We start from the raw sequence: 72,089 nt of genomic DNA, 5'->3' as shown, positions 1-72,089 counted from the left end.
CTGATCCTTAGTTAAGCATGTTATCCATCGGACTATTGACTTCCTGTGGAGTTACAGAAGACCACCATAATTGAAGGCTGAGAGATGAAGCTGAGCTTTATTTCCAGACTGCTTTCCACTTTCTCGGGAAACATTCTTTTAAGTATGAAGTTTCACAGTTTCTCTGCTTAAACCCAAAGAAGTGTCTTAGTTTTAAAAAATGTACGTGCTTCAGCAAAGTGTTCAGAGTTATATATTGTATGGGGGAGGAAGTATTAAGTGCTTAATTTTATAATCTAAAAGTGAGCTCAGCCTTTCTTATAGAAAACTATGTTTGAAGTAGGTATGGATTTAAAATTAAAAAAAAAAGTTCATTATTCTATTTTTCTTTTTTCTTGATGCTGAGGGGAAAAACCACTTCTTGAAATTTGGTCACATAATGTCAACTAGCAAAAAGTATTTGCTGGATGAAACTAAATATATAAATTAAGCTTATGTCTCAGACTTTCTTCTGAATTATCTGATTAAAAAAAACCCTTTTCTCTGAATCAGTTTAGAAAAGGTTCTGAATTGTTGAGTTTATCTATCTCACTTGTCTTCTTTCATTCCGCCTGAAGAGTTTAAAAAGAATCCTGGCCAAATAGCAGTTAATACTTTCAAGGATCTCTCACAAGTTTGACAAATGTAATAACTACTCCTGCACAGAATACAGTGAAAGAGAGAAGTTTCAGAAGCCAGTGCTTAATGAGGTAACCAGATGAAAATGAGAGATAAAAGCAGTGTCACTGAATGGACACTGTGTTTCTGTGGCTAGGGTGAAAGTCTATGGGCTGGCTATTTAAAATTGAGTCATTATTGTAATTTGCAGATTAAGAAAATGTAATATTTCTACCTTAGTTAAAACCTAGGATTCGGTGTTGTGAGGGTGAAACAGTGTACCAGAGATGTGTATTTGACCATTACTGAGCTGTCATATCTGATTTTTTTCTTGCTTAGATTTGATCTTGCTGGTCTGTTCTTTCTTTCCTGTCTGTAAGAAACTATTGATGCCTTGCTTCTCAATCCCTACTTCTCTAAATCTTTGGTTTTTCTTCAATGTTCCCACAGTTCCAGATATTAAGTGAGAAATGATGAGAAGAAAACTTTTTCCAGTGCAGTGTAGGTGTCTGATGTAACTGTCCTTCCCCTCTTCCTAGCCCTGGCACTGCTGTGGTAGGTCTTGTTATTTATCTTCATGTACTGTCATTGCTGCAAGTGGTTTTTTTAACTTATTTTTTCATCCCTAAATGGCAAGTGGCTGTAGTTCATTGTGTGCAGTTTCTGGAGTCTGGAAGCAAGGTCACCTGTTGATCTTTGTATTGTTCTCTGCATTGTCCTGTGGTTTTCTCAATTGCAAGTTAGTGTTTTCATGGCATGGCTTGATGTTTACCTGAATATGTCTAGGGCTGGGGGAGAAAGAAAGTACTTTTCTGAATCATCTGACCTATTTCTTGACTTCTGTTTTTAACAGCTTTCTGGAGCTGATTTTCAGGGTAGGGGGTGTGATATTACTGCTTTGATGTGTACTGCTTGGCGTCCCCTCTCCCCTTCCTGCCATGAGAAATAGTTGTATTTTCTTGAATTTCATTTCAATTATTTACTTTGCCTCTCCCTTATGATCAACAATATATCAAAGAACTTCTTAAAAAGAAAAAAAAAGTTAATGATGTTGCAAGTGTTGGAATTGTTGCCATATAATAGTAGCTCTCACTGGAATGAAAAACAAGATGTGGAAGATCTTTTTCTTTTCTACTGTTGCTAAATCCATGCAGTTCTGAAGACACAAGTGGTGAAGACACTGTACTTTCTAGACTTGAGAGTTGGAGTGAAGGTGTCCTCTCCAATCCTTAAGGATTAATCCAATTACAGAAAATGGGACAACGAATAAAAGCAGTAGGAGAAGGATTTGGCCTCCTATAAAGCACTGAGGTAGTTTGTCCAGTGATCTGTAAAGTGTTCCTTGGAAAACATTTTATGCATAGTTTAGTCTGTTATAGGATAGCTTACTTTCATCTTTATGTGCAAAAAATGAAAAAAGTTAGTAGATGTCACAAAAAAGGGGGAGCTTTGACTGCAATAACAAAAATACTACAACAATGTGTTTTCTGATTTTTTTGTATATTATAGCTACAGTTAACTTAAATCAGTGTAGCTCCCCAAAGTCATTAGGTCTATACTGATTTGCTTGGTATGATCCACCATCAACTACGCGCCATGCAATGGCTTGAGCACCATTATTTAAGCACAGACAGTGTTGTGTGTGACTGGAGTAGAAATTACTTACCTTTTTCTAATCCTTGTATCAATTCACAGATTTATCTGAGAGGTAGAAGAGGGAACAGCCATCTTAAAGACTTGTTCTAGGGAAGGCAGCTGCAGTCCTAAAGCTTCTGTAGTCTAGTAGTGATCATGCAGTTCCCATCACATGCTGCAAGGCTCAATGACCTTGCCAATTTGGTGTGGCTGTCCTCATCTGATGAACCTGGTGGGCTGGCTGCTTGTTACATCCAGGTTTCAGAAAGGAAACACAGTTCAAAACTGATGGCTTGTGATGAGTTAGCGTGGACTAATGTTGCACTCTGATTAGAGTTGCTGTTGTGGGTTAGAATTTCTGGGGGTGACGATAGCTAGATGTCAATGCTTTTCTCACTTTGTCTCCTACTGCTAGTATAAATAGTACAATAGCAAATAAAAAAAGAATTGGCCCCTCCCATACCTATGCTTCCTGCAGCATCACAAGGCAGAAAAATGATGCCCTGGGCAGTTCCAGGGAAGAGTGTGTGAGCTCCTCGCTGAAATGATTTTGAGTTATTATAAGAGCCTGTTGTGTCCTTTAGGAAGCACCATAAATATTTTATAAAGTATAGTGTAGCAGTTGTTTTGGCAGCCAGCTGGGTAGGTTGGAAGGTGCTTGCTGGCATTCACTGAAATGGCAGCTAGGAAGAGTCCTTGTTCAGAGTTTTCAGACTCAGAACATCCTCTGACTCTGCTTTGGAATGTATCCAGCTGAAGGTTCAGCTACTAATTAAAAAAAGACTATTAAAATAAACAGGAAGCACCTCTGAGCTATTAATGTAATGTCATAAATGGGTAAACAGGCTGAGTTTTCAGTCTTAGAACTGGTTAATTTAGTATATGGCTATTACTGTATACACTGGAAGAATGCATATACTTTCTCAAGGTACTAATTGTCCAGTGGTGGAAGACCATCCCAAAAATTAATCTGTAGTATGGTCCTATTAGTTGAAAATTACATTTTTATGCTGGAAAACCATATTTCCAGTGTGCAGGATGGAGAACTGCATGTTGACAAATGGCTATGTTCTATGGCCGCACAAAAGTATAAAGTAGGAAAGTAAACCTGAAATTACCTTGTTCTGTGAAAAGAGTGTAGTTTTGATTAGCTATCCTTTTAGAGACACGAACTTATGTCTGTCTACTTTTTCCTTAACATGCATCACCTCTAAAATAGACTTCTTTATGTTCTTTTGCCATTAACTTGTGAACAGTATAATTATACAGTGATGTACATTTCTGCCTGTAGCTTCATTAGAATAATACCTCTTTTTAAAAGCATGAAGAATCCATACTGTACAGTTACCAATGAAAAGCCAAAATTATGATAAGCCTGCAGAAAAAGTGTACTGAAGCTTATGGAACAAAAATGATGTGCAAGTTAAAAACATGCATTTTTCTTCTAAAGCTCTGACCTCCTAGCTGAATTCAAAGTATCAATCTAATCTGGAGAGATGTATCATGTTATTTATATCCTTTTGATAAACCACCAAAATAACCTTTGAAAATCAGATGGCTTGTGCCTTTAACAGCCTTTTGAGTCTTTCCCTAAAAATAGTTTACAAAGCAACAGAGTCAAATTGTTGGGGAATTGCACTCAAATGCATTAGAGAGTCTATTCCTGTGGCACTTAAGCCAGCCAAAGTAATAAATATAAAATGGTAATTTTTCTCCATGAGCTGTGCTTGCTGCTCCCACATGATTTCATTCCCACCCTGGAGTAATATAACACTGCCTGCTCAAACAATCTCCTGGATTCATGGAATAAGGCAGCATGTGGCTGCTGCATTGTGAAGTGTGATCAGAAAAGTTGACAATTACAATTAATCCCGTTTTGCCTGGGAGCATCCCATTGTGATTTCCATACCCCAAGGGTCACTGATTTTTTAAATTGTAAGGAAATTTAGACCAAGCAATGGATTAGAAGAATAAATTGGTGTATTAAATGAGAAGTGAAAGCATTGGCAAAATAGGATACAGCTGCATCTTCGTCCTTAGCTATGTATTTTTGGACTGGTTGCTAAATAAACGAGAGTAGTAAGCAGAGTAAATATTATAGGTAGGCATTGAACAAAATGTCTGAGTTAATTCCTTTTTTGCCTGATGAATTAATCAGCTTCTTCCCAATAGCTGTCAATCATGAGAATTTGTGTTAATTTGGGTATCTATCTGTTCTGTACTATCCAAATTCTGGGGGCTTCACTCTACTTGCAGAGGGTCAGTCTGCCCCACTCAGATTTCCCTTAGTCAAGGAGACTTTGGCTTTGACTTGAAGGTGGCCACAGGCACACTGGAGACACAGTCCTCCTGTGCTAACTGAATCATCTGTGTGGGCAGCTAGTACATTGTCAGAGCTGGTATTTTGCTTTGAGTGCCAGCTTGTATTTTAAGTCATAATCCTCAAACTCATGAGTATTGCTTGCAGCAGTCATCTCACTAGTTAATTATCAGCCTATTTTAGGGTATCTGGTGATATTTGCCACTGTATGTGAGGTGCCTGTGTTTTCAGGTTAATTTTTGTTCCAGGGGTAATAATCATCCACTTTGAAGTCAGAGATGACTGCAAGTGATTATCATCTTTTTGTTAAGGTGCTTAACAGAGATCTTGGCAGATCAGCCATCATGACATACTTTTCTCTGTTCTGTTTTCTTCTTTCAACCAGACTGCACCTTTTCTGAAGCCTTTTCTGCTGAAAAGTATCATGGGAGCCTTACAGCCAGCACTTTGTGGGAAATGCAATCCAGTTGGGAAGACAGCATAAGCATAGGAAGTACAATACATATATTATTTCACTGGGGTAGTTGGTGCAGGGTTGAAAACGAAACATTCTGACCCTTCATGAACCCAAAGGGGAAATACAGGAAAGTGGTTGGGGACAGTAAATCTGGGGTCTCATCGCCTGTAATATTGAATTGAACGTCTTTCAGACTGGTGTCTTTTCAGTAACTGGATTTTGTTTGTTTGATTGTCGTAGAATTATCATAGAATAAACTAGGTTGGAAAAGACCTTTAAGATCATCAAGTTCAACTAACATCCTAGGACTGCCAAGACCACCACTAAGCCTTATCAAGTGAGGGCCTCATCTACACGGTTTTTGAGCATTTCCAGGGAGGTGATTCGACCATTTCCCTGGGCAGCCTGTTCCAATGTCTAACCACCCTTTCTGTGAAGAATTTTTTCCTAATATCCAATCTAAACCTCCCATGGTGCAGCATGAGGCCGTTACGTCTTGTCCTATCACTTGTTACCTGGGAGAAGAGACTGACCCCCACCTCACCACAACCTCCTTTCAGGTTGTTGTAGAGAGCGATAAGGTCCCCCCTGGGCCTTCTCCAGACTAAACAACCACAGGTCCCTCAGCCATTCCTCATAAGACTTATTATCGAGACCCTTCACCAGCTTCATTGCCCTTTTCTGGAGCCACTCCAGCACCTCAATGTCTTTCTTGTAGTGAGGGGTGCAAAACTGAATACACTATTCAAGGTGCAGCCTCACCAGTACTGATTACAGGTGGATAATCACTGCCCTGGCCCTGCTGTCTACACTATTTCTGATACAAGCCAGGATGCTGTTGGCCTTCTTGGCTGCCTGGGCACAAGCAGCCTCATGTTCAGCAACCGTCAATCAAAGGTCCCTTTCGGCCGAGCACCTTTCCAGCCACTCTTCCCCAAGCCGGTAGCATTGCATGGGATTGTCGTGGGCCAAATGTAGGATCCAGCACTTTGCCTTGTTGAACTTCATATTATTAAGCAAAACCCATTGATCCAGCTTGTCCAGATCCCTCTGTAGATCCTCCCTAACCTTCAGCAGATCAACACTCCCACACAACTTGGTGGTGTCTGCAAATTTACTGAGGGCGAACCCAATCCCCTCATCCAGATCATCAATGCCTAACATCAAGCCCTGAGGGACACCATTAGTGACTGGTCACCAACCTCCAACCCTCTGGGACCTGCCCATTAGACCAGGACTGCTGATAGATGATAGAGAATGGCTTAGCAAGCTCCTCTACCAGCTCCTTCAGCACTCTCGGGTGTAACCCATTCAGCCCCATAGACCTGTATACATCTAAGTGGAGCAGGAGGTCGCTAACCATTTCTTCCTGAATTATGGGGACTTCTATCAGCTCCCCATCTCTGCCATCTAGCTCAGGGAATTGAGTACCCTGAGGATGGCTGGTGTGACTAGTAAAGATTGAGGCAAAGGCAGCATTAAGTACCTCATCTTTTTCCGCATCCTCAGTCAGTAGGTTTCCCCTGGTATTCAGTAGAGGATGGAGGTTATCCTCGGCCCTCCTTTTATTGCAGGATTCTGGCTTTTTTTCTGTTTCTCAGATCTATTAAAAAGTGCAAAACACTGTGAGGCTGTCAAGTACAACCAGGTTTTCTTCCTTGTTTATTGTCTCTACTGTGGTTAAGGGGATGTCTGCCATGCACAATGAAGCATCCTCCAAAAACCTGTCAATCAGCTAGCTGAACCCATAAAGTAGTATACCTTTTTTAGATTCTGCTATGGAAAAAAATGAATTCAATAACTGAAATATAAGATACATGATCTACTCCATCTCCCCAGGGAGATCTATTTCCTGTCCTCCTGCTTCGAACTGTGTACAGTTTTAAGATTCACATAACTGTGTTTAATTTGATCACCCAAGTTAGAGTCTTGGTTCATGTTTGGTGGTAGATTTAACCATAACTCACAATGTGATTACTGTCAACAGTAATCTTCAAGAAATGTCTTCAAGAAACTACCAGAAGCAGAAAAGGCTAAACAGTGGGCACGTTAGCTCATGTGCCATTGCATCTCTTAGGTCAACACATTAGCACAGGTTGTGATTGGTGATGGTTCGTATTAATACAACAGGCTGAAAATTTCAGCAGGGCATGAGCTGGATATGTGTCTTATTTGGCTATGTCTGTTCAAGCATGCTTACTTAGGATTTTGGTAGGCAAAGACTTAGAGAGTGTAAGACTTCATCCAACCCATCTATTGAATATTAGTCATCATTCTTTCTTTTCTGCCTGTGACAAAGGCATTTCACCTCCTTCCAAAGGCAGCTGAGATGATTAGATAAGTTCAAAAGTTAGTGTAGTGGCTTTTTCTCTTTTTTTCTTTTTTTTTTTTTTTTGGTCCGACTCTTATTTCAGCCCCTTTGATTCTGTTGCAGATTACAAAAAATGAGTCTTGTCAATCTCAGGCATTATTAGGTGCATCAGCAGAAGTTAGCATGCTGCTGAGGGTAAACCACTTCTGGTTCCTAAGCTAGTTAAACAGTGGCTCAGGTACTCTGCATCCTGCAATATACTTCTGTCTTTAGTCTATACACAGTACATGGCTTATTTCAACTAGGGTAGCTGGGAGAGGTGAATTTAAAAAGCAAACCATTTGTCCTGGGTCCAGCATTGTTATTCTTCGTGGAATATCTCATAACTGAACCACTTGTTACTATCTGTGCTGTTCTTCCTGGAAAGAAGGATTTCCAATGGAGGAAGCCCACTGGTGCTTATAAGAGCAGCAAATCAATGCTTTGTCACTGGGGACTTGCAATTCCTTGGTGAGTTCCTGTCAAGTCCTCTGGCATCACCTCCATTGCTAAAATGTATTTGCTTCTTCACTCTTCTGCAGAAAACTTTCTGTCAGTCTGCCCAGAACAGGGGCTGCACCAAACAGCTGCAGTGTTCTTTTGTATTTTCAGAAAGGTGTCATCTCAAAGGGAGTCTGCATCACCTCAGGGGAACGCTTTAAGCCACCTGGCTTAAAGGACCCGTGTTAAAGGTTTCCTCTTCTTCCTTAGGCGGATGTTCCACATCGTTTTCTGTTTCTGTCAGATCTACCCTGATCAGTATAGTCAAAGTGCCCGCAGATTTTATATGCCATAACTTGTTTACCTTTCCTTTGTAAAAAAAAAAAAAAAAATAAAACCCCCAAACTAAAAAACAGTAGGTTTTGCCCTGAGCATCAAGAGCTGTTTTTTCCCTTTTGCCTATCAAATATGTGTGCCTGAGGGTTGCAAAGGTGATAATAGACCATTCTGAGGAGCTCTGCAAAGCTTTTCACCTGCCTTGTCGCTTGGAGCTGCTGTTTTTCTTTGCTGGCTAGGCAAATAGAGAATAACCTAAAAAGTCTCTCCTCAGTTTGTTTCGGTTGTGATTTTTCCCTAGTGTTGTAAAATGCTCATGTTGCATTTCTACATATATATGATTTTGGTGAATGCTACATGGCTAGTAATAACTCATCTATTGCATTTTATTAATGTATATAGAAAGCAAACCAATTGTTTGCAAGTTTCGTTATGTTTTTAATTCATGAAACCACAGGAAAGTTGGTTAGAAATGAGAAACAAATGCCTGTTAAACCCTAAAGCATCATTGTCATCCAAGAAGTGTCGTGGCCTCAATTCACTGATGGTTAATTTTTAATTGTGTGCGGTGACCTCAAACCCCTGTGGAATTTGCCTTGAGTGACTGAGCTTTTTCATGACATGCAATTTGCTGACTTTCTCAGTTTCCTGAAGTTGTCTACTGGCAAAGCTAGGCCCCTGAGGTACTCCCTGGAACATAAGTTAAACTATGGTATAATTCCACCAAGCAAGGAGGTGCCCGTGATTGGGCTGCTCAAAAATCAGTTGTGGGTTTCTTTTCATCAGTTCCTATGAGGGCACACATGAAGCATGTCTCTGGTCATTCATTCCCCAGGTGTGTGTGCCTCTTGCATGCTTCTGAGAACAGCAGCTTTGACAGGGCTGTCTCCATGCCACCTGCGAAATGCCAGGAAGTCAGTGCAGCCTTTCTACAAGGGAAGTGAGAACTTTGCATCTTCCTGATCACCTAAGTGCACATGATGAGCATAAGGGCATGTGCCAATCCACTTGTGTATTAATGAAAACAAATCATTTATCTTGCATCACTAAACTGATTTACCTTTAGAGGGTGCTTGGAAAGCCCCCAGCCAACTTTTCAGAAAAGAAAAGGGACATTAAAGAAATGCTTTCAAAGGTATCTGTAAAGTCCTTAATTTTCAAGGAGGAGTTAGGCTGGCAATAGTTTTGCATCATCTGAAGAATTCAGCACAGTTGAATGAAAACTTTTCCTTTTTTCTTTTAGATTTCTGAGGGCAATTACAGATTATTTGATTTGGAGATCAATTTTTTCCTTTCTAAAGCTGGCACATTTGACTTGACAACTGAAAGAAAGATCTTTCAAAATATGATATCACTTCTCAGCCATGCAAACAATAATGCTTCAGCAGGTAATATACTCTGATGTTTCCTTTGACTTTTGTAGGACCTGTCTGTGCTTGGTGCTTCTCTTTGCCTGTGTTTTTTCTGGCATTGGAGAGCTAAGGTGGATGTGGTACAGATTTTTTTCTGTAGCAGGGAGACATCCCCAGTCCAATTTGCTCTAGAGTCCAGTAAAACCCTACTAAGGTGTAAGTTGTGAATAAGACTCCATGTCATTTGACTTACTAAGTTAAAGACACAGCTTCTTTGGTAACCTGTCAGTTTTGAGAAACCTGCGTGCTTCCTGTGACGTGTGACCGTATTTCAGTAAAACGCTGTGTTGCTAGAAGGGCAATACCTGTGGGAAATAGCTGAAGTGCAAAGAAGTTGCCATGTCTGATCTGACACTTGTAGCTTGGTCCACTAAATTTTTTTAAGAGGCTTGGGAGTTCAAGTGATTAAGAGAGAAATATTTCAAATATCAAGGAATTAAAAAAACAAGAAACAACCCCCCCAAAACCTCTCTATGCATCAACATTTTTATTTGTCTGCTTTGCAATCCTTGATTTTAAATTCTGCTGTTTGCTCCCAGAGACAGTTGATGCCATCTGTAGAGGTATTCACTGATGAGAAGTTAAAAAGAAAGGGGTTCTGTAAAACCCTTGTCTTCACCACTGTCACCAGATTTTTCATCAAAAGACTTGATTTATAGTGGTACCATAAACATTGTGCATTCCAGGTTAAAAGTATGTTGTTCATGCACAATACACAGTTTTCAAATGTCTCCAAGCTCATTAATAGTGAAGGACAATAACACACATTATGGCTCTTCTAGTAAGAGAGGGCAAAGTCAAAGTTAACTTACTATACCGTTCCCTGGCAGTGTTTTTTAGCTCATCTAGCTGTGAGCTTGGTGTCAAGTCCTCTCTTCAGTTGATGTAATTGGTTTCCTTCACAGTAATTCACTGTAATTATAACCTTTGTGCTCTGCAAATAGTAAGTGTCCACAGGGAAACAAAGCCATAGGAACACCTGCAAACCTGCTCTCTGCTTTGTCTTCTATCACCTTTCTACTTTCTTTTATCTAGAGTTTAATTCCAACCTTGGTTAAGGGTTACAGGTTTTATTTTGGCCCCGTGCACCTGGATGTGAGTGGGTTGTGGGTCTGGCTGTCTGGCAGTATGCATCATGCCAGGTTGCACTTCAAACTAGACTTTCAAAGAGGTGTGAAGGAGCTACTTAATAAAGTTGTTTCCTTGATAATGGGTTTGTACATAGAACCTGCCAACATACTTATATAAAGTTATTTACTAAGGAAAACCTGAAATGGACCTTTAAATTCTGGTATATTCATTCACCTTAAAACTTCTATTGCTTTTCCCTAACCTCTCCAACCTGTGCCTGCTGGCCTTGTTTTTCATCCCAATTCTTTGTGTTTGTTGCGGTCAAGTAGGAAAACCACTGCAGAGTGTAGTTCTTCATGATCACTTTTGTTTAGACACTGTCGCCTGTCCCTTAGTTTTATTATATAGAATCATAGAATGGTTAGGGTTGGAAAGGACCTTAAGATCATCTAGTTCCAACCCCCCTGCCATGGGCAGGGATGCCTCACACTAGACCATGTTACCCAAGACTCTGTCCAACCTGGCCTTGAACACTGCCGGGGATGGAGCATTTACCACTTCTTTGGGCAACCTGTTCCAGTGCCTCACCACCCTCACAGTAAAGAACTTCTTCCTTATATCTAACCTGAACTTCCCCTGTTTAAACTTAAAGCCATTACCCCTTGTCCTATCACTACAGTCCCTGATGAAGAGTCCCTCTGCGGCATCCTTGTGGGCCCCTTCACATACCGGAAGGCTGCTATGAGGTCTCCATGCAGCCTTCTCTTCTCCAGGCTGAACAGGCCCATCTTTCTCAGCCTGTCTTCATACAGGAGGTGCTCCAGCCCCCTGATCATCCTCGTGGCCCTCCTCTGGGCTTGTTCCAAAAGCCCCATGTCCTTTTTATGTTGAGGACACCAGAACTGTACACAGTACTCCAAGTGAGGTCTCACAAGAGCAGAGTAGAGGGGCAGGATCACCTCCTTCAACCTGCTGGTCACGCTTCTTTTGATGCAGCCCAGGATATGGTTGGCTTTCTGGGCTGCCGGCTCGTGTTCAATTTCTCATTGACCAACACCCCTAAGTCCTTCTCTGCAGGGCTGCTCTGAATCACTTCTCTGCCCAACCTGTAGCTGTGCCTGGTTTCTATATGTGCGGCGAGAATGTTAGTACAAATATCAGGACCTGGAAGAATGACCTTCTGAAATGTAAAACAAATGCATAGATACAAAACTTCTCTGGTCAAAAACAGGACGATATAAATAGATACATTCCTCCTTCCTTCCCTCATTATAGAGCTTTCTGACATAATACTCTTTCCAAAAAAGACTATGCATAGGCCGCCATCAGCATTATACCATGGGAAAAATGTGTTTAACAGCAAGCATTAAAATAAGCAGTGTTTGAGTGAAGAACTGTGGCTCTCCACGATACTTACACTGTCTCAATCACTTTTATCTGTTGAATCATTTTTTTGTAACCATTTGTTAGTAGCTTACTCACTTGTTTCATTTTAACAGGATTTTCACAATCATAATGTAAGGAAAAATTGCAGAGAAACATGCAAATATGATTTTTTCTTATGTTTGGAATGGCACTATTAGTCTGCCATTACACAATACGACAGAAGAAGCCTCTTTGTACAGGTTATTACAAAGTTATCATTTTCTAAGTTTTTTCCCCTCCTTGGGAGCTCTCAGATTCGTCTCAGAGTGAATTGACACCTGGTACCTAGTGCTAAACACTGAGGCACATGCTCTGTAAAACCTCTGCAAAGAAGCTCATACCATTCACACTGTTCTAAGTACAGGCTGGGTTTTTTGTTTGTTTGTTCTTTTTTTTTAAGAGGGCAACTATTTAAGGTGTGCCATAAAATTGTCATGTGTTATAAATCTCTGGAATTAGTACTGTAGAACATTTAATCTCTAGAAAGCCAGCAATATCTGTAACGGGCATAGCCATATTCTGTAAGTGACTGCATGCAAAATTATTCGTGGGACAAGCAATCACTTATAGCATGGTCGGGTAACAATTTACTTTGTAAAGACTACCCAGTTTTACCTGAATTCTTATGCAAACCAATCAATGACCTCATTGAAATTTAGATTCGAATGTCACCAGGTTTGTTTCTGCAGGTACCTGAATTCATCAACTTCAGCCCAGTCGGCTATACCTAGACTGTATCTTCTAGAGTCAAATATGACTGTCGCAGTCTCTGTCAATCCCAATAATGTTTTAGTGACTCAGCTGTCATTTTCTTTGTCATCATGCTATATGGTGTGAGCAGCCAAATTTTTGCATGTAATTGAAGTTTACTGTTAATCCTTTCTTTAGTCTAAACCGGGTATTTTACTGTGCAAAAACCATGATGCCTCACTCATAATACTTTACAGTACCTTTCTATTCAGACTGAGTTGTGGGACAGCTGTAATGAGTGGGCTTTAACCATGAATCCATAAAAATCTCGAGCAAATAAACTGACAGCGATGATTGTGAACAAACATGTAATATAGATTACGAAATTACTCAGCTCTAGAAAAGCTCTTTCAGTCAGGTTACTGCTGCATCCTTAGTTTTCAATGTTTTTTTCCCCACTTCTAACCCTGTTGCCAATATGTCTGAAATGAAGCACCTGCATCGCAGCAGGATTGTGTCTCTATCTTTTTTCTCTGGATTGTTCTCATGTTTCTCTTTAAATATATTATCATCACTCTGTGAATGAACTGACATCATAAAATGACCCTGATGTCCCTTTTGCTGATAACCCCAGCAGAAAGGCTGGAAGTTTGGACTGCCTTGGTACTTGAGAAAACAGATGTTATTTTTAAAAAGCCTGTTTGCTTCTTAGAGAGCATAATGGGCCAATCCCTAATGTTTAACAGAGCAAAAACCCAGATAAAGTAACACAGAAAACACACCACAAATGCAGTGTCAGTATTTAGTAAATTCTTTAAAAAGCCAAGGAGGAAGCAGTGGTGGAGGGGAAGGCAGCTGGGCGATGACTCCATAGAACATCCCATGCTCCCAGGTATTTGTGTTGCATACCTCTGCTCTGATGCACCACGTGCTGGCTGCTGCCAGAGGCTGGGGCTTGACAGGACAATGACTTGATCTAGTGTGGCAAATCTCTTATCACTGTGCTGTTGCTGACATGAAAGTGCAGAACGTCCCTGCCACGATCTGATTTCCACTGGGCTGAGTACCAGCTTCCTGATGTGTACCTACCATCTGCAAAGTGCCACAAGATGTCATTTTCAGATAATTTCTTCTCTGCCCCTCTCCCTTATTGTAAAGAATCTCAAAACACTATTGAGGCAAGATTTAGAGTTGAAAAGAGTGAGACTGGTTTAGTGTTTCAGACAGAGTCTGTAAAGAAAAATCCTTCTGAAAATCCCTCAATTTTCAGAAACTATGAATACTGTGAGAGACAGGGACTGACTCTTGAAAAAAAAAAAATCAGTCTTGTTATAGTTCTTGCAGTTGAAAATGCTTCTGTGAGGAAAATGGAAAATGTACAGCCTAAGCATGAATTGGCTGCTGAAATGAGAGAAAAATAAACTTACCCCACTTCTTTATTAGGACACTTTAAATTATAGTGTCTTTTAATGTATGAGATAACTAGCTGCAGATATTGCTGCCATTATGTAAAAGACAAAAAAACCCAACTAGCTGCAGATATTGCTGCCATTATGTAAAAGACAAAAAAACCCACCACCCCCCAAAAAAAACCCCAAAAAACACCCAAGCCCAAAAATACTAAGTGAAAAAACTTTGAATTCAGAAAGAACGGAATCATTCCCAACAGATCAGATATTTCTACAAAACATTTTTCTTTCCCCCCCCCCCAAAGAAATAAATAGCAGACAACAGAAGACATGTTCATTGGCCAGTACATATTGCTGTCAAGTCAGAACTGTTGTGGTCTATATGGATTTTGCAGCGTTTCTTAAGAAGTTAACCATCCTCTGTGAGACTAAAGCATCTTTGCTGCTTGTAGAAAAACTTGTGTCTTTAATATTGAAACGGTGACTCTAAGAAAAGCCTGAGTATCCTTGCCAGCAAGGAAGGAGTTCATGCCCTGAACACCGTAATGTGAAAATACCAGTATAATGTTGTGATATGGAAAGCTTTATTTTAATTCTCTATTTAAGAGTTCTAAGTTGAGCCAGAATGGAATGAGCAGCATTAGGCAACTTCCACTTTCTGTTAAGGATGTCTTTTGCAATAAATATGTACACATTTTAATGTAATTTCCTCCTTTACAAAAGTAAAACCAAGTTGAACCTTGATTTTGTTCCATATTGTGTTGCCCTGTTCTCTTGGAAAATGGACCCTCTCTCTTTCTGTTCCTTTTTCTTCACTGTTTCAGGTGTAAATAGCAGACAGATGAGTTTGTAATTACAACAAAGAGTTCCATTGGAATGATTATTTCTCTTAAGTAGGTTATATTTCATGTTTAATTTGCCCCAGCAACACCATCAGTTCAAGGCGCCAGTCACACTCCTCAGCCTATGTAGACAACTGATATGAAAAATCTCCTTCACATTTTTGCTGTACAATTACATGTAACTGAGCTCTGACCTAGCTTTCTGCACTTGTATAAAGAGTGCTATTAACTCCAGTTGTATGTCAGATAACATCCCTCTACCTGGCTGGCCTTGGTGCCTTCAGAGTGATTACAAGTGTGTAACTGGAAGAGAATTTAGTATGTATTTTTTAAAAGTGGCAAAGATCAAGAGAAATTAGAATAACCATTTTTAGCAACATCTTCTACTGTAACATTTTTTATATTATTATATTATTTTATTAATTTATTATTATTATTTATTATTTATTATTATTATTTATTATTTTATTATTATATTATATTTTTTATATTATTTTTATATATTATTATATTAGGTTTATATTATTATATTAGGTTTATATTATTATATTAGGTTTGTTCTTGGCCTTGATATTTTGTACCTCTCTAGTCTCTCAAGGACAGGATATAGGAAATGGTTAATAGATTATCTTTTCCATTAGGATAATGAAAAAAGGGTGGTGTTTGCTTTTTGTTGTTTTTTTTTATTATTATTTTTGGTTTTTTTCAGCAAGATATTCCACTTAGATTTGCAGTATTTCCTATGCTTATATAGGCACTAAAATTCTGAACTGAGAAAAGAAAATTAAAAACATTAATTTTCTGAATCTGTGGCTAAGAACGAATGAAAAATAATCCACAATGCTTTTCACACAAATAAGGTCATCCTTACCTTTCCATTGGGCTTTCTTCTTCTCTGTTACCTGACTATTTTCTCCTTGTATTCAGATTTGCTCTTTCATCCATTACTACTCCTAGTTCAAAACCATTTCTTTAAATATAAACATAATACCAGTAAGGATGAAAAGCCTACCATAAGAACTCCATTTGTCTTGGAGGTGATTACAGCCAGAAACAAGGAAAGAAAAGGGAAACGAGATGAAAAGGTCTACAGTTTGTTGCCACAATGTAAGGAATGTCTGTGAAAGAGACTTCAATTAAAACATTCCTCTAAATAAGGTTCTACATTAATATGACTCCTCGAACCTCCATATCCTTATATCTTTTTTCTTGTCATCTTGGTGAACATTTCAAACAACGCTAAATTCCCTTGGGCAGAAAATAGAAGCCTCGGGTGCATTTTCAAAATACATCATTGTGGTAAATGGATATCACTGCTTACTGACTGAGAAAACTTATTCAAGCCACTGCGATAGCTCTTCGACCTCCACACAGAGATTCTTAATCTACATGAATCACATCTGTCTAGAGTGTGATTTAAGTTTCCTATAAAATTACAGAAGGGTAATTAAGGACCTTTTCCTTAAGTTTCCTCTCATTTTTTCCCCCTGACACTCAGACTTTCTACCTTCTTTTTCTGTGAGAGCCTTCCCTCTGTTTCCTGATATTTCTACTGTCTTTCTGCACAAATCTGGAAGTATTTCACACTTCTAGAACTGACTCCCAAATCCCCTTCTAAAGCTTACAAGTAATAATCTTTGCATTGTAACTTTGGTGTACTTTGCATGAGTTAAAATCAAGAATCCATTCAGCTTTTCTACTTCTTATTTCTTCTTTGCCCCATCCAGAACATTGCATTATTTAGTGAATTGATTCATGTTCTGTGGTCTCATCAGACAGGGGAATGGCAGCATTTCTGGTTAAAAATAGCTCACTCACGGGAGCTCTATGTGCATGTCTTCTCAGATACCGGATGTGGAAGCTCTAGGTAGTGATAGTGTATGTGTACAGTATATCATGTGTATGTGCGTGTATTCAGAAAAAGTCACTTTTTCATCCCCTTCTGAAATATTCTTCTTGGCTTTGCTTTTAATTAGGACCTGAAATGCAATTACTGAAATAATAAATCTCAAAGTATATTTAGTTTTCCAGTTAGCAATATTCACCTCTATTAAGACATATGAAAGAAATAACCTTGAAAACTGCTGCTTTATACAGACAAATGTATCACAGGGTTTTTTCTTGTACTTCATATGGTATCTAAATTATTAACTTTCTTGATGACTTTCACAGACATTCTTTTAATAAGTTGCAATGATATTAACCTTTTGTGTAATACAGAAATTACATTTAATGATATAATTATGTTTAAATTAAACCTTTTTTTTTTTTTTTCTCCCCCTCTGATTTGATGTTGCTATACTTCAGCTTTGGAATGTGGAAATGGTGACATGTGTTTGTGACCACAGTCATGACTTTATGAATGAAACAGATAAACCTACCTTTTAGGATCTGAACTTGTCTTCCTTTTGCAGACCAGAGTTGTTTGCCCTTCTTGTCCTGTTGCTTTGTCTTTCATAGTAATATATATAAACATATCCTTTCAGAAAACTGCGTATGCTAAGAGCTATTTGTGTACATAGAAATTTCATATCCAACTACCTCCTACGTTAGGTCTTTGTATGCATGTGCTCATAGTATAATTTACTTATATTGACATGAAGAAATGATAATTAATGCAGTGCTCCACCCCTCACAATATCCCTTGGTTCTTGGCTTTGTGCTAACTTGAAAAACAGCTGCACAAAATCCTGAGAGAAAAGATTTCGGAGCAGTGTGGGAGGCAAAGATGCCATGCTGGCTAGAAACTCCTGACCCCCAGATCACTGATGGGTGAGAGTCTGTTCTGGAGATGAAATAGTTATGTACCTGTGCTGTTTCCCAGGCTTATGCTGCTGGCCACCATTGGAAAGAAGCTAGTGGCCTAAATGAAGCGGCCTTTGATAAGACCCAGTGTTTTCGTTCTGTTTAACATAGCTTCTAGTACACAAGCCAGCTCTTTCAAATACCAGCTTAGGTATTCCTGTATGGAACTTTGCCAAGCAAATAAGCATTAAGTGAAGCATTCAGCTTGCTAAATCAGGTCACAGGAGGTTACATCATGAGAGATGTAATGAGAAGAGACTTCTTGTTGCTTGTAGGTCCACTTTGTCCCTCACTGAGATGCAAGCAAAAAAAGTCAATCTTTTTATGAAACTTGATCTTAAAACAAAGATTTTGTGGTCTTTCTCCCATGCTACTTGACATCTGACACAATTCTGCTTGAGGCATAGGTTTAGAAAGTAAAACGAATATTTGACGTTTTCTGTCATGATTTTTTATGAGTTTGGGTGTATATTTGTTTCCTTTGTTTTCTTAGGCAATTGCCAGTTATATTCATATTCTTTAGAGATGTGTGTGAACCTGCATATTAAAAGCTCTGTAATGTTTAGTGTCTCTGCTGTGTGAGAGACTGAAAACAAGGAAGGATGGATGACTTCCAGGTTGCCTGGGGCATCCAAACTCCTTAGAGGCCAGCCTGCTGTCCTAGTTCTTCATGTGAAATTTTTATTGATTTCTGCCTCAGAAGCCAAGGGAATACATAGCCCAAGAACTGAAACAGGAGGGACAGAAGGACTTAATAGTAAAATATTATAATATCACGTATATCAATTTGTACTGAAATGATTTGATTGTAATTGCTAATGTCAAGTGGATTACTGCTTCTTAGTAAGACAACAATTACTTCCTAGGGCTCTAAACCACACAATTCATTTAACAGAATTTCTTTGGAACAAAGAGGTATCTAGATGTCAAAGTATATGTATATATTGTTTGTGGAACTTGCAGTAGGATTTTATTCTGGAATCCCTTTGTCCACTCTTCAGTTTTGCCAAGATTTTACTAGTAGAACTGGAATTTTCCTGGCTGTTTCTTCTGTCAATTTTTTTTAGAAATCCTAAGAAAATTTAAAAATGAAAAAAATTAGAAAAGAAATAAGGGGAAGGTTAAACACAGGAAAATGATTTTTTTTTGTTTGTTTGTTTGTTTTAGAATGTGAACTTAAAATCTATTGTTCTATGAAGAGGTGATGGAAAACAGTCTTGCAATCATTCGAGAATCTGAACTACCTCTCCGCTTAGTGTCAGTAGTGTTATCTTGCTTGACATTCAGATGTTGTTCTTATGAAAATCTACCCACATCTGGCAATCCAAAAGAGAGGAGAATTATTACTTCCTTGGTTTGAGTGGAAGACTGTAAAGGCAGGTGTCAAAACCTCCAGACACACTGGGCTTTTGCCTTGACCATAGCTTTTTTCCATGCATCTGCTCCTTCTGCCTGGAAGAAACACTGAGGAGCCTGGAAGTGGGTCTCAGGAGAGTGGTTCTTCAGTGGTCTTCCCCATGCCCAGGCATCCAGTGAGCAAGCAAGCTGTTTCTGGTGAGGATAGAGGAAATGCAGGGTTTCTTTGGCCAGAAATATTCTGCCCAAATCAGAGCAAAATCAGACACACAGGGAGAGAACAACATTCTTGAGGGCATCAGCAGAGAGTGGTAGTCCAGGAGAGATCTCTGGCTTAAGACCATCACTTTCGATTTAAAACAGAAATGTGCCGAAGTTCTTTATGAATTAATACAGAAGGAATATTTAACTTCCTTACATGTAGGCACAGGAAGTCAAGCTATGTTCAGGATGAGTGAAAAGAGCAATTTTTTTTCTGTAGTTGAAGTTTTGCTTGATTCCCAATTTCTGCAGCAAGGTAAGGAACAAAAGTTAGTTATATAAACAAGTTGCTTGGAAACCAACCACACCATGAGCCATGGTACAACTTGTGGTTGGGATATGATTGAGAAGGGATGCTAAAGGGAAGAAGAACTCACAGAATGGAACTCAGTATTGAATCCTCAAGGTTTTCCCCAAGTTAGATGTTCTGTGTGGGTGTTAATAATGAACTAGTCTCAAAGTGAACTACGGTTTTGGAATATATTAAAGGAATGATTACTTCCCAAATTGGCCTTTGTTTTGATGCTTCTAGACCCTTCTCTGAAAACATGTAAAAAGAAACAAATTCTTCTGGTACTACATATGCAGAATTAGAATGCCACAGGTACATCCATCCTGCTAGCTCACACAGGTGTTTATAGATACTTGAAAAAAAAAAAAAAAGCCTGTGAGGCAAGTTAAAATTGCTTATGGAATAAACATCAAATCACTTGCACTGAAGTCTAACAGTGTTAAGTGTATATAACATTAAGTACCAGGATAAGGGGCTGATTATTCTCCACAGGTAGAAATAATAGTGTAAAGACAGAGGAGTTAATAAATGCATAAGGAAAATTCAAAGGACTACTCCACACTGCAGAAGTTAATGTACTGTTTATTGTCCTAGTTTAGCTATTAACACCTTGCTTTGTCGGTGAAGATAAACTCAAAGAGATTGCAAGAATGTTTCTACATGTCTCTTAGTTGGAAATCAGTCAGAAAAGTAGGTACCTTCTGAGGAGCAAGGAGTTAAGATACAAAGATCTGAACAAAATCAGTCCTAAAAGTTAAATAGGAGAAAAATTGTCTGGAGTCATTTTTCCGTTAATCTATGGCTGTCATGAGAACCCAGATAAATAATGTGTTTAGTTTTAGCCGTATCCTTAGGTTTGTTACCTAGCTCTCCTCCTTGTTTCAGGGCATGTGTTAAAGTGCCATTGAAGGTCATTGAAACTATGGTTATGTGCAATGAAGTGGAAAAACAGAGGTCTTTTTGGGACCCTTCAAATGTTCCTGATCGTTGGCAGGGGATCTGCCAATTTTGCTTGGGGTGTAACAGATTATAGAGAAGAAACCAATAGAACTGTCATAGGGAACTGAAGATACTGCAACCAGTTCTGCAACCCAGAAGAGATTAAGTGAAAAATATTATTACACCTTGTATTAAGCTATTGTTATTATTAGATGTACAGGAATGAACTGGTACTGTATAAAAAGATTAAGTTACTTCATGCATAAAAGAAGATTAAACTGCTTTGTAAGGTTTGTGTTACAAAGTTATTGCAATCACCTGAGTTGGGAAAGGGATGATCTTGATATGTAATTTTGAAGAGTTGCCAGCATGTCGCAAGGTTAATTCATTGTTCCAGTAACATAAAACAGCTAACAGCAGCCAGATGTATAATTCTATGTCTATTAATGGAAAATTAATATCTTCACTACACATTTGTTGATACTTAAAAGACAACAGAGATCTTGATTTGTCTACTCCGGAAAGAACAATAAGGATTCTGCCACTGAGTCTTGGAGTTGATTATGTGCTGTGATTTCCAACCCAATTGTTCAGTGCTGCTATCGATTGCAAAACAGAGGTTATTTTGTGTAGGAGTAAATCTCTTTGACTGAAAAAGAAAAAAAAATACTTCTTGTGGCCATTATTGCCTACTAGCTTGAAGAAGAAATCATCACTACGCACACAATGTAACCTATCAAAAATCCATATTAGTGCCTTATTGTAATACTAAAAATTGTGACAAGTTTTCATACTCGGCAATGACTCTGAGTAGCTAGATTTTCTGCTTTATGACACTTTCTGATTCTCAGAAAGTACAGAGTAACAGCCCACCAAAGGCTGCATACCTGGAGATACCGTAAGGGGGGTGGCTCAAGTACTGAGGTATCCTGTAAAATTCTATTGTAGAAAATAGTTTCTTTAAATCATTTAAAGCAACACAAGTAATGGAGGTATCACCATTTATAGCATGTAAAAAGAAGGACCATCATGTTCCTCCTCATGACATGAGGAAGGGTCTGGTCTACCTTCGCCTGGTAGATTGTTGTCCAAGCAATTTTTCAATAGCCCCCAGTGAAGGCAATTCTTCAACATCCCCAGAGAAGTTGCTGCTCTCTATCTCAATATCCAGTCCAAATTTTCCTGTCCGTGTCCTAGACATTTCCTCTCCAGTCTTTATTAAATGTGGAGATCCTCTTCTGAAGGAGGACTTCTTCCTAACACAGATGCCCCCTTTTTTCCCAACCTTGTAATTATTGGAAGATCATTATTAATTCCTTTGTGCCCTCCCTTTTCTTAAAGAATGTAAGCTAAACCATTTCACTTTTGTGGGTGCATTCCTTAGGAGCAATGTTTGGAAACTGAATTTCCCAGTCTGGATTATGCTAAACTCAGGTGAACCTAATGAGCACTGAGAAAAGCTTAAAAAAGTGTGTTTCCTGGGGTGTATGGGTGATACTCTGATTTTAAATAGATGTGCCTTATTTACAAGATTGTATCACAGTGTTGATCGATGCACATTTTCTGATGTTCCCAAGCCTTCCAGCTTTCTGTTCTCCTATTGCCTGGCCAGTTGGTTCATAATATGTGTGCCTTGCTTGTTTCTTTCTGTGTGTAATACTTTGTACTCATATGGATTTGAATTTCATCTTGTTGATTCTACAGTTTTTCCCCAATGTGTCAAAATCATTGTGAATTCTACTCCTGCCCCAGATGTACTCCAAAGTACTTGTACCCACTCCAACCTACTGACATCTATGCATTTTTCAACTGTATTATCCATTCGATCATTAATTAGAGAAGCATATTTTTAACGTGCATAATTTCGCTAGAGTTAGACCTCAGTTCTACAGACAGGAAAGGGAGAAGAAAAAAGAGTGACAGCACCTAGGAATGCTTTCCAAAGTCTGCATCAGACACAGTGTAAGCACGCATGTTCACTGAGTTGTTTGGAGCTCAGCAGAACTTTCTGAGCTATGTGGCTCATCAAAATTGGTCTGAAAAAGGCTCAGTTTTATGAAGGATTTTCTTCTTCTTTCTAAAGGATTTCTTCTTTAATAACTGCATACATTCAAAGTATATATGTTGTCAGAAAGTACTGTGGCCTTTCTGCTTCCAGTCACAACTTGAGCATTCCTAGAGGCACAATGGGGAAGAAACAAAAGGTTTTGTGTAGAATAAGATGTTTCTGAACTTTTACTGCAAACTAGAACTTTAAACAAAAGAGAAAAAAATTTAATTAAGCTTTCTACAAATCACATACTATGTTTAAACAAATGATTTTCACCAAATAACTGTCCTCATCTAAAGACGTTATCTCAGAAATTGAGATTATAATAGTCACCACCAACTTCATGAATGTGAAAATGAAAAAACAAAGGAAACATGTACCATGCACAATGTATTACCATGTAGAAGTACCTAAACTGTATCTGCAGTTTTCAGCAGCATTAATTACCCTGACAAAGCATGGCAGTAAAATAGCTTACACTGCTTTGGATATGTGAAGTCACTTTAGTTTAGCATTAGCTTGGATATCTTTAGCCAAAGCTACCCTTTTTTGTTTGATTGGTTGGTTTATTTGGTGGTTTTTGTTTGGGATTTTTTTTTTTTTTTTTTTAGCTTACCCACATGATTAAGGCCAGTAGTTTTAAAGAATTTCCTTATTTAAGGTTCTTTCACAGAAATGCCTTAAATCTGTGAGCTGAAAATGCCAAATACCTAGTAAGTCTATTGTCTGCTGTATTTACTGCAAGCATCCTAACTTCTGAAGAGGATGACTGAGGTGGTGGAAAATTGGTAATAGGTGAGGAAGTAGGGTTGCTGTGTAAAACTGGAGCCTAATATAGTTTCCTCTGGTCTCAGAGCAGGCAGGTTTCAAGAAGACACACAGGTGTATCATGCATAATCACTGAGCCCTGAAATGCTGTCGGGTTTGTAGCTTCTAAATGATTGTCTTGTACTTCAGAGGAGACTAAATTCTGGGCAATGTTTGCCTGAGCACAGAAACATAATTAGTAGAGAGTACTGTCTGAAAATACCACCAGTGCCTTGGCAGGATGGAAGTATCAACTTCTGGAGTGGTACTTTTAAGTAATCATTTGCTGTTATAAGTATTTGGCAGAAATACAGGAACTCTGTAGTGCCATTAAGCTCCATATCTGTAATTTATTGTTCTTGAATAATTTACAGCCAATTATTTTCCCCCATATTTTTAATCTGAGAAATGTATCAAAAAGTTTTAAACAAAGGTTGTGTACATGTCTCCAGATTACATACAGGGAGGGGTTTCAAAATGCCAGCTGACAAGCATCGAGGTTAATGTATTATTATGGTCTAATTAGGGCAAGAACCCCAAACATAGACCTTATCTTTTGGAGCTACACAATGTCAACAATCCTTTCTTAAAATCTTCAGAAAAAACCACGTTTTTTATGAGATAATGGCATATAAACTGATGTTGGGATTTCTACCCCATTTGTCATCCATCTTAAAATTTCCTTATTCCTGTAAGTGGGATGCTACTTTTGGAACCAGTTGTTTTGGAGACAGATAATTTTGTTCCAATATTAGTTGTTGTGGAGTCATGAAGAGACCTTGCTTCTATTGTTCCACCCTTCCTGTATCAAGATTGTGGCAGTGGGTGGAAAATATGCAGACTTCTTTGAAAAATAGGTTTTGATGATTCTATTCAAATTCTAGAAATAGATGATTTCTATTCAGAAAGAAATAAAGCAGTGATCTCTTATAAGAAAGTAGGTCATGCAAGGAGGGGTATTTGACTGTTTGAATTGTTATAAATGGCTCTTCAGTGGGTGTGGAGCCTGAAACATCCCCATTCCCTAACAGAAAGGATCTGCTGAGTGCAGGAAAGGCATTGGGGTTGTCTCGGTTGTGAGTTGACAACTTGTTTCTACCGCTGATCTAATCACATGCTGCACATGAGGTACAAACTACAAACATACATAATCTGACCTTGTCTAAGAGCCTGTTTTGTAGCTTCTGGAATTCTATTTCAATTTGAATCACAGAGTTTTGCATTGCATTAGATTTTTAATCTGGAAGAATACACTCCAGTGTATTCCCAGTCTTTAATCTCCCAGGCTTGGCTAATGCTATTCCAATGGTAATCATTATGGCTGTATTTATCTTCTGTCTCTGTTCTAATCCGTTTGTGCTTTATTTTCCCTTTGTTTCTGTGACCTTTTTTCTTTGCTGAATTTATTGCACACTTTCCCCTGGCAGCCTCTGTAAATATGTGCATTACTATTAGTTTCATCTCAATGTGTATGGGATTTATGCCTATACCGTTGCCCTCCACTTAATTTAATCACAGGTTAATTAGATCCTCCACTTAATTTGATCAAAATGTTTCTTGAGCCAAATCACTTACATTAAGAAGACTAGCGGTACTTTCTACCCTTTAGTTTGATCAATATCGATCATTTTAAGCAGGTACTTTGGGGTAATTCAATCACTGGCTATGGATATTTTCCATTTAATTAATAATAAAGGACAACATCCTTAATGAGATGAGAAAAAAACCTCATAGAAAATATCCGCAGACATGTTCCCCATGAAAGGGAAATAGTTTTACTTCCATTTTTGCTTCTATCCTGAAGCCAATTTTTTGGTGGCAATATGGTAAATTCTCCTGCGTACATTGTGATGGGCAGGACTGTACTGGTGGCAATGTTCATGAACATGCACAGAAAGAACAGTAAGGAACTTCAGTATATTACTGTTACATCTGAAAGCTGTGTGGATTAGACATCAGTTTTGCCTTAATTTTAGCTAGCAGAGACTGTATCAAAATGAAGTTTTGTGTTTCCATATCCGAATTTTGAGATATGACTTTATCATGTCCTCAGTTTTACAATAGTAATTTTTTATATTTACTCTTTCCAGTAAATTCCATTCAGGTCCACTGACAGTGCTGATATATTGTATTTGGGTGATGACTAATAAAATATTAATTCTAAATGCCAGGGAGCAATGTGTTAATATGATAATTTATAAACCTGTTATATGTGTGTGGGCATAGAAAAATTAGTGTTAAATGAAGTTACAGATAGCACATTTCTTTCCTGAAGCACAGTGTTTGCTGTGTTTAAAAAAAAAAAATAAATCTGTTTAATTTAATTTATTTGGAGTGGTCATTTAAAGACCTTAAAATAACCATGGAAACTGAAGGACAAAACCTCAATTTTGCCTTTTTCAAGAGCTCTGATTGATAGGTGGCAACATTCATGTGTTACATTGTAGATGACTTAAGGAAGCATTTGTTCACATTACTACTGCCACTGTTTTCAGGAAGAGTATTTACATTAATTCATATGAGTTTATACTGCCCAATCTGTCTCAGAAAAATGTGCTCAGATACGTATGATGAGATAGTTGTGAAATATCTCTAGTTGAGTGAGACTTTCAGAGGCTGTTTTTAGCAGGATTAACAGAATAATTGAAGCGCAAATTCTAGCTCTCCAGAAGAACAGCACACTGTTCTTGCAATGTCCTCATCAACAACTGAAACCTTAATTCCTGGGTTTACTCCAGCAGTTCCTTAAAGACTAGAATACATAAACCAACACTGCTACCTCCTATACTAGTGAAAGTAACACAGGATTCACAGAAACTGCATATGTGATAAGAAAAGCTGGTTTTGGTAACATTCTGTGAGATAATAAAATATACAAGTGACTTAGTTTAGTGTATCGTCCAGATTTTGCTCTCTTTTTCATCATACTTTTCACAGGCTAAGCACTTTTTTTATTTTATTTTATTTTATTTTTTCCAAAATAGCATGCAAATACTTATGGCATGGTTTTGTCTGAAACAATCTGAAGCATGGTTTCAGATGCTGAAGATCTGTTTAATGGTGATGTTACTGTTCATTGATTGCTTCTTCTTACATATATCTCAAAACACCTAAGTCTCATGAGTCTTCCATCAGAGATCCAGAAATCACAGCAGAGAAATAAGGGATTCTAATTCTTGAAGTCAGTTTTTCATGAATGGTTTTAGACATCTAGGACTAAACTGGATTAAATTGAAGCTGCCATCCGTATTTACTTACCTAAACGTTTATAAACTGATTCTTTAATTTGGAAGAAATGTAGCTCACCTGCCAACCTCCCTTGGTGCTCTGGTGAGTTTTGGTATTCCCAGCATGAAGTCCAAAGTTCTATAGGTGAAAATAAATTTCCAAGTTCAGAGACTACTCTTAGAGTGCCAATTATTGGTTTCTAAAGCCTTTAATCCACTAAATAGACTGGACTCTTTTTTTTCATTTTTGGGCAAGTTTGTTTCAGGTCTGACAATTCTTACATTTTTTCGTTAGCACAAGTGGTGACTTGCATGGAGGACTACACCCATTCACCCTGTTTTGAGAGAGTCTCTGAATTAGGGTTGCGGTTATTCCATATTCCCTTTATATTCAACAGACATATATGATCACGGCCAAAGGCTGATTCTTTCCATCTAACTGGCGAAGCATCAGATGCCCAGGTCTGTCTCTGGCTCTAGGGTATAACTGTGTACCCAGTGCAGAAGTCTCACTGAGACGCCCAGAAGTACATAGGACACAGGCTAGTTTTACATGTGTAATTTTATATACTCATTGATCGTAATTAGAGTTTTTGTATGTATAAATTTAAGCTTATTTTGCCACATCAAATGAACAAAATAGCTTCTTTATAAAGACAGTACTTTTTCTGAAGCAAGTGCCTCTCACTTTTAAATATCTGTTGACCTCATGTCAGAATACTTAAAAAAAGAGAAGGGTAAGAAAGTGGCAAAAAAATAGTTTTGTGCTTCTGTTTGGGATGAAGATGAGGTAGTTTGTTACAAGTACTTGTACAAGTTGAAGTGCATTTGATGTGATGGTTTGTTAGACAGAAAATGTAAGAAATAGACCCCTGAGAGAGAAAATGAAGATTCAAATTATGAGGGATTTTGGCAGTGTCCTATGGTGCTGACTCCTTCCTGTTGAGGTTGGTCTATGGCTAAGCAATGGTCCTAGATGTCAAAAGATTTTGCCATCAATTCCATTTTCTTTAAAATTAAAACAGACTTTTTCTGCTGGGAATATATTTTTTACATATATATGGAAAAAATATGTGTCATTCCTATGTTAACAGCTCTGACAGAAGTGGATTTTGATTTTCTGGTTTCCATAGAAACATTAAAAACATTTGTAAATCATTTTTAGGTAAACATGTTCCATTTTATAACAAACCAGATGCTCAGACTGTTACCCCTTTTTAAAATATTTTTGAACACCATGAGAAATGGTACTGGTAAACAACACTGAATCAAGAAGTAAATGGTAGCACCTTTCAAAGAGTTTATTTTGCATTTGAAATTAAAAAGTTCACCTGCAAAAGCCTTATGCTATCAAAAATTCTTACAAATGTTGTGTGTAGGAAAACACTAGGAAGAAGTGGTGATAAGGAACGAGTCTGGTGCTTAGGAGACCTGGTTTCTATGCTCTGTTCTACCATTATCCTTCTGGTTTTGTCAGAGCAACTCTCCCTTCTTTCATGTACATCTGAAAGAGTGATCTAATGTGATACTTGCCATTTTACAGAAGTGTTTAAAGTGTGATATGTAGCAGCTATGTATTTAATTGTCATGATCTTGCTGCCTAAGTGACCTTGTGCTGTTTTAATACAGTCCTCCACTCCAGTCAGTGCAAAAATCCTTACTCACTAGAGGCAAGGATTACGCTGGTATGGGGTGCATGCTCTTGCGCTTTGCTTCTGGCAAGAATAATATTGAATCCTTTGAAGAAGCAAGAGAGGTGGATGGAAAGAGGTATTAGCAGGGATGCTGCTGGGTATCCCAGCATTTGGTTCCGCAAGAGGGCACAGACAATGAGTGATAAAGTGTAACTCAGTCTGCAAGACAGCTAAAATGAAAAAAAGTTTTAATAAAATTTTCTTACTGCTTTTTACCATGACTGAGACATTTTTCCTTTCCCACCTGAGCTTGGGAAGGATAGCAAAAAAAAGTGAGGTTTCCCAGAAAACTGATATGTGATGGAGAAATGGACAAACGGTAGCTTTCTGTTGTGGCAAGAATGGTCAATATAGTGACTTCTGAGCTGCAGTTGGTTTCTGTAAGGTCCTGTGCCAAGTTTAAGAAGGCTGGATCAGGGCACTGTTGGTTTTAACAGGCCTAATGACCCTGTGCAGCCTCACCTGGGTGCCCACCCATAGACTACCATTTCCCCTCAGGCCATGGCCATCAGCACTGCCTAAGCCATGCCAGAAGCTGCGCCTGTGCCCAGTCCTGCCTCCCGCCCTATCTCCTGATGGACCCCTTCGACTCATGCTGAGACCTTGTGTCCTGCTCTGTCTCTGCACTCTTTCCTGCTGCTTCTGACCGAAGTCCCTGAACCTGGTTTGTCCCATTGCTGTGCCTGCTGCTGTTGATGAATGCTGTTACCAGCCCTGGCTCTGCCCACTGTGTTCAGCCCCCAGGGGACAGTGTCTGTGGGTGCAGGGATGTCCTGTGTCACGGTCACCTCTACTCCTGGTTTGCCTGCATCTCGAAGGCAGCCAACCCTCAGCAAGATGGTCCTCTTGGTGACCACTGTGTGGTCCAAAGCCTGCTCGTGTCAGTGTGAGATCTGTGGTGATGCTATGGTTTGTGATGCTGTGGTTCATGAAGATCTTTGGCTAATGGGTTTAGATTCCTGTTTAAGAGGTGTCTGCTGAAATGTCTGGTCTCTGTGGGAGAAAGGCTGGTGCTTTTGCCCCATATTCATCTCCAGCTTGGCAGCAGGAGTCACAGACTATGATGGGGGCTTTGAACAAAGGCTGGCAAATTTGGTGGGAATTCACCATACTTGTTACTCTAAGACTGAGAAAAGTTGACAAAGTGCAGAGAAAGGAAATGGAGGAGGACAAGAGTATTCTGAAAAAGAGATAAGGAAAAGTGTTTCAGGATAATAGAAGAAAAGATGGTTTTGTCTTTGTTCCTCTTTCCTAATAGCAAGCTAAATGATATTGGAAGCTACTCTAGAGAAATCATAATATGGGCTGTTCTGTGGTCTTAGGGGTGGGATTAGGGAGAAAAGGACTGAATGTCAGAAAAAGGAAAATGCAGCAAGGATGCATGTGAAGTGCAATGGATTACGTTAAAAAGACACTCGTTGCATTGCACTGTTTGATGATATGTTACAGATGAATCAAGTGTAAGATAAAGAAGCCATGGCAATCTTTTTAAATTGTAGGCAGTGTTTTTTGGTTAATGTTGCCAGTGGAAGAGATGGAGGTACCTTCAGGAATAACAGCTATTTGGCTTGGACTGATACTTACTTCTGCAGTAGAGTCTTTGTAAGGCTAGCAAGGCTTCTTGGTTCAGTAAGCCCTCCAATAAAGTCACTTACGTCCAAATGTGTTTACCTTCCTCTTGCCTTCACAGTTTTTCATGTCAATCACAACTATCTGTTTTTAATGAGGGCTGTCTCCCTCCCAGCCCATCTTCTCCAACTATTACCATAATCACGCAGAGCGGATATGGTGACATAGCAATCTTTTTCGTTGCGCAAGTCATTAAGGTTGCAGATAATAATTTGAAATTTGGAAATATTCTGACAAGTCAATTGCCCCCTGCCCATTTTATACCAATAATCTGCCAAGGTAGACTTGCCACTGCAGACAACATTATCACTAACCCAGCATGGGCTGTCATGGAGCGATATTTGGCAGTATGTTAATAAAAGACCAGATGAAGAACAACACAAAAGCAGCTCAAAATGACAACTATAAACAACCTGCCAGTTGCAATAAAAAATGTTGCCCCTAGGAAATTAAAAAGTGTACACCACAGTGATCATAGCCTATGCTTGACTACACCAATGTATGGCATAGACATAAGATTATGACTTCTCTACAGTTGAGGCAGAGTCTGAGGTTAAACAGAGACATTTTTTCTTAAACATGAATGCCTCTAGTAAAAGAAATGCAAATATGCCATATTCCTGACAGTTTGGTTTGCTTTGTTTTTGTTGGGTTTTTTTTATCTCATGTTGTGTTACATATTGTCAAGTTTGCCTTGGAAGACTTCCCCTCTAATGAAATGTGTAGAAAGACTCACAAATTCCAAAATACAGAGTGATATTGTGATTATGCATATTCTTGGTGCTTTGGGTAAAGAGAAAACAGAGCAGATGCTGTTTGATGTAATCAAAACAAATTGCAATCTTAAAAGATCATAAACATACACTGTATTTTGGTATTATTCAGTCATCTCATTGTTAGAAAAGTATTTTAAATGAAATGTTGAGTAGTTAACATTTAAAGTACTATGAAAAACAAATCTTTGCTCTGGAATACAGCCTGGATGTTTGCATTTTTAGCTAATGATTTTTAACTCATTTTTAACTAATGAGCCCTTAAAACTCTTGGCAAACAGAGATCTTCTGTCTTGTTTTGTATGGTTGGGGAATTGGAGTTCCTACTTTTCCTTGGGTTCCTTTGCCCCCCTTCAGAATGTTCTTCTTACTTGGAGGTTCCTCTGTCTTCCCAAATGCCTGTTGTCACTGCTGACAAGTAGTCAATTCATTTCTTAGATTGAAGGCATGGACTGGAATGGTGACCTGCTGTTTAATTATTTAATCTCTACCTTTGTAGAGAATTACACAGGGGAACACTGAGATTTTTTTTTCCTCTTGCTTAAATCTCACATTCTGCCCAAAAAAGCCCAGGCTGCAAAGAGCTGAGGCAATGAGGAATAATTTCTTTCTGCAGGCTAGAACTGTAGTGATGTTACTTTTGTTTCTGACAAAGAGATTAATATCCTGCCAGGCTATTCACAGGCAAGAGATGGGCTCTCTGCCCTCTCCCATCACCCTGTGCCTTCCCTTGTCTTGGCTGGTTCACAGTGGGAATGGCTCTTTCTCCAGATGGATGCTGAAGTGAGCTCCTTGGTGGTTTCATCTTGTGTTTACCTGTTTTGAGGAACTTGTATAGAGCTTCTGTGCCCTTTCTTAGAATTTGGGGATAGGCAAGACTCTTGGCTTGGAGCAGGGGAGGAGCTGAAACCAACCACTGATTTGGTTGGTAAGGTATGAGCAGCCCCAGGCACTGGTAACACAAGATTAAATGCAGAGATCCCAGGCCTTGGGTACAGCTGCTAAAAAGGGTGGGAGGGAACTAGCACTGAGTGAAGAAGTGATGCTTATCTTCTGAACGTACCAGTGCTTCTGAGCTCTGGTGTTTGAGAAATATTTCTGTCTCTTCAGATTTTGGACAGTGTACGATATAATCAACATGTACAAAGTGAATTTGTAGGGAACTTTAGCCCAGATGCAGTTTGCACCATATTTTTGTCGCTGTACATGCTGGAATACAGACTCTTCACTCTGAAAGGCAGGCACTTCTAAGTCTGACCCAGAGGGCTGGGTCTTGTTTAAAAGCAACATTGTGAGGGATTTTCTGTTATAACAGCAGATCTGTGTTTCCTGGGTATCTCCATCCAGATTTGAATGGCTAAAACAGTCTTGTTCTGCTAGCAGGACATGTGACTGGGGCAGTCAGAAACTGAGGCACCCATGTCTGGGCTTGATTACCATCTGAATTAATAAGTTCTTAGCTTTGCTTTACTGTGGAATTACATTTCAATATTTAATATCTTTTCTGTAACTCCCTTGAAAAGGAAGATTTTCCTATGGATAAGGCTGTAGACCACAACTCGGCTGTGCTGGGCAGTTATTAGGCAAGTTGTAAAGTGTATCAAGATCTCTGTAATTATCATGTAGACATTGTTATACTTATGTAGGAGTGTCTCTTTTCCATTTAGGTTAGAACTTTAGTTTGCCTTAGACCAATTAAAAAAGTATTCTCTTACTGGGGTAGGTATTCCTCCGTGGAGCTACATCAATACTATTTCAACTCTTCCATTCTAACATACTACTAGAAAAATTGCCTATGAATTCAGGTCTTCTGTCTAGGAAGATATAAACTAAATTCCCAGCTCAGCTCTGTGGGCTGACATGAAAATACAGGAGAGAAGTGCTATGGCTTATTGTCACAAGGAGGAGCAGCAGCAGCAAACTGCATCAGTCAGGAGCCTAGTGAATAGCTAGCAGAGACGAATCCAGGAATTGCTTCATTCCCTCTTGTTTTCATCACTGATGTAGCGAAAATGCAGGTTCCTAGCTTCCTGATTTAGCTAGATTAGTTAAGAGCTTCAAATTAGGAGGAAAGAATCAGTGTCTTAATCTCTGTGATCTGATTCTTCTTTATTTCTGTTTCTATCTGCTGCTATAAGTATACAGACTGTTGGCATACTCTGTGTATAGTACCTGACACAGAGAAGCTGTGTTTTCCTTCTCAGGTGCCAAGGAACCATGGTAATTATGAATGAGAGCTCAATACCAAATAGTCATCAAATATTATTAATTTTTACACTTTTAATTTTTTTCTGCCCTGTTTTTGTCCATGTAGCTAGAGGATTTTCACTCTCCCTGCTTTTCACCTTCAAACTCAAGGCGATGTAAGCTTTTAATCAGCAGGCTCCTAAACTGTAGCTCTTGAATTCTGTGGCCATCGATCCAGTGTCAGAAAGTATCTTAAAATGGAGAGGTTAACATTTGAAATATCTTCTACTGTTTCCTGGTCTTTTTGGGGAACAGGTAGCAAGATTTTTTAAATGTCGTGTTGTAAAGGGATAGTTTGAAGCTTTTGTAGATGTAAACGTAGTGTGTTTGTTGCCAAAATTCATTGTTATGAAAAATATAAATGGTAATTTTATTCAGAACATTTAATTGCTTTTTTGAGTAACCTTTTATGGTTGTCACACTGCCAGGTATAATGGGTGACCTCCCTGCTACCACAGCAGAAGAAATTACAAGCAGGAAGTGTCTTACTTCATAGCTGGTGGATAATAACCTCAGGTATTTGCCTAAGGACAATGGGACCCACGACATTGATGAAATTGGTGCCTTTGTCAAAGGAAAGCCATGGCTGCTGTGGCAGCTAAAGCCATTAACCTGCCTACTGTTCCTCACAGCAAGAGTGTGTTGGAGGTGGCTGAAGCAACAGAGTCGAGACTGGTGTTTTTCTCTCTTCTTCCCTCTCCCATTTACCTCCTAAGTAACCTTAGACAGGATGATTCATGTGCATGCTCTGTGCCTCAGCTGGCCAGTGCATACAATGACAGGGTGGAGTTCACTGATCATGCACCTATCTTATGTTCTTTCAACTCATGTTTTTGAAATTCTGGGATTTTTGCATGGGAGGTATTGCACATATGCTAAATTATGTAATTTATCATTATGAAACAGGAGCTTTCACATTTCTAATATTCTCCACTTCTAGAATTTATATTACTGTTAAATTATATATTAAAAGTATTTTTTTTAAGTAATAAAGTCTTGAGGAAAGCATCATCAGAAATAAGTTGGATCTCCAATTAACTGTGTGAACAGCTATTACACACAGGACAAAAAGAGGCAAATTCCTTTTCCAAAGGATGTTGAAAGTGTTGGTATTTGTTAAGTCATTTTGGAGAGTGATGGCTGCTGTATTCAGGCCAGAAATACTGCTTAGGAAGAGAGGGGAAAAAACAAGCTGCTCCTAGCATCAAGATTAATAATCATCAATAAAATACTGTAGGTAGAATCACTGCTAGGAAGAACAACCCTGGATTAATGTGAATCCAAGGCTTGCTGAGGTTTCGTTTATTCCAGTGTGTCTCAAGAAACTTCACCAAATTAACACCAGGAATAAATATTCTGATGGTAATTGTAGTTTATGATTTATTCTGCCAAAACAATGAATGCAACTGTAGAAAGCAGCTGTAGTGGGTTTCAGGTTTAGTTTAAGGATAATTAATTACATCTGGACAAAAACTAGGCCAGTCTGTGTCCAGACAGGAATGATGTATTCATCTTTCCAACTGCAAGTACAGTAGTTCATCATGATCTATCTCTCATCAGTGCTGGGCAGCTTTCTGTGAAACAGTCTTTCATTTTGGAAGAAGTATTTGGATTTCTTATTCTGCTGATACATAAAATGGGTAGGCCATGTATAAGTTCAGTTCAGTATGTTGGTGATCTGGCCAAATTTATTTGGGGTTTGGTTGTGGGGTTATTTCTTGCCATGTCCTCTTTGTAGTGAGGGATATTTTCTCTTTTAGCATTTTATTCTGACCTTCACCAGGACACCCAGGCAGCCCAGGCTATCTGTAATTTTTGAATTACTTAGTCTCTACATACACTGACATTGTCTCAGATCTGTTATCTGAACTGTGTGTGTGGAGTGTATTTACTTTATTTATTTTTATCGAAACACACAAAAACCCACTTACAGCCATTCTTCCTGGCAGAGAAGTGTCCTAGTGGAGTAATGAGGTTGAAGGAATAAGGAACCTAATTCCTTGCTTATGTTTTTGGGTCTGGAAGCCCTGCAAACTTTGACAAGCAAGAAGACAAAGTTTCAGAGTGGAGATTTTGGAGATTTGGGTTTTGTAAGGGAATTATACAAACTAGCTTGAAGCTTAGAAGGTCTCCAGTGGAAATGCCCCAGAGTTTTTACAGAAGCTTCTAAAAAATGGGACATGGACACATTTCCATGAATTGTGTTTCTGACGGAAACCAGTTTTGCCATAAGATTCCTGACCAATTATAATTGTGAGTACCCACTTACAAATTCCTACTGCAATTAAAATTCACAAACATTGAACTTGCTTGATTTGCAAGATGATAGCTTCCATCTAGCAACTTCAGTGTAGATGTTGTGCAGAAAGAGTACTTCCTTGTCCTGAGTACTGAGTGATCTGAATTGTCATTAGAAATACAGTTCTGATCCAAGTTTTGGATCTCTTGGTCATGAGCCTGTGCATGCTTACATGCAAGGGTCAGAACTAACCTTGGAATTTCCTTGCTAGAGGCAAGGAAAATGCTACAGATCTCATTTCCACAGCTGGAGCCTTGGATTGCCATTAAGGGAAACAGCTGATTTAGCAGGTAACAAGTAACCATTCTGCACTGTTAAATAGCACTTCCATACCTTGCATGTATGCACTTTTTTTTACAGAATAGCCTATAACATAATTATTTGCTGATGGTACTAAATAAGTGTCTGTTGAACTTGGAATTGATTTTTGGAAGTCATGGGACAAGAATGCTTGCAATGACACCCAGTGTCATGAATAGTTTCACTTCTGTGACACCTAATTAGCTCACCCAAATTTAGACAGACATGACATTTACACTGCGAGGTTTGCAGGCTAGCTCAATAGTTCAATCAGCCAGCTGAGCCATGAGTAAGTCTCTAATATACTTTGTTCTTTCCGAAATGATGCATCTGAATTGCAGGAGTTTTTAGACTAATGCCTCTTTTTTTCCAGAAGTGTTGTCAGAAGTGACGTGACAAACGCATGTATTATTAAACATACCATACACTTCCCTCCCCCTGCCAAACTCCAGAGTGAATACATCAACAAATGTATGTCAACTATCAGATACTATACCTTGTAATCTCAGCTACAGATTTGCTACAGGTTATTCTGAACACTTGATTCGCATCCTGGATCTCTGTATTGATTGGCAGAGGGTTAAAATGGGCTTTTGTGTTAGTCTTTGCAATATTTGAAAGGTTTTTAGCTCCCTCTGTGTTCTTCCCACTTGAACTAATACTTTCTTAGTGGCTTAAGAGAGCTCTCTATACAAAAGTTCTTGGTACTAAATTCTGGATGAACACACTTCTTCCACATACAGTAACAATTACATTTTAAGAATTCTAATGAATCCCCAAATAATGTAAATATCTGCAATATAAAATTTCTCTTTTAAGTGAAATGGGTGGTATGTGTGGGTGCCCAGTTTCTGTGCTTTGGTAGTTAGCCCACACAGAGATCTGCAGCTGTTGGAAGAAGTGGCCTAGTGAGGTGAAGCAGGCATTTAGGATACGTTCTCTGCAACTGCTGTTTTCTTAAGGCTCCAAGTGCTGGCATTTCTTTGGAGATTGTTACATTTTCCTGTCTAGGCTTCTAGGCTTCTCACTGCTATGTGAGGCCTCAAGTGACTTGGTCTAGACTTTGTTGCATCCCATTTCCACTGGGATTCAGCCTCCTTAATTAGTAACTGATGCCCTTTGGGTATCTGACAACATGACAACTTTCTGTTTAAACACACATGAATGCAAATAATAATCTGTAGATCATGAAGATACAGATTAGTTCTGTTCTCTTTTTGTTTGACCATCAAAATATAAGGTTTTCCAAACTAACAAGCTTCTTTAACTAGTCTTACCTAAAATGAAATAAAGAGAAGCTCCAGAGATGCTAAAGAAGGATATGTGAAATAGATGAAGTTTAGCTTGTCAATCATAGCAAAAAAGGGCTGAATTGAATCCAAAGTTGGTGTTGTCAAAGATATTATGAACAGTAGCAAAATTCAAGGAAGAAACTGGAGGTTGACCTAACACTGGTAAAGTTCAGTGGCAGCAGAAGTGACCAAGATTAATCCATTGTCTATGCAGAGATACTGGAGAGCAGTGCCAAGATAAATTGTATTCTTGGTCTCATAGAGGAAAAAAGCAGCTTTCTGGCACATTGCTAGTGCTGGCTGCTGAAGTAGTACCTGTGCAGCTGTTAGATGTGGGACCTTCTGGAGCTGATATGCAGGAAGCCTGACTGCAGAGTCCTCAGTGAAGCAGAAAAAACAGTGAAATACCCAAGTTGCTACAGAAATATGGTTGTAATTTCCTTATCTAAACTAAGCTATCAGCATCTATAAAAAAAGAAGCCTGTCTTATCCATCCCTGTTTTCTCAAAATTCTTTCTTATTAAGTTATGCATCTGGCTCTATACTGTTTCCTCTATTCCTCCTTAAACTTGTATCTATCCAGATTTTAAAGTCCTCTAAGATCCTGCTGCCTTTTTATTTTTCCACCAATATAGATAGATTAAATAATACTAAGGCAAGAATGAGAACAATGTATTTTATTTTCAGAAGTTGGCACATAGAAATCTTTGAGGGGAAAATACAGGAGATGGATAATTTTTTGTAATAGCTCATTTAGAAATAACAACTAAATACTTTTCTAATAAACAAAATATTTCAAGTGGATAAAAATGCTTGAGCTGGATATTCTGCACTTAGGACTTCCCTTATTTAATAAAGAGAAGTATAGTCAGAGCTTTGTCTCGTTGCCGCTAAATACTAGAGAAAATATTTTTCCCTCTAACCAGGTGTGTGGAAATTGAAGCACTAGTATGAGAATACAAAGCATCCAGCTTTCTTGCAGGGATGAAGCCAGCTGAAAGGAACGGGGAGGTGCAAAGCCGTTCAGAGGGAAGCAAACTTCCTCAGAGGAAGCATTCATGCCCAAGCCCAGAAAGCAGGGAAACACCTGTCCAGTAGCACTAACAACTGCTGCTGTAACATCTACCCGCTCAAACTCAGAAATCCCCCTTTCCCGAACAGAGGGGAGGGCTTCAGTTACTAACCACTATCTGCATGTATACGTGTATATATATATAGCACACAGTGCACAGTTCTAGAAATAGACATATTTTGAAAGGATTTAGGAAAATTTCTGTCTGTTCACAGGATCTGAGCTCTTGTTCTCTGTCCCATGTGTGAGCTCAGACCTTGGCATTCCTTGCTTTGCCTTATTCCTCTCCTTCCCAATGTTGGGTTTTCCCAGGCAGACGCTTCCTCTTCTCAGGACTTTTTGTCATTCGTGTGTTACCAGATGCCAGGCACAACCCAGGTGCTGGGTGTTTCAAAACCCTGGAGGTGACTCTGTGGGACCAATCAGAATGACTGTGCACCTATACTCAGGTGCATGAGGTGTTGTGCTGCTTGCTTATTGAATAACTGCATGGGGCATGCCAGAGCAGAGATGGGAGATTTACAACATAAGCAGACTTACTGTTATTTGTGTTGGTCTGTAGCAAATATATACATACATATCTCATCACAGAGAATGCTCAAAGTCAGATATCTCATAACTTTGTAACTCTTTGATGAGGGTCTTGGTGACATAACCTTATTGCTACCCTGAGCAAGTGGCGTGCTTGTACATGCACGTTTGTTTATATCATGCCTTTGACAGTGGTGCAGGACGCCCACTGTTAAGGGAGAACAGACCTTTTCTAGAGCAGTCTGAGTTCTTTATTATGGCAAAACTCAGATTTAGGTGATGGGATCTATCAACACCTACTCAGCAACGCACATGGAGGCTCACTTACAGGCAATGCCTCTGCTCTCTTTTGTGGACTTCCATCTAACATCAGAATTTTACTTCTGTTCTGGGAAATCCATATTCTCCCTCACTGCTGGCAGTCCCCTTGGTGGGCAGCCTTCCTTGCACATTTCTGCTTCCAGAACAGACAGAATTCAGTAAGAAAAGGAAACCATCTGGACTCCTCAAGCTATGTATCTATCTCTTTTATGTGTATATGCAAGATATGGGATGACAAGAAAGAGATATGTGAATAAAATAAGTATTCTTGCCCCATTGTATATCAGTGAATAACGTGATTTCCAGTGACTAATACCAGCTGTAGTTTACATGGGCCTGTAATTAATTACCTATTTTTGTGTTTTCTGAGGTTGTGGTCTACTGACAAACAGAGGCTGAAAGAGTGCAAATCTTTATCAGTAATCCTAATTTTGAGGTTTAAACATTTTTCTTTTTTTAATAATTAAATTGACTTTTTTTTTTTTAAGATAATTAAGGAAATTAAAACACAGAGATCAGAAAGATCCAGAGGAAGCAAATAAACACAAAAGGACTAACATTCAAAAAGCTCCTAATGTCTGTTTGCATAAGAAGAACTTTCCTAAAATAATACAAAGCTATAGAACTTCCCATGCAAAAGTATTGATTTAGAGCACAATGAATTGTAGCTGTACTGATGAAGCTACTTGGAGACAGAGGGCAAAAAAACAGCACCTAAAAGCATGAACGTGCTTACAACAGGTTTTGGCATGCTCTGGAGGTGTCTGGATCCAGCAGAACTCTGAACTTTGGCTCTGTCCTTTCTCTCCTGTTCCAGTAATGAAGTCAGAAGATGACCTAGGTCTGACTTGTTCTCTCTTGGCAGTTGTTCTGCCCTGAGCTCAATGAGAACTGTTTTCTTACTGTGCATTCCACCAGTGATAGAGAAAATAACATTCATTCTTATCTAGCTGTTTCTACAGCCAGGTAATAGGAAAGCAAACAATATTTTGGAAGCTGTTAATCCCGCCTATTGCTTTAAGTTAGCCAATGAAAGATTTCAAAGAATGGTCGTTATTGACCTTGTTTTCAATCTTAAGTGTGAAAAAGAGAAGGAATTCAGATTATGGATACAAGCACAGACTCCTGACTCATCTGCAGGAGACATCCTAGGCTGGTAAAAATTATGCTTATGAGACGGAAAAGAGAAAGAAAGGCTTTGCCAATACCAACATAATGTTCTTGCTTAAACCAAGCTGAAATAAATCCATTACTTACTGTTGCAGAATTGGAATAAAGTGTGACTGGAGTTCTTATTGTATAAAAAAATTGCCTCAAATGAAAGAACAGTGGGTACAGATACACTTGGATCTGCTCCATCAAATAATTTATTTTTCCTGTATCAACTAAAATGAGGAGGATGTTAATTCTGTTGAGTAAAATGGAAATACTTTGTGTGTCTGTGATGACTAAATGATTTTTTTCTGGGATGAATTCTGTTTAATCTGGCAGAATTAAGACTTGTTTTACTTTGTTTATAATGTCTGGTACCCCAATAATTGATCAATTCAGAATCTCTACCTATAGAGACCAATGAGGTTGTTCATTTGACAGAAGAATTGCAATTCTCAGGCAATTTAGCAAAAAAAAAAAAAAAAAAAAGGAGAATATGAGTGTGTGCATGCATGTGAAATAGTTTGATTCTGTAAGTATATTGTGGATATAACATCAAGTGAAGATACGTGGTGTAAGAGGGAATACATTAGTGAAAGATATCTACAAATGGACAGATCAGGCAAATTCATCAGAGAGCTCCTTCAACAAGATTTCAAAGACCTAGGTGGGATTGTTTGGTTGAGTGGATTCAGGGAAGCCTTTCCAAGTTTACATGAACAATGTATGGCATGGCAGGCCCTGAGGAAGTTAATGACTTAAAGCCAAAGCTGCCGTTGAGGTATCTAGTGTTAAAAGAGATCAAAACATGGGAAAACTGTCGTTCTTTGCCTAGGTGGAGGATGAGAGAAAGTGTTCTTCCCTGCTATTTTTTTATTTATTTTTTTTTAGCTGATTATGTTTGGTTTTGTGTAAGTGTTCTCCCATATTCTTGTAGTATGATGAACATAACGGAAACTGATCAACCCCTCATTTTCATTTGCTTAGAGATGTAGCCAAAAAAAATAGACAATAAAAACAAAGGGTAGTAACTCTAGAGCTAATAAAAGAAAATACTTTTTTGCCTAATGCATAGTCATTGCGTCATCGAAATCAGAGCTTTAGGAGGGCAGCCAGACAAATCTTGTAGATGCATTTGGTAATGTTAGGATCATGAATAATTTTTGCAGTTATGCAAGCTAAGACAACTATTCAAACTTGAAGCTTCATTGCATGAGGGAAATGTTCATTCAGGGAGCAGGAATTTTCTTATGCATATACATATAAATGCATATACTATTTCCAAATAGTAGTCAGTCTATTAAGGGCTATTTGTCTTTGGAAAACTCATCTACTGAGAAGTCCAAAGGCCAAATGGAGTAATGACGTGATGAAGTGTAACAACCTTGGTGTACCTGTCAAATACCTAGCTGCTTTTCTCAACCACATCTTGCAAGAATCTGCTAAAACAAGGACTCCCCACCCAGTGTCTGACTTTGGTACCTCCTGAGCTTGAGGCAGTTCCACAGCAGCAGAAGCACCCAGATCAAAGCTTCTTCCTTACTTTTCTCCCCGGAATTCTTCCTGGTTTCTCCATTCATGTTACTAGTAGTGTTGATGCATCCATGAGAAGTGACAGATCAGGGAGCTTATCTGGAGGAAGAATTAAAACATAACAACCCCTTTACTGCCCCTCACTCCAACAACACACACTCATTCCAGCACAAACCACTGCATTTTACATTACAGCTACTAACTGCTGGTGGAAAGGGCTCTGTCCTCATTACTTGCAATGGCTCTGGCACTCATCTGACTAGTGTGACAGTTTTGGTAGCTAAACTGGCAGAGAATGCCATTAGGATAATTTAGATATGTCATGAAAGTGCACCCTGCAGGGCTATTTCCTGTTTCCTCCTCACATTCCCTCATCTAATTGTCAAATTAAGATGTGTAAAGTGATATAAAGTACACATCAGTACATTAGTTTAGGGCCTTTGTACTTGCTAAGAGATGCTTGATAGCTGTGGGAAGTGTGGGGAAAAAAGATGGTAAAAAAGAATAGGTGGAATGAAGAAGGAATAATTTAAAATCTTTTTTACCCACTCATCTAGTCTAACAATCTGTGCTTTACACCAGCTTAGAAAATTTTGCCTCCAATTCCCAATATATAAGATCACTGTCTTACTTAAATACCTCCAATTTTGTTCTGAATGTGCCTTATTAGTTTCAAGAAATGAGGCATTATGACTTCCCTACATTATCATTCCTCTTCTTGTGTACCAGTATTCCTTTTCATATTTCAACCTGTTTAGCTACGTCTCATTGTGAGCTCATTATGAAGTGTATTTCTGATATCCTTCATCATTTTTGTTATATTTTCCTGCACTTTAGATCAGATTCTCCTGTTATTATCCATAATTTTGCTTGGCGCCATCCCCTTGGTGCTTTGTCCTTCCCATGGTATGTGTTGGCTTGCCATTATTGAGTTTAAACCTGAGCGATTTTTACTTTTCCTGAAGTCACTTCTTAGTTAAGCTTCACAAAGGTCAGAACATCTTCTAGAGCTTAGATTCTTAATCACATTTAAGCAACTTATAAGAAAAAGAAATCAATTTAAAAGCCTCCCATGATAGTGTTTGTACTCACTAGTAAAATATTGCAGTAACTAATGAGATGCAATTAATAAAGAGGCTTTCTTATACAGGTAATAGCACTGCAATTTATTGTTACTATTTTTTAATCTATTTTTTGGCAATGGGATATTCATGACTGACAGTCCCAATGTCTTATTACAAATGTCATTAAGATTGGATGATCTGTGTACACTATCGGTATGTCCAGATTACATACTCTCTTCAGAATGATGACAGTCCCTTTGGAAGCACCATAAACATTTGAGATGTAATTTGGCATGAGCAGGAGTCCACTGAGAATAGCATTAAACCATATCTTAAAGCTCCTTATTTCTCATTACCTGTAAGACTTGATTTGTGCATTCTCCCAGAGCGCTGCGCTAGCTTTATTTCTGTGAGGAGGCAATCTTAACAAAGATTATGGGGAAAAGCATAATCTCTTATATATTTGCCAGAGTTAAAACTTTGTTGCCATCTGCACTGTTTGTAAACCATCAAATACAGGGGCTTTACAACAATCTGTGCTGACTGTGATACTGCAAACACTTCCTGTTGCAGCCTGGATTACTACACTTTATTTATCCTAATACTGCATGGCTCATGTGGCATTTCTTATAATGAATGTGGAATTTGGAAGATGTTACTATTACACTAATCAAAAGTCCTAGGACAACTAGCTTTGACAGCGTGATCTTAGGGAATTGTCCTTCTCTGAGAATTCTTTGTTTAATTTCAGAGGGGGCTCTGAACACAGCATCAGTCATGCTGAGCACAGGTTATTCACAAATGAGTGCATTAATTATACCTATTCAATACTTTTTTCTTGTGTTTTGTTTTGTTTTTAACATTCAAGGTTCATCCTGACCTATGCTATGTAACCCTCTGTACTGCACCACCACGCATCTTAGAGTAACCCTGTCTTGCAGAAGATGTATATCATTATTTTAGTGATAGCCAGCATGCTTCATAAACTTAAGTGCAGACAAAGGCGCAGAGCACAGATGATGAGGAACACGAACCAGCTATTTGCAGCTCAGATGCACACCTGCTGGGTTTTTTTTCTGCTGAGGTTTTGTCCATAGTCTTTCTTATTTGATAGGGCTCATCTTTGTAAGTTCTGTTGACAAGATCAGAATCTTTCGGTTTTTCAGCAAAAATTATTTCCCATCTGCTTCTGATAGATCTCTCCATTCAGCAGACTCTGAGGAATAATCTTGTCGTTCTTGAAGCATGGGAATTTATGAGTACAACTCATGCCCTTTTAATGTTCATGGTTGTTATCTGAATAAATTGCTGACATTAAAGACTGTAACCCTTTTTAGTCTGAAAATTGACATTTTCAGAGATTAAGCTCCTCTGTCTGGCTAATGTTGTGCTTGTGCCAGACGTATGTAATGTCACTAATTTCAAAACTATTTGCATGGTGCCTTGGAAGCTGTAACATCTTTAAATGGAAGTAACTACAGACTTATTCAGGTGCTGTCACCCTCTCTTTGCATCTTTCATCACCATTACTAGTGGCATAAAGAGGCCAAGCTGATGGTTTTTTTGGTTAGGTTTTCCTAGTTTCTTTCCAGATTAGAAAGATCCTCCCTTAATAACATCCCAGAGGTTCAGGTGATAAACTGCAGGTGATCCAGACAACATCCGACCTCTGAATATCAGTTTGGGTTATCTCTGTTTCACTCAACCCTCATGAATTATCACTGTAAAGATTAACGCTCTCGAATCAGTTCTTCTGACTGTACTTGCTGCTTCAGCTCCCCATTTCTAATTTTTTGAAACTTAGAAGAGCTATGGGATTACTGGATGAAGTTTATTCCTTTTATTCTGTCCAACTGCTTTCTTAAATTTTATATCCTAAGTTTGTGTCTCCTCCTACCCTTTTCCCAAAAATATGGTCGGTACTTGCTGTAAGAATTAACCTACTAAATAAAGCACGTTAATTCAAAAGGATCAATTTAAATGAGTTAAGAAAGTTGGCCAAGTTAAAGAACAAATGTCTTTCTTTGCTATTGGTTCTTGTCAGAGATGTCTGTGAATATGATGAAACACAACAATTAATTAAGCAGTGATTTTTGGGGGTGGAGAAGGTGAGCTGTGTGAGTTCACGTGAGTGGCACTGATGGTGTATGATCATTTAGGTCTATATATATTGTTAGCAGAGCATATTTTAAGGGCGCCCTCTCTCTTGCATTCTGGTGTTATTCGTTGTTATTATTATTATTATTAATTATTATTATTAAAGCTGAAGATGTCTCATGTGCTTCAGTGAATACTAAGTTCTGGAACAAAGGGTGTTGCTGTGGAGCAATACCAGTTCTAGAAATAAGATAAGAAAACTAAGTCAAACTGGTGTCTGTCGTATAATTGTCCTTGTGAGAGCTTACCTAACTGTAGAGCTTTTGGTTTTCACCTCTTTCTTAAGAATATGGCCTGGTTCTCCACTTTTTTGCCTGCTGGCTTAATGCCCATCTTGTAATAGAAAAAAAGTGTTTCAGAATTTAAGGTGCCAGCCTAGGGTTAAGGAAATCTGTATTTATTTTCCTGTCATGTCAACTGACCAAAACTATTTTTCAAGTTTGTGATGCAGATAGTATCCTAGATCTCTTTGCAATCAGTGACACCTGAGCTCCTACAGTTTCGTTAGACAGAAACAGGCAATGAAAGAACTCATTAGTCTTTAAAAAACACACTTAATAATCTGAAATGTGAATAGTATAATTTCCAGGGGCATGTGAAGATGAAGACATTACAGATTTTGTGGCACTTAAGAGTTAAAGTAACAGGTGACAGATGACTGCTAAAAGAGACGACTTATTTTCTCAGAATGAGAAGACAGGCATTTATTTTTCCAAGAAAAAAAACTTTCCTGCATACTACTCTTTGCTTGTTCATTGGAGACCATAATATACAATATAATAAGCAGAGTATACAATTTAACTGTACTATTTTCTACTGATATGCTTTTTAGCATTTAAGTCAATATAATATTTCTCTATTTACCACTCTATCTTTCCTGTTGTGCTGATACAATATCAAATGCTTTCCTGAAATCCATATAAAATTCTGAACACTCATTTATTTTTATTGTACAGTCATTCTGGGTTATATATTCCATGCAACCTAAACTCTTTTATTGGCAACATTTAATGCTTGGGCGATGTAAGGAGCTCTGCACTGGGTATGTGTTTCACAGTGTGGTCAGATTTGTTGGCCATAGCACTGTTGAATTTATGTTTTCCTAAATTATTCTGTCACTTTAGTTCTCAACTAATGGTTCTAAGTTCTGTTGTAGTATACTTTGTTTCAAAACCGGTTAAATTTCAAATGTAAATGAAAAGAAACCTCAAAAATCAATGTTTAGAAGAAGGTTTACAATTCTTACAACCAATCCACAGCCTTTGAGGGTTGGTTAGTTTGTTTGGTTAAATTTTATTTTAGACAAACTTTTTATTAAACTTCTTTTTTCTTTCTTTGCACTTGTACTGAGTAGGTCATATTTTATAGATGATGACAAGTCCATGTTCTGTGCTCATCCAAAACACTCTTAGGCTTCATTTTAATTCAGGAAGAAAACATCTGCACAGCAGAACTACAAAGGAGATTGTAGTGAGCATGCTGCATGTACTAGCAACCCTAGGGAATACGTGAGGCCTGTGTTGGATTGCCACTCTACTAGCACAAGATGAGGCCAGTGCTAGCACCTTTTCACAGCATTTACCACCTGCACTGTCCCAGGTGCCTTTTCACTTGCTTCCATCATACTTTCATTTTGTGGTAGCTCTTGTTCACTCCTGGTTGTGTGAGTTGTGACAAAGCTTAAGGCTGTTCAGAAAAATGTTGCTGCTTAGAGCAAGAGCTGCACACCTATTTAAAAACAGAGCTTTGCATCATTTTAATAGCTGCAAGAGTGAAAAAGAAGCATGTGGGTAACAGTTTAAGAGTTAGAGGAAACTAGGATTGCAATGGAAGCTCCTGGTAGAGCATGTATTTGTAACTGAGGGTTTGACCTGTAGTGATTAAAATGAGGAAAAAGAGCTGCATCAGTTTTGTAATTAATTTTTTGCTTATATATGAAAGTCTGCACCCGGATAGGAACCTTCTTAATGCAAATATTTCCAAATGCCAGACTCAGAGACATTGATGATCTCAACTTGGGCTGTGTCTACTGTGATATTTACTGTTGGTCTCAGTGTTGACCCAAATGAGCTCAAGCTGCTTCATCTTCACCCTAACCAGAATCATTTATGCTGCATCTCCAGCATGGCATTAAAATACCTCTTGAGCTGCATTGCACAGAGTGGACTCACTCTGCAGACACCTTGTCTGCTTCCACAAAGCTGTCCTTGCCTAGATTTGGCAGAGTTCAGGAGTGTGAGAGGGGACACAGAGGGAGGAAATCAAGATAGGAAATCATAGGGTTGCTGCTCACTGATTTCTACAAGGGAGTAGAAATGGTGGAGGCCTGCAGGGTGGGTGGAAATACCGCCAGGAGTGGGGAGATTGGAGGTGAGGAAACCCGAACTGCAGAACTTCCCAGTCTGAAATGAACTGTTGTTTGGTATCGAGCTGTGGAGCTTGCAGGAGGCTACAGCCTCATCGGCAAACAGACAAACTACATTAGGGATGACTAAACTGAACCCCTGCTAGGACTGTAAGCACCACACTGTAACCAGAAATATCTCCCAGGGCTGCTTAGACAAGACTTAACAAGACATTGCATATTGTCTTATACTGTTATAGTTTTATGGAAAACTATCATAGCATTTACTGGAGAATGCTCGTAGGTCATATTCAATAATTTTGATCGATAGAATTTTACAGTACAGCTACAGTTCTTTACTGAATAACACAGGTTCATCAAAATTCTGTAAGAATCATATAATTCATTTTCAGAAGGCTCTTAAACTTCAAGGGAAACCTTTTGCTTTCCCCTTTATTATGCCTTTTAGGCTTTTTTATAAGAACAGTTTCTGTTTAGCAAAGTGTTGGTGGTGCTGTAGTAGTCTCTGGCTCTTTATGAGGCCAGGAATCTCAGCAAGACTCTCCATTTACTATGGACCAGATCCAAATTACGCTGCTTAGTAGGTGAAAGTCTCTGCATTGATTTAAATAAATGTTGAATCAGGCCCTGTAATACTGGCCAGCTTTTTCTCTGCCATAATGGTCATAACGGTGCTTTTAAAAAGTCTGTCTTTTTCTTTCTTGGTAAATATACCATATGCCAGCATCATAATTAGTTAGGAAAACACTGTGTGTATGTTCAAAGGGCACTGAATAGCAATGTGTATGGAGAGCTACCAGACGTAGGAGGATGTTTCTGCTGAGCCATTAGGCACATGCTTGCTGTTGGTATTGCTGCCTCTGCTCTCCACTTCCTGCTGTGGCGATAAGTGCATGGATGTATTGTTTTTTCAGTGTCACTGCTTTTTTAAAGTCGTTTCTACTTTGGAGCTCCAAAACAGCATATCTAAGATTTTATGTAGGGGATGCTGTGTCTGTATACAATATATTAAAAATTGGCTACCATCTTCATTCTTTTCCTACCAGTCTTCCTACTGAACACAATTGTTTAGTCAATTCAATATCCATATTTAATTTATCAAAACGGAAATGCAGTAACACTGTAAAGTCAAATTTCTCATTAGGTTTGTGAAGCTGAAGGCTTGGACTTTTTCTTTGGTCTCATGTGATCTTTACCGCTGGAAATGAACTCATGTTATTTTCTGTGCTTGCTTCTAGACCCTGTGCAAAACATTCTAATGTCAGTGCATCTGGTGTGCGTATCCCTACCATCTATGCAATTGTGGGGCTTCAGTATAGGATTTCTTCTGCAGTGTCCTTCATATTAACTGCTAAAGCCATGGAAGTAATAATGTAACAGTATATCAAGTGGCTTCAGTATTTGGACCTCACAAGTCTTGGTAACCTGTGTTTCCCATGAATCCCTCTTAACTGCTCAAAGGAGAGGACAGAGATGGCCAGGTATATTTAAATAAATAAGACTACGGCCATCTAACGCATGATACACAAGACCATCTGACCTAGCAAGTAGGGGAAGCTCCCTAACTTTTCTTGGGTCCAAAATTTGGAGAGCATGACATCTCAAAATAACACTTTTTGACTTTAAATAGACTTGGGGTTAAAATATGGATTTAGGCCAGTGTGATAAAATATGATCAGATGGGTAAGGAATTGTGCAACTTATATCCACCTGGATCAATCTTCTCACATTGCTGCACATGTGCTCATATTTAGTTAAATTACTGTCTGCCTTATTATGTTACCTAGGAGCACTACAGAGCAGACAACCCTTGTTCCGGCCCCAGAGAACCTTACGACCTAAGTACAATGCCTAAGTATATGAAGAAAAAGAGATAGAGAAAAGTAAATTTGGGGAGTAAAAGAAACAAGCAGCATTTGTTCAGTATGATCTGTGGTGTGACAGTTTCTACAGCCTTACAATCACCAGAACTTTCCTATAAGCATCATGAGAGTTTGGAGGACAAAGAGGTTTTGCAAATGCCTGGGGATCTGTGTATCTCATATGATGAAAAAGCTACCCATGATTTAGGTAACCTGAGTCCCCAGAATATTACACCATGTTGGTGATATGGTCTGCCTCAGCCAATTCACCTTCACAAACCCTTGATGGAGAATTCATCCCAAATATTAGAGACAACCTGTGGGAATGCTGAGGGATATTTCTTTGAAATAATGAATGGGCACTAGAGATAGACACTAGGTATACATTAGACATGGGTATTCCGGTGGACAGTAAAAGAAAATGGTAGGCAGAATATAGGTTGTGGAAATAGTGCACTTCTGATAACAAGTAGCCCCTTAGCATATTGTACCCCATGCAGCTGGTGTCAGGGAAGAGCTCTTGCAAGCAACATTTTTTGCCTCCAACAAGAATCTGCCAGCCAGTATCACTGGTGTCATGTGCACAGGACTTGGATGCAGGGTTAGTGTTTTTTGAGTATGAGAAGGAAGAAAGAGCGGAGGCAGACAGTAAAATTAAATAAATTAATTAAAAAGAAAATAAATAAGGAAGTGTACAGAAGTGTGAAAATAGGAATCCAAAGTAAGAATACTAGTTTTTGGATGTGGGTTTTTGGGTCGGTTTTTTTTGTTTGTTTTTTTTTACAGAATTAAATAATCCCTACATATTGTGCGTCACGGTTATGGTCCACTTTGATGCTAAGGAGCACCCGCCTGTATGGTTTTGTGGTCACTGTGCTGGGAAATGATGACAGCTGCAAGTCCAACTTAGGGGTGATTTAATGATAATGGTAATCTGAAACATGTTTGTTTGCAGGCAGTGACACCCAGAGCGTCTTGTCTTCCTGAACTTTAGAAGTAGACTGATCTAACGGTTAATGAAGTTCATTCCCTATCAGTTGGCACATATCACTCAGATAATTGTAAATTTGTCACATCTTGTTTAAAATGTCAATCAATGAAACATATCCAATAGGACAGTATGCCTTATCATAGTTGTATTCTAAACAATATCAATTAGAAAAATTTCAAAACCTTATTTCCAGAGAAAGTTCAAAATAAAAGAAATACATGGTGCAAACAAGGTCCCCCACCCCCTTTTTTGTGCATTAGATGGCAAAAAGAATGGGTATGAATACAAAATTAACTTCTGATTACAGTCTCAAGAAGGGTATTTTACTCTTCTGATCCTTACATTTGGCTAATCTGGGAAAAAAGTTCCGTATCTAACACTCTTATCAAGTAAACATTTAGATTGGCGTTGGGATAAAATTGTAATATTCACTCCCTGCTGTTACTAAAGGTTTGTAGGAAAAGGTTAGATGAGAATGTATCAGTATTTACAGTGCTTCTAGGCAGGGTTTCACATTAGAGTTTATTGCTCAGAACTAATATCCTGGTTTTGCACCAAGTATTACTCATAAGTTCACAGCTTCAGTGTTTTACTATAAAAAGAGAGACATCTGAAAAGGAACAGGTTTTGTCTCAGCACACACTAGTAGAGGCAATGTGATACTCTCTTTAATCTTTTAAAGGTCATATTCTCCTTCTATCTCTTCACTTACAGCTTTTCCTTAAATATTAATGCATGACCATTGTATGCCTGTTGCTTCTAACTGATCAGAGGTGCAGCCATCATATGTAATTACAGTTATCATATGAGGAACTGTGTGAGGCTTCTGCAATAACGCTGGTAAGCACCGTGTGCTGCAACAGCAATAGGGAAACTTCTCACTTCAGGGTAAGCTGATTACTGCAGAGGGGATTCAGCTGCTGACTTCCCCCACTTTCATCCCTGTGCCTACTATGTATCCTTTATTTTCAAGTGATTGGAGCCTGCATCTCTTTCAGAAACTTCCAATAGTGGCCTAGAAAAGCCCTGAGCTCACTGGCTTCATTGATCTGATCTGATACAACAAGAACCAAGCACTAGCACCCTACACCTACTAGCACCTGAACAGAGAAAACCAAAGCTGCTTGGAAGATGCTTTAAATTTAGTTGCATTCTTATGTTCGTAGAAAACTAGTGCCATGGAAGTGTGCCTTTTGTCAACACACAGCATGGGTCAATGCTGGCTGTCAGCACCAGGATTCTCTAAATTTGGCCCATTAAGCAGGAAACACACGACCACTTTCAAGCATGAATTAATATTTAGCTGAAAGTTTTCCACTGACAGCTTTTACAAAAACAGATTTCTTTCCCCTTAAATTGAGCTGGAATAGCAATGGTGGTTGACACATTTTGCTCTCAACTGAGAGAGATTTTTAACGCATCTTGGAGCAGTGGGGTGCAAAAGTTCGATAGTTTCTTTCCACTGAGTGCACAGAGGAGCAAGAAAACCGCTTTTATTTGCTGTGTTTATTTGTTCAAGCTTTGGAGCTGAGGGTTTTGCTGCAGCCTTTTCTCATATAATTCCTTACAGTTTGTCCAGGCTCTACTTTGTTAAGTGCTGACATTTACTTGATACTATAAACATGGTATTGTAAGCCCAGTACATAGAAAGTTATTAATTTATGATAATAAACTGGTCCTGAAACAAAAAGGGGAAAAAAAAAAGCCTCCAAATCTGTAACATCTTCTAAAAGACTGAGCTGTTAGAAGGTTCTTGGAGCATGCTGAATGAATCTTACTGGGACAACCAAGAATTTGCAAGGGGTGAGTCCACTCAGTTTTCATTTTGCTTAGATTTTTCCCATTAAAATGTACTACTAATACTTCAGGCAGGTTTATTGAAGAAATCATCGTGTGATAAAAGCTTTTCTGCTGAATGGTGAGGGAAGGCTTCTATAATCTTCCTAAATCTAAACTTTCCACAGTCATTATTAATAGTCTTTCAAATTTTATCCATACATTCCACATGTATGCATGCTCCTACCCTACTTCTTGATAATTATGTTGTGATGTAACTTTCATAAAATCTTTTATTTGAAGCACTCCAGATGAAGAATTGTTTCAGAAGTTTTAAGTTATGTACCTGGTGTTTAGCCAGATTGTTTCTTTCAGGTTTGAAATCTGTTCTTTTTCTAGTACCACTATCCAAACCAAATATATTTCTGTCAGTCTCCTCTCCAGCTTTTGGAACAGTTACAAAAAGAACAAAGATTGTTCAAGTGCTTATTTTCAGAAGAAGGGGCAGGAGAGATAGTGATTAATTTTAGATTTAAATTCAGTTCAGGTTTAAGTGCATTTAAATCTTATGAATTTGTTTTGTTTTCACATGGTGGTAGCTGTTGAATAAGCTGTTCCTCTATCTTGAAATGAAACTTCTTTAAAGGATTTGGAAGTTGAACCTAAGTCCTTGCTGGCTTCAGACAGAGCAGGTCTGGACCTTTATATTTAAAGGATTACAGGATTGTATAGTTCTATCATATTTGTTATTTACTGACCATTTAATAGTGTTACTGATATTTCCCTTCAAAAGACTCATTCTGTAATCATGTGTCTTAAAAATGTGGTCATCTGTTTCCTATTTCCTACCATACTGCCTTATCTATGGCTGCTGACCTTTCTTTACCAAGTTCTGTCCTTGTATTAGACCCATCAGCCTACAAAATCACATGCTTAAAATGCAAATGTTAGCAGAACTTGGGCAGAAAACATTGGGGCAGTCACTGTGCTTCAGTAGTTAATTCCATAAAGGGAATAAAGAAAAGCTCTTTCTGAGATTATAAAGTTCATTGGAATGTGACAGCATTGAGGCAAACCTCAGAAACATAATACATAACCCCCCGCAAATTTTGTTGCAGGAAAAAGGATAAAATATTGAAATTTGTACTAAATATCATGTATAATGGTTTTAACAAAATTAAAATGTATGTAAATTCAACTATTTTAAAATCATAGTGGCATTTTAGTAAAACAATAATGTGAATATGTTAAAAGAAAAAAATGTGTTAAAAAATCCAAATTAAAGGGAAAATTTTTTTTTTAAATGTCATTGGAGTGAAAAAAAAATGCATATTTGGATCTACACAGACTTATGTGTCATCCTAAATTAATGCAGTAGTTTAAAAATACTGAAATATTAAATATTTTTAAAGTTCCAAATTGAAATAATGCGCTTCTTTAAAACAGAGAAAAAAAACAATGGAAAAATATCTGAAATAAAATTTTAATTCTAAAAAATTACCAGTTGGCCTTATTCAATGAAAAATTAGTTTTGACATCATCAAGGAAATCCATTCGGTACTGCCCTGCCTAGACTTTTTTGATACCTTTTCCCAAATGGAAAATTCTCAACTCAAAACTGTGGAGTACAAATACATTAAAAACAAAAACAAAAAAAGACTTTAAGAACCTTTAAACGGTGCTGAATATTTGGCTTCACTCCAACTCAGTCTTAGAAATCTATCACTGAAATTTTGCATGTGAGCATGAACACATGCATGTATTACCACACATCCACAGGCAAGCAATTAGCTGGTTGCCATCAGACCAGCAGAATGAAAAACAGAAGGCCGTGTGAGTGAGCGCAGACTTATCATGATCTGGGTCTTGCAAGTGGAAGCTTCAGGCTGAAGTGATCAGCCTTGTCTTTAGTAACGATACAAAAGAAGCAGTTAATATCAAGAGAGAACCAAGAAAGCTATCCTTTCATGTGAACTCTGAGTCTTGCAGCTTCATCAGCATAAATAAAACTTCTTGGTTTGTTTCTGTTGAGTTTTACTATCAGGCCACACATTCCGCTAATAGACTTTTAGCACAAGTGTATAATTGTAATTGATCTGGTTTTTGGGTGGATTGCCATAGGGGAGTATTAACCAAGAGTAAAATTAAGTGACTTGTATTCCAGATGTCATAGCATCCCTATGAAAATAGACCAGCAAGACTGCTTTTCTCTGGATATCAGTTCAGTAGCCCTTAAAGACAAAATATGGAACCATCAGTTGCAGGCATCTGCTCCACTATCAACCAATAAATAAGAAATTTATAATACTGACATGTCCTTGATCTGTCGCAGTATAGCACTGATGCTGTTCACTGCAGGTGGATCTTCTTAGATGCCACTGTGGGGGCTGTGCGGCTGAGGGGGAAAGAGTGATGTGGATACTTCCTCTACTGTTCTAGTCAAGCTATTGTATTTGTTATCTCAGGGGAAGCAACAGCAAGTTTCCTAAATGGCAGAATTCAAATTGTGTTGCTATCTGCATATTTTTTTGTAATTTATCTCATATAAAAAATGTTGAACTTCATGGGTTATATCATTTAGACATTATATGAATCTTCTATATAGAAGATCAGTTTTTATTTGATATCATAGGTAAAGACATGAGCAGGGATGTAGATGGAGAAGCAGTATGCATTTAACACTGGACAGCTCTTATCTTTTTTAGTTAAATTTCAAACCTCTTAATACAGTTGGGCTGAGATAGGAGTAAGGTCCTGGGAGTGATGGCCTAATTGATTGAGCTAGGCAGAGAGACAAAAGGATGAAGGTGAGACAGAATCAATGGAAAGTGTTAAGTAAGCTTGCTGGTACATGTGTTGAACTGGGAGAGAAAAAACATCGTGGAGGAGAAAAATCACTTGACCAAGGCTGAGGTGTTTGCATGAAAAGATGGAAAGATCTTTATGTGATTGTGTGTCACAGAGCCAACCTCAGGCTTTAAAATTTAGCAGTTTACATAAGTCATGTACACTGTTTTGTTTGAGATTTTTACTTCACCAGTATAGACCAGATCCTGTGGATTTGCTCTGCTTCCTTAGCTCTTAAGTGTCTTTTGATAGATGTGAGTAATATCTTTTACTGTCCCTGAATAGGTGAGAGAGTGGAAAGACAGGGGCAAATATAGGAACATAAATGAAATAAGACTTTTATGGAAGCATCAACTCAATCCATTTAGAAAGATTTGTGTTATTGCATTTAATTTCCTCCAGATGTTCTTGCAAAAGGGGAATTTGGATTAACCTGGGAAGGTCAATGGAAAAGCATGGTTTCCTGATTTTAAAAATAGGAAAAAAGGACCCTTCTTGTGCTAGCCTGACAGCTTTACAATTATCAGAGTAGTCATTGATTTCACTTGGATTACTGTGTCTGCAGAGCTCTCAGAGGAAAGGGAGGGAGGGGGATTTTTGGAAGAGGAACCACTATGGCAGCTATTAAAATTCTAGGAACTCGCCTGCCACTCAGAGCCCCTGAAGAGCTGATGGAGAAGAGGGCCTCTGTGTTAACATTGGATTAAGATTGTTTGCATTTAGTCTGGTTTTTATGTGATTAAATGTTGACACTGAAAGAAAGAAAGAAAGGAAGAACAAAGAAAATAAGAAAGTGCTATCACCAGAAATAGCTTTACTTAGCATCCTGTTTGGCAACATCAGCAAAGGCTGAAGTATCTTATCACCCTTAATCAGCTGCTTTGCAAGAGGTTTATCTTATGTGGAAAAGTAGGTTGTACTAAAAGATTGAGAAGTAATTGCTTTGGGTGTAGTATGATGAATGTGATGGGAAACCTAGGTGACTCACAGATGAAGTCATAAGAGCTAACATAATGTTACGCATGATTTTGTAGTCTGAGGAACCGGAGACAAGTTATCTGTGTCAATTGCTAATTTGAGTGCTGAATATTGAATATGTGGCTTTTTCTTAGCCTATGCTGATTAGGAGGTCCATATTTAGTATTTGATGATGCTTCTCTGCTTTCTGTATTCTGTAGCAACAGGACAAGGCGTTTAAACTTATGGGTTTATGGGTTTAAATCCATAAATGGGTTTAAACTTACATGGGTTTAAACTTAAATAGGGGAAGTTCAGGTTAGATATAAGGAAGAAGTTCTTTGTTGTGAGGGTGGTGAGGTACTGGAACAGGTTGCCCAAAGAAGTGGTAAATGCTTCATCCCTGGCAGTGCTCAAGGCCAGGTTGGACAGGGCCTTGGGTAACATGGTTTAGAGTCGTCCCTGCCCATGGCAGGGGGGTTAGAACTAGATGATCTTAAGGTCCTTCCCAACCCAAACCATTCTATGATTCTGCCCCAGCAAGACCAAAAGCTACTGACAAGACAGTGGGACATTTATCTATAGCTGGTTTTCTGCTCCACCTTCCTTCACTGCGACAAACACAAATGTGAGAACATATACACCCAGCAGGGCTAGTTAATAACAAAATTACCTTGAATGTCTAATCTAGGACCTTCTGTTCCTCCCTAGCTCTCCATCCAGCGAGCCCTTGAAAGAAAATGAAAATAAAGGCAATAGCATAACACAGAGTTGGTCTGTTGGAAAAAAGTGTTATTGTCAAGTCCTCAGTGGTGTGTGGCTCTCCTCTACAAAGGATGTGGTGGTGAAGACTCAGATAATTTTTCATTAATTTTTTTCACCAGTGCAGGGAAAGGGCGGGGTAGAGATGTGGATGTTAGTGGTGTGTTAGACAAGCATTCCCCACGTTCCTCTGCTTCAAAGAAATAAGGTTGAAGACCCAAAGATTTTTCCTTCTAGAGCAGCCAAATTAGCCAAAATAGAATTTTCCAGATCTCAGTCTTCATGTCTGCTATTTTGCCATCTTGACGTATTTTGGTAAAGAAGTTTACTCAGAGAAATATGCACTGCTTAAAATAGAAACTTACTTCCTTTTCCTCCATTTATTAGTCCCTATCTTCCACAATGGAAGTAAAAAAAAATCAGTCATTGTTAAACACCAAAAGGCAAAAATGTTTTCTCATGATAGTTTAATGATTCTCTTATTTTCCCATTTATTTGTTTGTGCTTTCACTTCGCATAGTTCTGTATTGAAAATAAGTACACTCTAAGCTTTATTCATTTACTTTCTACTGCCTGTGGCTCTTCTTTCACAGATAATATTGTGTTTTCTTGGCCATGTACAGGTTTTTTGCAGCTGTTTCCAGTTGGGACTGGACCATCTTTCTGAGTTTCATTCAGAAACGAAATAGTGTTGAGCTTGTTATTCAGTGAAAATCATGCTGTATATATGTGAAAAATCTCAGGTCTAGAAGTATTTTCAGAAACTATTGTGCAAATAAATAAGAAACAATTGTAGTCTGACTGAAGACCATGAATGGGGAAAAAAAGAGCCAAATAAGAAAAAAAAAACCACATTTCAATAGACATAACAGAAACCTCTCTAACCTGTTTGAACTTCAGGGCTGTCAGATTGGAGGACTCCGGGGGGAGAGGGGACAGAGAGTGTTAGTAGGATTTGGCAAGGTTTCTGGAAGGCAAGATGGAGAGCCATCATCATATTTATCTCTTTAAGCCTGACTGCAGTTGCCACACCGTGCTGGAGTCATATTTGTGTTCCAGTGTAGTCTGCTCCAAATAGCTTGTTTCAGCATGTTCGATTTGTTTGTTTTAATTTGCTTTTGTATATGAAGGTGAAATTAAATGGTCTTTTTCTAAATACTATTCCCAGGTCCAGACTAGATTAGCTCATCACAATGGGCTAAAATGAGAGGCTGTCTACCACGTGCATCCAGCTATGGTGGGAATAGATATTTGGGATCATCTAGCTCACATCTGTGCAATGCAACACATGCTCATTAGCACACCAGAGGATGTTTTACTCCTTCTGAATCATAAATGCTGTGTAGTCCATAGCCTGACTCAGAGGAAAGAGAAAGATACCATTGAAATAATACAAGCCAACTGTAGATATTTTTTCCACTCCTGAATCAGTGTCTCAATGACTCTCCTAGTCTGTCACCTCTTTTCCTCCAAGGATCCACATTACCCTGAATAAAAAGTTATCTTTACCAAACAATTAATGCCCTCAACCATCATTATCAGCTCTTTGCAGCCTTGTAAACTCGGTCTTTGTGTGGGACCTTCTGTTACCAAATCATACTTACGAAAATATTCCCCTGTGGAAACCATTCATAGGCTGTGTGTGGCAACAACCACTGTGTGATGGCTTCAGTGGGTGTCACTGTGGCTGACTGGTTAGGGAAGAGGTAGAAAAGGTCCAGGAAACTGGACAGAATTGAGAAGAAAGAAAGTGAAAAAAATAAAACCAAACAAAAACATAAAGCCTGCTGTATTGTGCAGAAACCACATCAGGCTGATGTGAAATGGAGAGAGCTGAGAGCAGTAGGAAGCCTTGGGCTCAGTGCTACTCTTTCATTCTTAAATTGCAGTTTTCCAGCGGGTGCCTTCCTGTTGTCTGCAACAGCAGATGATTGGTGATACGTAGTTAAGTGTAGCATTTGGTTTTCCTCAGAGATGCTATGCCTTTTTGTGTAGTTATTAAGCTCCACAGTTGGTCATCAAGGGAAAAATAGTGACACTTTCTGTTACACGCTTGGGTTCTCAGCATAGGGGAACATTATGATAACGTAACACAACAGCTTTGTCTTTAGTTGGTGTTTTTCCCCATTATGTTACTTTTTATTGTTTTCCTGGTAATATGTTGGAGAGCAATAAGTGGACCGTAGTCCCCCCCTTTTTTTTTACTACTAGTTTTCACTGAACCACATTTAATTAAGAGAATGTATATTGACATGCATAATATAATCAGGTCAGGGACTAGAGCTGAAATTGATTGAGTGCAGCTCTTCTACACTTATTTCAATTTTTGAATGTTCACATGCAGATGGGTAGCGAAAAGGTTTAATTTCCAATCGTGTTGTTAGCACAATCCTTATAATGTAAGCATTAATTGGACATGCTCTGTGTCACTGTGGAGCAATCAAGCATGTCCAGTTTTCATAAACTGAGGTTGGAGGTCAATTTTGAGCAGGTTCCAAGCAATCTTCTTGTAGAAAATATATTTACATTTGATCAGCATTAAAGATTATGTTCCTGGAGAGCCAGCACTAAAACAAAAAAAAAACCCAAAACCAAAAAACAAAACCAACTAGCAAGTATTTTGGAGTAACATCTCTTGTGTAAAAGTAGATGGTATTTGTATTTTTATGAGTTACAGGGATGTAGATATGAAATGGTTTCCTTCTATAGAACCCTGCAATTGTTTCTTTTGGTTAAGTCATCATGCACATCATTGTAAACCTGGAGTTTAAATTCTAACATTCATTCATTAATTATTTTCATGAAAATTTTAATACACCAAGTTGTTTTGACCTGAAAGGCCCATGGCAGTAATGAGCTACACTGCTTTTTCAGTGTGTGAGAAATGCAGCATTTTACACCCTCTGAATATTATTCTCTGTATCTTAAGCCACAGCAATAAAATCTGTGTTTTGTTAGTGAAAGTATTTTATCCTTGTAATGATCTTTATTACTTTCTATCTTATCAACAAATGGATTTTTTTCTTGCACATTGCATCATGGGCATATGATACATTTTTTATCATCCTTCTTTTCATTGTGTTCGTATAACGATTTGCAAGTGTTTAAAGCTTGAATAGAAAGATGCAAGAAACTCTGCATTTTGTCCACAACAGTTGTATGATTTATTTATTTATTCATTTGCTTACGGGGGAACAGACCATTAAGATACACATCTCATTTCCAATTTAGATACCTCATAAATTCTACTTGGTTGATAAATTAATGGAAAAGTCTAGGGATTTCAGTCTGAGAATTTCTGTCACACAAAACATTCTTTTTTCCCTTGGGATTTTATTGACCTAGAAAGGAAAATACAACCTCTTGTTTTTGGAAATCTACCTTAGGAACTAAGGGCCATAACTTAAAAGATATTTAAAACTGTGTAACAGTGTACTGTACTGTACAACACATGGAACAGTAATTGATTTCTTAGTTCAGCAGCCAAACAAAAACACCCCCAAACCAGACAACAAACACAATTGGTTATGATTAAATCAAATAGAAAAGTTTACAGTTTTTCTCACAAGGACAAAATGTTGCAAACTTTCCTTTTGCATTGAACAAAAGCCCCCGATTTCCCCTGAATTGAAGTGTTTATTATGTTTTTGTATTCATGTAAGGAAGGCAGCAAAAGACTTGAATCAGGTAGTTGTCATTGCCCTTTTACACTAAGAAATTGCTCTCAATTGGTGCAAAGCTCCTTGATCCACTCTTCCCTTTTTCCTGCAGGCTTTGAGCCTGTTTCCTGAGAAAGGACATGTGGCATCCAGGACCCAGCCCCCTTCTCATTCTACCTTGCTGAGGCTCATTTTCTTCCTCCACTTGAAAAGGAGAAATACTCTAAACTCACTGGTTTTACCTATGTAATAAGCACGCTAATCAAGCTAAGAGAGAGGGTCATTTTTTCTCACATTGTGAGAAACACAAAACAATAACATATAGCTTATTAGACAAAACACCCTCTTTAGAAGATGGAAGGTGAACACTTAAACAGCTTCAATAGGCTGTGAAAGCTGAATCCAGGGTTTCCACTAAGTGGGTGATTGCCCTAGCTAGTATTTATCTGCAACCATTCAGACATACAGTTTGTTATGCTACTCCTGAAAAATCAACAGAAAATAGTTTGCCCAGCTTCCGATTTTTATGCTCTTAAATGTAAAAAGAAGCAAGTCAAGGGGATTTTAATTTTTTTTTTTTTTTTTTTTTTTTTAAAGTTCCTGGCTGCCTAATTCCTATTGGTTCAGAAGACATTCAGGAATTAAGACATCTTCTAAGTTCTTGCAAATGCTTTTGCCACCTGCATACATATATGTACATGTACACCTTAAATATCACCCTAAAGTATTTGTTTGAAAAGGAATCTTTGTGAGGGAGTGGAATGGAACCAGGATGTAAAATCATAATAGTTTCTCTGTGCTAGGCATACATTAAGACAGAAACATGGTGAGGTTTAAACAGGCTCCAAATCAAATTTACATCTGGCATACTTTTCAGTGTTGATTGTAAGTGTCAATATCTCTCAATAATGTACCTCCCTCCCACCTGTGATCTGTTCTTGCCTTGGATACGTGATATGACAGGTAGAAGTAAAGAGTACTCAATTCACCTTATACATGGCTGGCATGAAATCACAGAAATCTCCCTACAGTTGTTGTAGAAATGGAAATTAGAAAGTCTCAAGCAAGTGGAGGAAAAGATGGTGAGATGTCACCCAGCTCCTTCCATTTCCAGGTACCACTCAACATAGTTGCCTGGCTAAGGTGGAAGGCTCTTGTTTAGCTCTGGGAATATGATGCATCTCCTTTGCACAGTGGGAAGTCCTGACCCTTCAAATACAAAGTATCTTTTACACAGTTTGTATGTAACCGGCAATTACTAATACTCAGTGTATATGTATGAAAGGTGCTATGCAAAGTTGTAGTGAGTATGCCTCATTTTTCCTGGTTTTTAAGCCAGCAAGACCAACTAATTGTCCAAGAAAGCATTCAAAGCCTGTTCCTCGGACAGGAGATTTATATAAAATTTTTTAGTGTAAGGGCTTTTTACCATTGCAAAAAGTATCTACATCCTTCCTAAATATTTGTAGGGAAAATACTGTGCTGGCCTAACAGTCTAAAACCAGGCCTCTCCACTGCTTTTACTAGCTTTTAAAGTTGCCTTTTGACCTCCTGTGATAAGTGTGGTTTTCAGTGTGTTGTGAGATGGAATATCTCTAAAAGCTGGTTAAATAATTTTCTAATTAAAATATTTGAATTAGTGCAGAAGCCAGATGGGACAGTGTTGTTTATCTCAGAAGCAATGGCCGAAACAGGAAGCCCTAGTTACCTAGGACAAGGAATATGTGCCACAGACAACCAGCCTGCTGCTCCTGGGAGGATTTGTAACTCCACAGGCAGACAGACCAGCACTGAACTGATGCCAAACAAAACAGTTCACTTTGGCTGGAAAATCAGAAATATTTCAATTTTAGAAAGATCACAAATTTTGTTTCAATTTTTCTTTGTGAGAATTGAAGCAAAATGTTTTGTTCTGTTTGGCTTATCCTGAATCCCAGGGACTGGAATTTTCAAAGAGAAATGATTTCTGTTTGTGTGTGTGTTTGGGGTGCAAAGTCATAACAGAAAAAGTCTCAGCCAGTCTGCTTACAGGCTTTTTTAGTAAGGAAGATGTTAAATAAGAAGTGTAACATTTTTTGTTAAAGAAGTCTGTGATGGAAAGGGTGGTAAGTTACAGAGAAGCAGTGAGGATGAAGGCTGCAGCAAGATTGAGATGGACTGTTCCGCAGGAGGATGGGAAAAGGGAGAAATGCTGCCAGACTGTTTTGAAACAGAGATTTCTGAAAGATGAAAGTTCAGCAAGGCCCTGTGACTTTCAGGAAAAAACCAGGCAGGAAAGAGAAACAAAATATGGTAATCTGGAAGAAATGGGAAAGTTCTGCCTAGATAGCGGGCTCGTTTTTGTTTTGCTCCTTAAAGAACAACAGTAAGTAGAAATAACAAAAGAATGCCAGGGTCTCAAAAACTGGATTTTTCAGCCATATACAAACATGAAAGCCCTCTGCTACATTAGCTTCTGGCAGTTTCTAAAACATGGGAAATTTACAGCAGGGACTGAAGGAAAAATTTCTTTATAAAGAAAGTTCCTAAGTGAAATCCCCAGACCCTGAATTGTGCTTTCTGTAACAGTATGTATGAAGCAACAGGGAAAAGAATACAAATTCCCAGGAATCCAGAATAGGCAGGAAAAGACAAGAGATTTTTCTAAGTTTGAACTGCGTCTGCCATTTTGGAGTAAAGGCAGCTGGCACATGAGCCCTATACAGCAGGAGAGGAGAGCTACATAACTAGAATAGAATTTTAGACATGCTTTCCCTCCAAATGGATTATCAGCTTAAAGCATTAATAGAACTGAAACTATATCCATGCTGCTCGATATTGATCTATCTCCTTCACAACGGTTTGCTAGAAACACTTCAAACACTTTTTGACACATGCACATACATATAATTTCTCGTCATATATATCACAACCCCTTTGGTTTCGATATAAATATTGAAAAGCTCAAGCAATCCTATTTTCCGTTTTCTTTTTTTCTCTCTCATTCCAAATCTTTTTACATCACTTTATATGACATAACTTGAAGAGCTAGGGTTGGGGGAATCTTTGTATGCACACTCCCACTCCAAATGTACCTCATACCCCAAATGTATATCATATACCTGTACCTCAGACTCAGCATTGCTTTTGTTACAGTCAGCTAAGAAATCCACATCAACAGTAACTAATTGGGGGATGCAGCTGTGCAAGCAAACTACACAGACAGTCAATCTATAGAGTTTGCTGAAGGAAGGGAAGGACAATGCTGACAAATAAAATTTTTACAATCTTCATATGTTTAATGAACATGATGGAATATCTGATGTCTGTGAGAACTGGACAGGATCTTGACTTTTGAATAGCATATCACAAAAAGCCAGCAATTTGCTGAGCAGAAGTGCTTCTTTTAGGAGATGAACTGTGACATTTTTATCCCTTTTTTAATTTGTATTTTAAGGAGGCCACAATCCTTCTAATCTGAAGCTTAAAAAACACTGGCAGTATGCCTTAGCATATCTAAGCTAATGTATCTTAACTTGCCTAAAATTATTTGGATTAGAAACTGAGATGGAAATTTCATGAGAATGTAATGAGCAATGTTTCCAAAAGCTCACGACTTGCCTATGTTGGAAATAATATCTAGAAAAGTCTGCTTTTAGATCTATGAAAATGTGAGACCTTCAAGGATAGGAAAATTAAAAGAAAATACCTAAGAATCATAAACATTGTGAGATGATTAACTAAAAGTTCATTTTTATTTTATTGAAGCCAATTGATTTCCCTCTTGGTATTGATATAGTGATGTAATTGCAGAGCTCAGCCACCCTTTCATCCATTTCTTAATCTGTCCATCTGAGAAATAAGGGCTTTGCTCTCAGCGGGCAAGTTGTTATACAAAAGCCAAGATATAATACACAGACTAAATATTTAACCACACATTACAGCACTACAATGGGTGTGTATAAATTTAGAATAAAAATCTCATCTCATCCCAGGATCTTTTGTTTCAAGAAGCAGAACTGCTAAGAACATAATTTGTGGTGGTTTGTGTTTTAGTGATACCTGCTGGTCTGCTATGATACAACAAAGCTAACTAGAAGCTGAACAAAATATAGACCTTAGATTAGATTTGGCACTTCAAGGACAGTGAACATGCTCTCTGTGTACAGAATTGCTCAAAAATAGTGAGGGCATCCTCACCAGATACATAAGAATTTGTGCACTGCATTCTGTTAGCACTGTTATTGTCCTAAAATGCATGCAGAAATGGTATGGTAAAATCCAATAAAAATTCAGACTTTCCTGGTAGAAATCTTGTTCTGCTTTGCTCTCGTAATCTCTGCAGGAATCTCTGCATGGGTAAAATGCTACTATGAGTCTCTGAGGTAGCTTTGTCCTTAATTTTTGATTAACACGCTGGTGGACCATACTGCCATGATAAAAGATGAAAAGAGTGGATGAAATACATTTCATTTAATAGTTCAGTACTGATGTCGTGACTGATGTTATTTTAAAAGGGGAAATTAAAACATGATAAATAATTCTAGACTTGGTCTTTATAAGACTCCTTTTAGAAATCCGCATGCTGTTCTTTCAGATGCAAAAGCTTGATACAGAGAATGCAGTTCATTCTTCAGTTAGACAAGAAAGATTTCGAAGTTAACAAACTCAGTCCTTTGAAGATGCTTGAAAAATTATTATTTCCATCATTGTTCTGTCTTCTAGGAGGAAATAAAGGGGAGGAAATGTCAGTCCTTAGATCTTGCAACTGAGATTAGAAACTTTTTCTTGGTTTGATTTTCTCATTACATTTACAGACCTGAGAGCAGAATTCTCTCAGCATGATTTCTGTGCCTTTAAAACCATTTGCTATGAGCAACAGAATTTTATGAAAATTCTCTTTCTGTAATTTTAGCGATGAAACTCAAGGAGGTCACAGGAAAGGAGTTGTGCAGGTCATGTCTCAGCCTGTTTCTGGTTACTAACTTTTACTGTCAGCTAAGTTTGAAAGAAGATTTTTCTGAACTCTGAAATTCTCAAAATTTATCAGCTTCCCATGACCTCCTGCTATTTAACAACCTCCTTCATTGCAGCAGAAGCCCCAAAATGGCCAGCCAGTCAAAATGCAACGGGAGGAACAAGGTCAGAAATTCCAGGCATCAGGAAAGCCAATACCAGCCAGTGCCTACTGTTGTTCCACACCAAGTTAGTGCTATCTGTGGCCTTATTTGTTATCACTTAGAAAAATCCTAAATCCATTGATTTCAGTAAGGGTTTTAAATTTGATTGGGATCCCTGTAAATGATATCCAAATCTGCCTAATGTGAGTAATATGTGATTAAATCTGATATTTTTATCTTAATGGTGGAGATTAAAAAGATGGCATTAAGACAAGGCAGAGTTTCTCAGAAGAGGTTATTAAGAAAATTAAGGATTAGAGAGTGAGAAACTGATTAGAACAATTTAGCAGGGAGGCAAAAAACACAGGAATAAATGACTACTCTTCTGAAATGGTACAAGATCAGAAGAGTGATATTTTATATTCTCTCTTAGGACTGGTCCCAACTCCTGGTGTGTGCATCTAACATAGTACCTGAGAATTAAATCTTTTTCATACAAATTTTGTTCTACAGGTCTGGTGCCTTAGGATTCACCTGATCAGGCAGCTGGTTCAAGGTAAACAGGTAGTTTGGCTTCTTGTGCAAATGGCCTTAATCCAGCAATGCAAATGGGTACATGTATAAAGGGAAACATGTGAAAGGTTCAAATAATTGCATTAAGATTTTTTCCATGCTAAACAGCCAAGGAGAAATGTCAGTATCTTCCTGGATCTATGCCAAGATGTATAGTGTTTTATAGGATCTTGTTGAAAATATTGGGTACAATGCAGCTACTCCACAGCTTACTACTTTTCTGACACTGCCCACCTTTTTAACAAAGGTGAATAAATACTGAAGGGAACATTACACTTACATTTATCCAGCTGATTGCAGTAAGTCTAACATGAAATAATATGTCAGATGCCCTTCCCTTTCTCTTTTTCAAGTGTTGTGTTCAGCCTAATTATTTTCACAAAAGGGTCAGAAGTCCAGCTATATCACATGATGACACTTTATTTTGGTTTGCATCACAATCTTCCGGTTGCATTACAGTAGCATAATTGATGCATTTTCTGTCATGTAGTAATACTTTGCAGTATACCTACAGTACTGACATTCAAGATTTTATTTTGATCAGAGAATAAAAAATTACTCAGCTTTACTAACTGTATACTTACATTTCCTTAGATTTTTTCTTTAATTAATGCAGGACACTTTGCAAAGATCTCGCCATTCAAATACCTTTAATTTTCACTGGAATCTGTTTTATGCATATAATTGCATGTGTTTAGTTTCAGCCACTAGTAATGAATTCTGAATTTTTTCTTCCTTTGTTTTGTTCCTAATCTGGTACAGACATGCAAAATAGTTGTGCTTCTCTCTGCTCCCCGTCCTCTTTTAGAACGTATCCTATACTCACTTCAGCACAGCAAACTACTATTTAGCATGACTGACAACAAATATGTGGAGGTAGCACATGTGGGTAGGATAATGTACATGCAAACTACCCAATGTTGTGTGAGAACAGAATTAAATCTTTGTATGTTTGTATAATTGTGCACTCACAATCAGAAAATGTAATTGCAGGATTCAAGATAAAACTGACTCTAAAGTGTTTAATTCTGTCTTATGGCTGAGATGTTTTTCAATATATACAGTTCTGTGTATTAAAATTTCAAGAACAGATAATATTCTGCAGACAGGTTTTATTAAGAGGGTGGGCATTGTATCAGTAGTAACCTTTGCTTAACTTCAATGGAATTACATTGCACTTCTGCTACTCTAATAACCAGAAGCTTGTCCTTAGTGTCCATGAAAATAAACAATATTTCTAGAGCAAAAACACTGAAGATGCACCACTAGTGAAGATAAAGTGAAGATGGTTGCTTCTAATGTAGGGGTTTTTTAATGCATTTGTCTGTGACAGTGACTATCATTAGTTTAAATGAAGTACTGGAGTAGTTGTGACCTTTGGAGCTCACAGCCACTTAATTCGTAACAGCCTGCTCTTTCATATGAAATCCAGGAAAATGTGCTCCAGAAGACTGGACACAATGCAGTCTTTTCCCAAGCATCCTCCTTCTGATCCAAATGCAAACAAATAAGGATCTCAACAACATATCTGAGAGGTGAAACCATTAGTACTCTATCTAATGTCGGGGGTTTTTTGTCGGGTTTTTTCAATGATGGCAGATAAAGATATGTTGGCAAGTAATTTATTAGTATTCTTGCCATATGTGCTTTTAAGTCTTCGGAAGGGATTTCATCTGTCCAAATTTTTAATTCAATATTGTTTTTAATATAATATCAGTCTATCTACCAGTGCATTTCATCTAAGTAGTACATTATAACAGTTTCCCTGTCCAAACTCTTTCCTTTTCCTCTGTATTCTGCAAGATGTGACAATGCTCCCATTGCTTGGGATAAGACTGTACATAAGAGAGTAACATATATATAATCATAATATACTAAATATTGCACATATATTACATTAATTATATCATATTATATTAAAATATGTAACATATAATTATATTCTTTAAGGGTCAAATGTCCAATGCACATTCACAATATTTAGCATAAGCTGTGGTATGATCTGAAAAAAATTCCATAAACAGAAAGAGCACATGCATACCCCCAAATACTAACCTTTTGCAAGAGGAGGTATTAAGTATCATATCTCTTTGGGTCTGCACAGAGTAAAAGAGAAAAGAGCTTTGTGGAGGTCTGGAGCTGGAATAGCAGTTTCCACATATTACTGTCAGGAGATTATTCTTTAAAGTGAAGAAAGGCAATTAAACCTTCAGGACCTTTGTTTCCTCTAGAAATCTTGCGTATAGTATGTATGTAGGATAAAAAGGCTTTTTAATTTTTTTTCCTGTAATCATACCACACTTAAATAGGAAAACTGTTGCCTCAGTATAGGTTTTTCTTCATTTTAATAGGATCAACTTTTGGCCTGTAGCGTAAAGTTGCACAAATATACTATGTTGCCAGCTTTCAATACTGTTTTATTTTAAAAGCAGAGTTGTGAGTATGTATTATTGAATGGTTTAAAGGGAAGAAGATCAGTGGAGGTGTTTTGAGAGTTTAAGTCCCTTTTGTCTTTTAATGAAAACCTGCACATCGCTTTTCCCACATAACTGACACCTTTACACACACTTGCATCTAAACTTGTTTAGATGTTACATGTATTGTATTTGTTACATGTATTTGAAGTAAATCACAGGACTTTTGATGACAGAGACCTTGTCTTTTACTGTATTTTATAAAGCATCTTTCATGCTTACAGTATTCCCTAAATAATAAATAAAACAGACAAAAAGCTTTGCAAACCCTTCAAACAAATATAAGGCATGTGAGATTTTAGTCCTATCAATACCACAGGACCTCCTGCAGAGGTGTGAGACTGCAATAAATTAATATTGTGAATTAATAGGGACTTCATGTGCCAAAACAAGCCTTCAAAAAAAACCCATAGATTGGTATTTTGGCAAACTTTGTTTCCGTTTTCCTCTAAACCTTTGGTTGTCATCACTGAACAGTACAAAGCAAAAGGCAGATGCTCAGACTATGTGAACCTGGGCTAGCAAAGAGTGAGGAGTTGGAGGAAAACCGAAGGCACAGAGAAAGAAAGCAATGGCCAAAGATCTCACATCAAGTCACTGATAGATGTAGATGCATGTTTCACACTAGCAGAAGCTGGTTTCCTGCTCTGCCGTACCTGTGAATAATTGACCAGCTGAGCAAGAAGATGTGTTTAAACAATTGTCAGCTTACTCTGATGTTCAGCACACAAGTGGTCAAGTGAACTCCAGCTGTGTGAGCTGAATAAAGCATCCCATGTTGTGCAGATTTTCTGTATCAGTAGTGTATAATAGGTGGCTGCATGTTTTTCTCTTTACATTAACAGGAAGAGAGAAGATAACTGTAGCAGCTGGTTATGCAAGAACAATCGATGCCTAAACCTGTTTTTGTTTTAATTTCTACTAGGAAGACCAATACCGTATTTCTTTATTATTAAGCAGTGAAAAAGGGAGGTGTGTTTTGAATTAGCTAGTTCTGCCAAAAAGAAATCAACACTACTTCTGCTTGCTTTGCTGGAGGAAAAATAATTATAAGAGAGGCTGGCTTTTCCCTTCAAACAGATCTTATTCCCAGCCAACATATGCCTCTTGCCTAGCGATCTCCCTGGCTTCAGTAGGTGATCAGCACAGCATGACTCACAACAGCAGAAGACTTGGAGTCAGCAGCATCCTTCAAAAAGATTGGTGGGGGAAAAAATTAAGTTAACAGGAGCAATATGTGTGGAGAGATTTCCATGTGGTTCTTCTACTTTCTCACATCTACTGCTGCTCTGCTGATGACACAACTCACAAGTTATTAAAAATTTAACGTTATTCAGAACCATCTTTCCCTACACAATCCAAGCACTTTTGATTTCTCACACCTGTCCTCAGAAGCACTTTCATTCCTCAGGAACAGCAGGGGAATAAAATATATCTACAATGTATATTATGTTTAATATGTGGCAGCTGATCTTTAGTTCTGTACATAAATGTCACAACAGATCAATTGCTGAGTATTTTTGTCTCTCTGAAGTACATGGAGACTTTTTTTCCATTTCCAAAAAGCTGTATATACTGTATGAACACAGAGAATAAAGGATTCTGCCATTTGAAAAAGGAACTGTGCATCAAAGATGTGAAAAATGTCCACAAGATGCACACTGTGCCATCAGGACTATAGCAGCAGCTGCTCTCTTGCCATTTGCTCACTCCAGGGAAGAGGCTTGGAGTGCAGGGATGCTCCTGTGCGTGTTTTGCATCAGTTTGTGGCTTGTCCGTGCCTTTGGGTGAGGAATACCTTGCTGTGCAGGAGCCCTTACATTATGAACAACTGGGCAAGGTAAAAAGAAAATCCAATGATTGTGCACATCCAAGGTAAGCAGCACAGTTACAAAAGACAGGAGCAGAGGAGCTGTACGTAATTTGGCTACCCCGAGATTCAGTCAGGAGGGCCTATCCCTCAGCCCAGCTAACCTGCTGCAGCTTTCTCTTATGCATGCCTGATTAAGGTTCCTGGACCTGTATGCATTTAACGCTTTGGGTTGCGTGCTGTGGAGAAAATCTCTTGGGGATGCTAGCTTTTACAGTCCATCTGAAGTCCTCCAGGAGGTACATAGAGATTTAATCTTCCTCTCCACAATTTCTCTCTTGACTGAACTAAACATAATTTCATTTCCTGAGAGGTGCTAGTTCTCTCCATTAGACCAAGTGCCAGAACTTGCCCAGTTAATTAACAGCTCTTTGCTTTGAAAAGATAAAGGTCTCCCTTACGCAAACACGCACATATGCACACAGTTTCGTGAGCCAGAGACCTGCTCAGTGGCCACTTCGGCTCGTCTATTTGAGGTTGTCCTTGCTCCTCACACTCCCTGGCTGTGTGGTCCTGCTGACTTCTCTGTGAAGGGGCAGTTGCAGTTCAGGGAATGGACTGGCTTGAAAAATGATCTTTCTTTTCCGGGGCTGCTTTTGTCTGGGTCAGCTCACCCATGCTACTGCAGCAGAAAGGGAACAGTACCTGGCAAAGTGGCAGAGTGGGGAGTGGGGCTCTGACAACTTATCTGCCTCAACATGTGAGTTGTCATTTTTCACTGGGATTTGTATTCTCCACTGTACCTTAGATTTTGCATCAGTGTGTACAGGAACAAACATTTTGTATCTAAGCTGTTAGATAAGATAGATGCACACAGCTCGTTATTACCTCTCAAATTCTGCCACAATACAAGAGTAACCAGACACTTTGGGGTGACACAGCAGGATTGGGATATTGACTCCCCAGTCTCAGTACTTTTCTTCATAGACCTCTGTGGGAGTTTGAAGCAGGCCCTTTCCTACTGCAGAGTAGGTAAAGATGATTGTGAAGCACAATAGCCTCCAGTTAAGCTTTGTTAACCCAGTGTTTATGGTAGTTTGCTTCTATGTGGGGTTTTCTTTCAGTGGAAAATGTAGTTTCTACAAACTAAATGGAATAGAACCATGCTTTCAAAAATTCTTTTTTTCTTCCTATCAATCAGGAATATTGAAATTATATAGTTTTAGTCATTTTACATGATGAATTTAAAATACTTCAGTTTCTTGAACAAAAAAAGTTAATCTTGACTCAACATGATTATTTCAATTGTAAATCTCACAGTGGGATATTTTTCTCATACCTTAGAAACTTGCTAAAACATTGAAATAATGAAGGAGGTGAGGTTGGAAGGGATCCTTCAAAGTCTCTGGTCAGAGACTTCCAAGACAGGGTCCAAGCTAAAGCAGGTTGCTCAAGGTAACTTTCAGTTGGGTGTTTAACATATCTAAGGGTGGAGACACCACAATATCTCTGGGCAATCTGTGCTAGTCAGTAAAATATTTTCATTTATATTAAGTTGAATTTCATGTCTGTAAGTTTGTGACAATTGCTTCTTGTGCTATTGCTGAGCACCACTCTTTTCCCTCTTCTTTACTCCCTCTGGTCCCCTCCTGTGCCCTCATTAGGTATTTATACACAAATCAGATACCAAAACACTGGAATTTCGTATGGGAAGAATATTCCAGTTTTCATTTAGATTTCTGTTAAATATAAGACTGAGGATAGGAAGATAGAGGAGAGAGAGGATGAAACCAGAATTTTTTGGAGATGAACTAGGTTGCATAAAATAGCTCCTATTCTGAACTCTTTCTTAGGTATGGTATGGTACATACCGGACCACATCACATCAAAATCCTTTATGTTCAGTAACATTTCTGTTTCTTCCCTACTGAGACAGATAGATTGCAGCAAAAGCCATTACTGTTTTTATTAGGCCTATCTGAATAGCATTGTAAAGGACACTTGGGGCTGCCTTTTAATTTATGACCCAGGCTGGGCTGCAAGTTTATGTGGACGAAACTGTCTCTTTCCTTAACTCTAATAATTAAAT

The sequence above is a fragment of the Strigops habroptila genome, chromosome 10 (genome assembly GCF_004027225.2).
Source record: "Strigops habroptila isolate Jane chromosome 10, bStrHab1.2.pri, whole genome shotgun sequence".
NCBI lineage: Eukaryota > Metazoa > Chordata > Aves > Psittaciformes > Psittacidae > Strigops > Strigops habroptila.
This window is presented reverse-complemented; position numbering follows the sequence as displayed.